General features: G+C 64.6%; 2 protein-coding genes and 1 long non-coding RNA gene across 4 annotated transcripts; 2 read left to right on the plus strand and 1 right to left on the minus strand.

Moving 5' to 3' along the window:
* The first annotated feature begins 327 nt into the window (after positions 1-327).
* On the plus strand, positions 328-3,041 carry LOC137148288 (uncharacterized). Its single transcript, XR_010918497.1, has 2 exons — positions 328-685; positions 2,273-3,041. It is a non-coding gene; the product is annotated as an uncharacterized lncRNA (long non-coding RNA).
* A 254-nt stretch (positions 3,042-3,295) lies between these two features.
* THRA (thyroid hormone receptor alpha) lies at positions 3,296-39,840 on the plus strand. Of its 2 annotated transcripts, XM_067541252.1 has the most exons (10): positions 3,299-3,855; positions 20,755-20,820; positions 26,979-27,244; positions 32,110-32,171; positions 33,059-33,159; positions 34,468-34,615; positions 35,021-35,226; positions 35,696-35,842; positions 36,027-36,285; positions 36,752-39,840. In XM_067541252.1, exons 3-10 carry the CDS (start codon positions 27,192-27,194, stop codon positions 37,000-37,002), a joined length of 1,227 nt encoding a protein of 408 aa, XP_067397353.1. In that variant the 5' UTR covers positions 3,299-3,855; positions 20,755-20,820; positions 26,979-27,191; the 3' UTR covers positions 37,003-39,840. The 2 variants fall into 2 exon arrangements, with proteins under 2 accessions (XP_067397352.1, XP_067397353.1); XM_067541251.1 differs by having other exon boundaries at positions 3,296-3,855; positions 34,468-35,226.
* Positions 39,841-44,674: 4,834 nt separating this feature from the next.
* Positions 44,675-55,066, minus strand: NR1D1 (nuclear receptor subfamily 1 group D member 1). Its single transcript, XM_067541249.1, is given in 9 exon segments — positions 44,675-45,080; positions 45,360-45,570; positions 46,041-46,226; positions 46,664-46,786; positions 46,789-47,225; positions 47,790-47,934; positions 48,884-48,972; positions 49,313-49,621; positions 54,947-55,066. Coding segments are annotated over 9 exon segments (1,731 nt in total). The 5' UTR covers positions 54,978-55,066; the 3' UTR covers positions 44,675-44,880.
* Positions 55,067-67,573: the final 12,507 nt, after the last annotated feature.

The following is a 67,573-nucleotide window of genomic DNA, read 5'->3' on the forward strand; positions in this document are numbered from 1 at the left end:
CCCATTACATAACGGGGGCCCTGGCACGCATGCCCATGTGCCAACCCATCAGATGGCAGCATGGCACTGGCCCTTTAAGGGCAGGCATTCTGGGACCTGTAGTGCCCAGAATCCCCATGAGTGGGAGGAGCCAAAGCAATGCCTCCTGGGAGAGGAGACAGGGTATAAAAGCAAAGCTGCCCCCCAGCTGCTGTGGGGCTGCTGGGTGACCAACCTGCCTGTGGGAGAGGTGACCTAATGGTGATGGGAAAATGGAGGTGTGCTGTGGGCCCTGGAATCACAGCTCTTAGTGCAGGGGGCTCTGGTCTCTCGTCTCTCTGAGTTACGTGTCTACAAATCCTGTGTCATTGTCCTCCCCAGTGGGCAGGTTCCCCATGATCTGGCCAGGCCTGGCACTTGGTGCAGGGGCTGCAGAGGCTGCAGAATAGGGGTGGCAGGGCAGCCCGCTCTCTCACCCTTAGCTCTCCTGGTGCAGTGCTGCTGGTGCCCCTTGAGTCTGACCTGCTGCCCCGGCTGTTTCAGCCCTGCCATCTCCATGCCCCTGGCTCTGCTTATCCCCTCAAGCCTGACCAGCCCCCAAAGCACTAATTATATTTTTCACTGGTGGGCCAAACCTTTCCGGGGGGGGGGGAACTTCCAGAGAGCTGTGAACTCCTGTGACCTGCTAGTCACCAACTCTCCAAAGGTGAGAGAACCTGCTGCCCCATGACCAGTGCCCCTCCCCTTGGCCTGCACGTGCCTCCCCCCAATGCCCCCCTCCTCCCTCCTGAGCATGATCTGAGTCTGGTGGCATCTGCAGAACGGCGATGCATCTCTGCAGCCTGTGCACAGGAGGCCTGGCTCTGAGGAGGTACCCGGGTCCCAGCGAGCGCCCTCTCTCTGCCCACCTGCAGACTGGCCTCCTCCTTTCCTTTGCAGCTGCAAGGAAGGGGCGGGAGCCAGAGCTGGGACTGCTGTGGGGTGCCGGGAAAGGGGATAGTGCTCTGTGTCTCAGGGCATCACTTTTTAATGCCCTTCCCTCCCCCCCCCCCCCCCCGGCTGACCCAGACACCCGCCACCTGGGAAACTTCTCTGCAGACTAGCTGTGGGGTTGCTGCACCCAATGCCAAAATGCAGCCACTTCTGGGGTAGGGCGCAATGCTGTGTGGCCGTTCAGTCCAGGAGGGGGCCATGTTCAGTTGATGCCGCAGTGGGGGTTTTGGGAAGGCAGAACTGAATTAGTCGAGTTGGTCTGGGGCCAGGATGCCAGGGTTTGCACCCTGGCTCCCATCACATTTACCATCTCGCTTGGCAGAGGCACCATGCCCGGGCCCAAGTGTTATGGGGGGCCGGGGGCCCAAGTGCCATGGCTCAGCAGAACCTTGGCCCAGTGATGGCTGAGCAGCACCCACCGCGTGGCTGATGGCTGCCTCTCTCCTAGATTCAACGGGGCATGTAGCAGCTGCAGGCGCAGCATGGACCCTCTAGCAGCTAGCCTCACTGCTTGTGGGGCTGGCAGGCAGGATGCACACTAATACCTCTGACTTGGTGCAACCTCCGCTCTCCTCAGCCCGTGTGTACCCCTGGAGTTGGGGGGCAGGAAAGCCGACATCTTCACCACAACAAAGGGATTGTGGTTGCTCCCCTCTGAGATCAGTGCTCTCCCCCAGGAAACCTCAAAGCGCTGGGCTGTAATCCTGGCCTCCTCCTGTCGTGTTTTCTCGCCGACTGATTTATGTGTGTCTGTGTGCGAGTGCGTGGGCGCCCCTGTGTGTGTGTGTGGCTGCACCTCTGCGTCTGGGTGTGTGTTTGAGGCACTGTGGCTGTGCATGCAGAGGCCTGTGTGTCCCTGGGTTTGCATGGTGTGTGTGTTTGCATACCACAGTGCACTTATCTCTGCATGTGTGAACACGTGTGTTTGCAAACCACACGTCGCCACATCTCTGCGTTTGTGTGTGCTTGCATGCACAGGGGTGTGCCTGCATTTATTTTGCATGCTGTGCACGTGTGTCTGCATGCTCCAGCATGCTTCTCCGCATCTGTGTGTTTGCACATCCCTGTGTGTGTCCGTATCTGTGCATGTGTGGGAAATCACTGCCTCTTGTCTGGTTCCAGCCTGCTGCCCCTGATTTTCTTAACTGTCCATGGACTTTCTCCATCCGATTTCATGAACCGTGGGCAGGTTCCGCTCTCGGTCACACTAGGGTAAGGGGTGGGCCCATGGAAGGCTCTGGATTTACCCTGGTGTAACTGAGATGAGCATCTGCCCTTTTCTGTCTCCGCATATGTCCAGGCACCTCTGCCCACCTAACCCCAGCTTCCTTGAGGCCTGCCCGCTGCTGATGGGGGAGCTCCTGCCCTCTGGACCATCCTCCCCTGGCCTTTCCACCTCACCAACAACCGTCCCAGCCCTGTGGCCCCTCGGGAAACACTGGGCCAGTGGAAAAGCAACATTTAGCCAGTGCCAAGGACTTAGGTGGTGTCTGACCAGAAGAGGAATTCGGCTAAGCTGCTGTGCTGAGAGCACCGCCGCTCACACTGACTGATCCCGTCCCAGCGTTTCCTGGGCCTTCCCCGGCGCTCTGTCTGAATTCAGCTTGCCCGCAGACTGTAAACTCCTTGGTGCGAGGGCCGTCTCGTGTTCAGTGTTTGGGCAGGGCCGAGCACAGCGGGGCCCGGGCCCAGGGCTCTGAGGCGCTATCGTAATCCTCCTCATCCTCCTCCAACTCTCAGCTCCGGCCTTCCTCTCGTTCAGTGACACACACAGCACGGTTGGGCGGCTTAGCTCCTTCTCCCCGCGAGGGAGATCAGCCCCCGTCTCCCCGTTATTAAGAGGTTCTGCTTTATCTGGTGTTTATTACCATGAAAAAAACAATTAGCCTGCATGCTTCCTGTCTTCAAGGGGCTGCAGAAATATTAGCTAGTCCTGACAACTGCCTGGGAGCTGCACAAAATCGAGGCCCAACCAGTGTCTAGACCAGCAGAGGACGTCTCCCAGGCCCAGTGCTCTGAGCCCTCCTGCTTCCGAACCCAGGCCCCCTCCTCCTGTGCTGCAGGAGACTCTCCAGTCAGCCATGAGCCGCGTGGGGGCTTTTATTATCCCGCTTGCAGAAACCGCTGTGCGCCCCACTTCTGGCCAGGGACCCCACTATGCTAGGCCCTGTACAAACACAGACCCTGCCCCAAAGAGCTTCCAATGCACAAGGTGCCAGACCACAGGCAGCGTGGGGAAGCACCCGGTAAGGGGACTAGGACACACAGTGGACCCGCTCTCATTGCAGCCAGCAGAGGGCGGCAGGGGGCACGCGCCAATTAGCACCATCGGGTGATAACTGGGGAAACTGAGGCGCCCAGAGGCCCGGGGGGGGGGGACTGGAAAGAGAACACAGGCGTCCTGACCCCACCCCGGGCTCCTCTACTCCAGCCCGCGGGTTCTCGGGGTACGGTGACAGGCTGTGCGTGCCCGGGGGCTGCGCAGGGGAACCGGGCGCAGGGAATGCGGAGGGGGTCCAAGGGCCGCCCCCAGCCCGGCCGGGCCGCGGCTCCGGTGCGCGGCGCTGCGGGGCGGGGCGGGGCGGGGCGGGCGCAGCGAGCCGGGCGGCCGGCAGGGAGCGGCCTTTCCCCGGCGAAGGGGGCCGGCGGGGGCCGCGGCAGGAGCCGGCGGGGCGGGGCGGAGCCTGGCCGCGCCGCGCTCCGCAGCCCGCTCCGGGGACACGCAGCCAGAGCCGCGCTCGCTCGCGCCCGCCCTCCCCCGCCAGCCGCCGATTGACGGAGCCGGCCCGGGGCCGCCCCGGCCCGCGCAGCCCAGCCCAGCCCAGCCGAGAGCGGCGCAGACCGGGCCGGGGGCAGGAGCAGGAGCGGAGCCGCCCCGCCGAGGTACGGGAGCGGGGGGGGCGCGCGGCCGGGCAGGGCAGGAGCGGGGGTTGGTGCACGGGGGCGGGTGGGGTGCACGGGGGGCGGTGTGGGGTGCACGGGGGGGCCGTGCACTGGAGGAATTAAACTGCAGAGTCACAGGCTGAGCCCCCCAGCTGGACAGCTGGGTTCCGCGCCCCTGCTCGGGGGGGGGGCTCGTCCCCTCCCCCTCCCGAAGCCAGCGTGCCGCCTCTGCCCTGCCCCCCCCGTGCTGTCCGGTTTGCTGGGTGCTCTGTGGCCCCCCTTCCCTGCTGCCCCGGGCCCTGTCACTGCCATGGCACGGGCTGGGGGGAAGGGGGGGCAATTATTCCTCCCCTCCCCCCCCACTTGCATTTTGCACCGTGTTGTGTTTCGTGCTTGTTGTTCCCGCCCCAAGACAGGATCCCTCGATGGCTCTGGCTCCTTCCTGCCCCGCAGATCTAATCCCCCCCGACTCCCCCCCGCTCCGTGCTGGCATTAACCTATATTCCCACTCCAGCAAATGCAGCGCGCTGGCCTAGCTGGAGGGTCACAGCCGGCCGGCCGGGCACTGCCAGCCCGCGTCAGCCCTTGCACACCCGGCTGTCGGGCGTGCGCGGAGCTCGCCCAGCGCGAGCCTTGGCACCGGGGCGGGCAGCGGAGCCGGGACCCCAGGCGCTGGGGCTCGGCCCCTGGGCGCAGCCAGCCAGCAACTCCGGCACAGCGCGGCTCGTCTGCCCTGGCATTATGGCACCGCTTGGCCGTGCCAGGCGGGGAAGGAGTTGTTTGCAACACAGGAGCTGTGTGTGTTATGTTGTGTGTGTTGTGTTGTGTTGTGTTGTGGGGGGGTTAATCCAGGTTTGGGAGCCCACTTTCTCTCTCTCCCGCTCTTGCTGCGTTTCTGTCTTTAAATATCCCCCCCCGCCGTGGCATTTCTGCTTTAAAGGGGGCTGGGATCTGGCTGCGGTGTGGGGAGGATGTTGGGGGGCTGATGAAGCAAGGCGCGGAGGGGGGAGGAAGATATGGGTAAATATTTTCTTAAAAACCAGGGCCATTTGGCATGTGGCTGGCTGATCACAAGTCGGGGGGGTCCTAGGGGGGCTGCGCGGGTTTCCGTTATGCTGGCAAGGCCCTTTTCCGGCAGAGCCAGACAGATTGAACTTGCAAGGTTCCTCTTCGGTGGCAGGGAGGGGTGGGAGCGAGCAGTGCCTTCCCGCCCCCCCTCCAGCCCCCCACTTGTGGCCGGGGATCAGTAGGGGGAGTGGGGCATACTGCTGGGCCGCCAGGACCCGTGCAGCCGGGTTCCCCCCCCGGCAGAGGGAGGCTCCAGACGGGCGGCGCGGGCGCAGCAGCGACTGTGGTGGTGTCAGCGGCCAAGTCTGCGTAAAGGAAGGTGACAGCCGTGGCCAGCGAGCTCCAGGGATGGGGGCCCAAACCGGCGAGGGGCTGAGCGCTGTGGGGAGGCAGGCCAAGGTCAGGCCCTGGGTGCGTCCATGACATGCCCCCAGCCGTCCCCTGGCACCGTCACCCCCGCGCCCCTCGGAGAATAGGGACCCAGGCAGACATCAGCTGCGTTCTGCCCCTGCAGGGCAGCTGTCCCGGCTTCTCACACGGTCCAGGCCCAGGCATCCTGCAGAGGGCGCTCTGGGGACCGGGGCACTTTGCTCCGCCCGTCCCCACCCCCTCGCCAAACTTGGCAGGCGGGATGAGGAATGCATTTAATTGTTGGCAGCGATTTTGTTATTGCGGGAGCCGGTTCGGGCCGGGGGCGGGGTGGAAGGTGACCTGTGACACCAGGACGTCCCTCCAGCGTGTGAACGGCCCCACTCGGGTCAGAGGAAGGTGAGTGGGCTGGGCGTGGCCCTGCCGCCCCCCAGGTCTGTGATGGTGGTCTCAGGATGTCCGGCGTTTTTTTAGCCAAGCGGAGTGCGCCTGGGGACCAGCGGGGCAGCGCATGAGGTCAGGCCAGGTGCATGGTGATGGGGCTGGAAGGCGTGTGCGCGGCCCAGGGCAGGGGCTTGGACTCTGGCTTTTGGAGATGCAGCAAAGCACAGCTGTCTCCGCCCTGCGGGCCGCCCGCCCCCAGTCCCTCCCCAGCTTTCTTTGCCTTCCCCTTGTCATTGTGTCCCATTGCCACATACACAATTAATGGTGGGGGTAGATCTCTGTCTGCTGGAGGCCGCTTCTGGTGGTGGGGGGCGGAGCGGGGGGGCTTGCAGAAGGAGGGGGGTTTCTGGCTCGTTCTGCATTTATGGGCAGGAGATGAAGGGCGGCCACTGCTGAAGAAGTAGTCGTAGTGCTTCATATCCTGCTAGTGCCGAAAGACCCCAGCCGAGATCGGGGCTCCGTGGTGCCGGGCGCTGCCCAGACACAGGGTGACCGAGATCGGGGCCCTGCGGTGCTGAGCGCTGCCCAGACAGACGGTAACTGAAGTTGGGACCGAGATCGGGCCCTGTCGTGCCAGGCGCACACAGACGCTGGCTGAGACAGTCCATGCCCTGAAGAACTCACAGGGTGGGAGAAAGAAAACAAGGGCTTTCCTCACTGCGCGGGTGGGAGACAGGCACTGAGAAATCCAGCTGCACTCCCGAGTTAGGTGCGCCGGTGTGTGTGTAAGCTGGGCTCTGCACGAGCAGGTTGTGTGTGCGCCTGGCACCTAGGAGGGGTGTGCGTGAATCTCTGCGTGCAGCTGAGCTCTCGCCTTCCTGGTGCCTGGCGGGCACCGACTCTGCCTTGCTCCTGGCTGCGTTGGGTAGAGCCTTCCTGCCCCCTGTGCTGCTCCCCGGGCCGAGTGGAGTCGCCAAGGGAGTCCTCCGCCTGTGGGGCAAGCCCAGCACCGGCTTGCTCGGCATGACGGTTGGCTGCACCAGTCCTTGGAGCTGCCCTCTCCGTGCCCTGTGCTTCCTCCTACCTCTCCTGCCCCGTGGCCTGGGATTCTAAGTACAGGGGCATGGCAGGTGGTAGGAAACGGGGAGATCTGAGCTCCCTAAAACAATCCCCAGGAGACCTGAAGACACTGCACGTCTGCCGCCAGGGGTGGGTCTTTGCCTGGGCGTGATGCACTGGGGGTGGATGGTTGTGTGTCCCTGCCTGAGCACAAGGCCCTGGGGCTGGGGCAGTGCCCCCCCCACTCCTCCCGTCTGGGGTGGGGGAGAGCCCTGCTGTGGGGGGAGCTGCAGGGATTTCGTTTCCGTCCCTGCTGTGGCGTTGAGTGCAGGCACACGCCCGCACCAGCACCTTGTGGAACCGGTTTGCAGCAGCGCCCCCCCACCCCTCCCAGTGCCTGGAAGTTTTTTTTAATTTTTCTCCTCTGCCCCAGGGTCTTTCTCAGGGTGGGAACTCAGCGAGAGCTGGAGGTCTGCATGAATGGATCCCCCCTTGACAAAAGTCCCCGCACTAGAGAAACCATGTGCACGTGGATGTGGATGACGGATTCCTGCACACCTGGCTCCATGCGTGTGCATGTATTCCACCATGGACTCGTGCATGGATGTACGTGTGCTCATGCAGCTTCAGGGTTGTGCATGGACTCCGTGCTCCTGCGTGCACAGGCAGGCGTGTGCACCGCCATGGGAACGTGTGCGTGGACACACACATGCGTGTGCATTCCCCCGTGTGCTGTATGAGTGCCCAGGTATTCCTGCATGCACCTTCCTGCACACGCGCATGGCTGAGCAGGCGTGTGCATGCGTGAGGTGCGAGCTGCGGTGGGGCCGGTGAAGAGCTAAGACAGGCCGGGCAGGGCGGCTGAGTTTGCGTCCCCTGCTCCACACAGCAGCATGTGACCTCCATGCAGCTGCGGCAGAGAGGGCCTCCCTGGGGGGCACACAGAGTTAAGGGGTACCCCTCCCACGCGGGCACCACCCTCCTGGCCTCAGCTAAGTGTTCGCTGTCTTGGGGGGCTGGGCACGTCAGCCCCTCTCACCTCTGTGCTTCGGGCCGAGGGAGCCCAGCTCCCCTGTGCCTGCACCACCCATCCTCCGAGGACACAGGTGGGGGCAGAGGAAGGGCCCTTCCACCCCGCTGCCTGCAGGAGACCCAGGCAGCTGATGGGAGCGCCTGGAATGTGGGTCGCCGCCCTCCTGGGAAGCGCTGCGTAAAGGCAAACTGCAGGCCCGGCGTCCGTCCGGGGAGGCCCTTGGCTAGATTTGGAAAGGCCCCGCCGGTGGGATCTTCCACGTGCTCTTTCCTGGCCTAGCTGCATCCTGGGTTTTCTCTGCACCGGCTGCAAGGATGCCCCAAATTCAGACCTGGGGAGCCAGTGGGGCCAGCCCCGCTCTCCCAGGGCGGCTGGGGTCCCCGGGAAGCTGTGCGAGCGTGGCTCGGCAGTTCGCCTGGCGGAGCAGTGGTTGCAGGGGAGGTAGCCTGGCCAGTGTCTGGAGCAGCAGAGGGTTCGTCTGGACCCTGGGGTTTGCGAGTGCTGTGACTGGAATTGAGGAGTCAGGACTCCTGGGTTCTGCTCCCTGCTCTGGGAGCGTTTCCTAGCCCAGCAGGGGCCAGGAGCCGGCCGATTGGGGTCCAGAGCCGGCCAAGTCGCCGTGTGGCCTCGGGCAAGACCCTGCCCTGCCCTGCGCCCTGGTGTCTCTGTGTGGGGGATGGGGGTGTCGGGAGCCTGGTTAGCAGCTGTTCCTGGCCCTCCGTGGCAGCGCCGCGACCTAGGGAGCAGCAAGTCCGAGAACCTGTTGACTCAGCCGCCCTTCCCCTTCACGGAGCAGCGTGTGTGCCGGAGTGCGCCTTGAGCTCCGGCCGGCCTGGCCCGGCCCAACCCTGGGCCCTCCCCGGAGTGGGGCAGAGTTCACGCTCGCTGGCCTGGGGCCGGTGCTGCAGAGCCGGCAATAGCCGTGGAGACGTCCCTGCTCAGGACAGTCTCCGGCTCCCGCCCACGCCCTGGTGTCAGTGCTGCTCTTGTCAGCCCTGGAGCGCCACCCTGGACGGGCTGCCCCAGGCGCCGAGACGTGCTGCCGTGGGTCTCTTGGCGGGGCAGACATACCCTTCGGGTGCCTCCACGCTGCGGCGGGGAGGGGCTGGAGGCAGCGGCACGACCCAAGGCCTGAGCGCTCGAGTCCAGCCCAGGCTGCAGCGTCTGTCTCCCCCCAGCTGCAGTGTAGACACACCCGTGGGGCATCCTGAAGGGCCGCCTGGACGCCACTTGGGTGGGCTCAGGAGCCAGACCATTGGGTACCTGCCAGTGACCCCCCAGCACTTGCCCTACGCAACAGCCTCCATCCAGGCAGCTCGTGTGCCCTGTGTGTGCAAGGCAGGTCACTGGCCCTGTTCCATAGGTGGGAAACCCAGGCCGGAGCGCTCAGGTGCCATGGTGTGGGGCGCTGTTCGAAGACATGAGATAGCGGCTGTGTGACTTGCCCAAGACCCCTCAGCAAGGTGGTGGCAGAGCTGGGAATGGAGCCCGGGAATCCTGACACACACCCCCAGCCCCCCTGCTTAACCACTGGCCCCACTCCTCTCCCAAAGCCAAAAACGGGACCCAGGAGCCCTGAGCTAATCGCTAAATTCCGCCTCTGCTCGCCTGAGCTGGGAGTAGGACCCAGGCGTCCTGCGTCCCCGTCTCTCACACTGGACCGGGCGTTTTACGCTGCTGGTAGCTGAGAGTGGTTTTAAAGTCTGCCCCGGGGCAGGCGGGGTGAGCGGACGTGCTGGTGCGTGGAGCCCCCGTGTCCTTCCGCAGCTGGGGAATGGAGGCAGAAATGAGTCGGGTGTGGGTGCCAGGGTCTCACCAGGTGTCATGCGTGGGAATCTGCAGCAGGCCAGAGGCACCAGCTGGGCAGTGTCTGGGCGGATCCCGGGGGGACCCTGTGCAGTGGGGCGGAGGCTGTTCGGTCTCCCTGGCTCATTCAACCCTCGCTGCCCCCAGCAAAGGGGACCCATTGCCGATTGGCTTGGCAAGATGCGGACCTGGCGGTCAGCCGGAGCCGGGGCACTGGGCCGAGTGGGCGGTGGCCCCTGTGTGCGGGGAGCCCCTGCCCTCTCGGCTGGCTGGGGGAGGGTTGCGTGTGGGGCGGGCAGCTCCTGTGCCGAGGTGGCCGTGGGCCAGCGGGAGCCGGGGGATTCCCCAGCGAGCCGCAGTCGGAAGCAGGTGGTTCCTCCCACGATGGTCCCCAGAAGAGGGGAGCAGCAAGCGAGGGCCGTGGGGCCGTGGGGGCCCAGGCTGAGCGCTGGTGGCTAGGCCTTGTGCTGTGTGGGGCTGGGGGACCGGAGGGGGGGGGATTTCCCGGGGAATCCTAGATGCTGATTGGTTCCCTTAGGGTTCCGACTCATGCCTCCCCAGCCAATCAGCCGAGGTGGTGTCTTGGAATCCAGTGAGATCTGGGCTGGGCGGTGGGTGCCTGGGCCGGCGTGGAATCGCCCCAGGGCTGGGGCTGGGCGCTGGGGGGTGGCTCCATGAGCGAAGCCAAGGCCCAGCTGCCAACGGGCCCCGCCGGGAGCTGCGTACTTGGAAGCTCCTTGGGTTTCTCTGGTCCGTGGAGCAGGAGCAATTCTGCCCGTGCCCTCCAGGCCCTGGGGTCGGTGCCTCCTGCCTGCCCAGCCTGACAAGTGTCAGAAACGTTGGCGACCTGCCCGGCTGTGCCTGCCACCCTTCCCCCTGGTGCCCAGTCCGAAGCCGGCGGCGTCGCCTGGGGTCGCTGACCCCTCTCTTCTCCCCATGTGCCGGATCACAGGGCGTGTCGCTCGGAGGTGCCAGTGGGACTCATTCCCCGGGCGCTGGCGTCGGCTGTGACGCATTCTCTGCCCCAGCTCTCCGTCCCGAGATGTGGGTTTCCGTCTCGTGGGGACGGCCTGGGGCACTGAGCCCTGCGTCCTGCCCCACCTGTCCCCGGGGGAGTTGGACATCCGGCGGGGGGAAGGGGGAAGGCCGTGTTTTGCAGGGATGACGCAAGATGGGGCTCTGCAGCTCTCTCTGGTTGTCGTTGTGAAACAAGGAGGGGTTTTCGCACTTCCCCCCACCCTTGGGTCAGACCATAAAAGCCGCGGCCCAATCACCGTCCACGTGGACGCTCAACGTCCGGTGGTGTTTCTCGTAAAGCTGGTGTTTGCCCCGGCCCCCTTGGTCAGAGCTTCCCCTCCTGTCAGTACCGGCCCTTACGCTTACCCTCTGAGGTTGGCGACATGTCTCAACAGTCCTGGGAGGTGGGGAAACTGAGGCACGGAGTGAGGCGGCTGATGCAGCAAACCAATGGCAGAGCTGGGACTAACACCCAGGAATCCAGTCTCCTAACCCCCCCCCCCCCCAACCGCTAGACCCCACTCCCCTCTCAAAGCTGAGAATAGAACCGAGGAGTCCTGTGCTCTTAGCCAGAGGCACCGTCCCAACGAGTTCTGCTGCCTCTCAGAGGTGGCTGCATCTTAGTGGTGCTCTGTGTATGTTCAGCTTGGGTATCTTTTTGAAAATGAAAGGCGACTTTATAAAGCACAAATTATTAAATCTTATCATCAGTGATTGGATTTCAAAAGCCCTCAATGCTTCTTAACCAATTCTGCTGGTGATTCTGCCAAGCCTCCTGCTCTCTGCTGATTAGCCGAGTCCCCTTGGACTCCACACGCCCAGCAGTGAGCTGTTTATAACTGTCTGAAAATCAAAGTCCCAGGACAGGGAAAAAAAAAGTTTTCTAGAAAAGTTAATTTTCCTGTTTTTCTGGGTGTGGGAGATTGACTTGTCAGGCAGAACCTTACAAGCTGTAAGGAAGCAGGAGATCTCCACGCAAGAGGGGGTGCTGGTGCGCGCGTGTGTGTTTAATACGGTGTCTTTGTGTCACCCACTACGTAAACAGACTCAAATGTTGCATTCACTGGCTACCCCTGGGGCTGGTTTTAACGTCCTCTTGGCTTTTCAGAGGGTTCCTCTGAGCACAAAGGCTTTTAAACCTGACACTGAATCTCAAGAGGTCGATAGCCCCAGCATGGCTCCCCCTCCTGCGTGTCACCAACCCCTGCCCTCCGAATATAGGGCAGCCGATCCGCCCTCCTGCAGCACCATTTGCCGTGAGGTTTTTGGGAAGGCAGCAATACCGGGCGCAGCCGTTGAGCGTTCTGCCCTAGCAGGGCGGCGGGTGGGGCAGCCTGGCGATCTGTCGGGTCTCTGCACTGGGACGTGCTGCCAGCGTGTTGATTTCACAATAGTTTGTTCTCTTGCCAGGTAGGTCCCGGCCTGTGGTTGTGCGGGGAGCAGGGGTTATAACGTAGTGAGAACGTGACCTCCCTCCCGTGCGCTCTGGCTTAAACTCTTCACCCCCGGTGCAATCAGAGCTGGAGGAGCCGCTGCACCGTTGTCACCCCGGCTCCATGGGGGTGGCTGGGTGGGCGCCTTCTCCCTGCCGCTGGGGTAGGCCGGGTCCCATGTCTCTTATGTCATCCGCATGGCATCCTCTTTCCGAAGCAGAGCCACTCGCAGGCAGCCCAGCTGCTGTCGCCAAATGCTCGGCATTCCAGCTGTATTTAGTCACACCGGCCGTCCCCAGCCACCCATTGGTGTGCGCGCCTCCGGGGGCACGTACACCCCGGCAGAGACGGTGCCTGCACACTTATGGGACGTGCACACCCAGGCGGCGATAGTGTGCACAGACTTACACACACGCTGGTGTGCGTGTCTGTGGGATGTGCGCACCCAGGTGGAGAGACAGCACACACGCTTACGGGTGGGTGGCCAACACTTGGACACAGACTTGCTCACAGACACACCCACACATGTAGCCACACACTCGCACACGCATGTGCAAGCGTCCGCGCAGTCTGATGCACCCGCAGCCACAGCCGTGCCTTTTCCAAACGCAGATGTACACGAATGCACGTGCACGTACGCTTGTGCACAGACCTACCTGCGCACACGCTCAGTGGCACACCCAGGCCAGCCCTCCCCACTCCCAGCGCTCGCCCGGCCCCTCCCCACCAGATGTTGATGTTGTTGGTTAATCATCTTGCGAGGTGCTCGGCTTTGAGCACCCGCCAGGCCTTGGCGCCGCCATCCCCAGATGAAATCAGCCCTTAGCAGGGCTGAACTCGCATGCAGCCCCTGGCACCGCTCTCTGCCCCTTTGGGGGTCTGCCCCACGGGCAGGGCTTTGTGCCAGGCCTCCGAACGATGGCCTGGCTGCACCCGCACAGTGCCATCCACTGCACAGCATCCCTGGACAGCCCGCTCCCACCTCAGTGCCCCAGGCTCCCAGCATCTCGGCAGCCCCCTCTGACCTAGTCGGTGTCTCTAAGCCGGGCACCTCGGGATGCTGGCGGGGGAGTCCCCTCGCCCCCCGCCCATGGGCAGCCTGGTGGGGGCAGCAGCCTGGTGGCTCTTCCATAGGGGCTGCTCCCCGAGGGGCTGCAGGTCCCTCCTGCCTGTGCTGGGGTTCTGCCCCGAGCTCTGCCTGGGAGCTGCCCAGCCGTGGGAATGCCCTCGCCTTGCCCTAGGAGGGCGCACAGATCAAATCTCTTCCCCCCCCCCCCCCCGAGCCTGTTGGTCCCACCTGATCCCAGTGTCCTGCCCCTCTGCCCACCCATAGTGCCCCATTTCCTGTTACCCACAATCCCCGCCCCATAGCGCCCGTTACCCCAAGGTTGCTGGGAAGCGTCCGTTTGCCCTGCTGCCCCAGGCCCTGCATCCTGCCTCCCGGAGGGGCTGGCCCAGCCCACATGCAGCCTGCGCCGGGAGCTGTCTGCACAGCTGGCACCGTGCCACGGCCGTGATGGGAGAGCTCCTTTCCAGCCCAGTCCCTGCCTCGGGCTCCCAGACGTGTGCACGCGGCTCTGCTGGTGCTCCCCAGGCCGGGCCCCGGACCCCCAGCTCTTAGCATCTGCAGAGTTCATGAGGAGCAGAAGCACACGCCCACTAGGTGTTCAGAGCAACGTGCCCCCCGGTCGCCAGCCCCCTCCCCCCCCCCCGCCACACCTGCAGGTTTTGGGGTTTCTGTTGCTGCCAAGCCCTGCAAGTCTCTGTGCCCATGCGACATCCCCGCCCCCCACACACCTGCAGCCACAGACCTGGCTGGGGTCCTGCCTGGCCATGGACTTTGCCCACCGGCTGTTTTTCAGCCCCATAAAACCCGCCTCGCTCTGCCCAGCTCAGCAGTAAAATCCCTGCCGGGCCGAGGGGGGAACGGGAGGCGGCTCTGGACGTCTGGGCTGTGGCGTGCAATGAGTTTGTCGGGTGTCAACCTCTTCCTCGCGAGGCAGGTGTGGGCAACGGAAACCCTGCCCCGCCGTGGGCACCAGCTGGCAGAGCCGCCCCGCGCTGACTGGGCTGCAGCTCTGGAGCCCCCGTTAGTGGGGGCAGCGTGTGTTGTGGGGCGAGGGAAATCGGTTGCTGCCGGCCTCCCCCCCTGCCCCTGCCGAGCCCGTTCCCAGCTGCTGGTGGGAATCTGCATGGGGCCAAACTGGCTGCTGGGTGTAAACGGGCCGTTGCACAGCTGTGGTATGGGTGCAGCTTCCTGCCCAGGCACAGAAGAGCGGGGTCCCCGGGGGCGAGCGCGGTGCGGAAGCTGTTACAGCTGGTTCCCTGGCCTGCCAGCTGTGCGGGCCCTGCTTCAGCTCCCTCGGGCCGCGAGCGCGGGTGCAGAGCTTTGCGGGGAGCCGGTTGGGCCCGGGACAGGCGCTGCGTGTCGGCTGCTGCTCCAGAGCGCTCCCTTCCCCTGCGGCGGGTCTTCGGGCGGCGGGGGGGGGGGCGTTTGGGATGGCGTGAGGAGGTGGGTGTGCGAAGGGCGGCGTTGTGGGGGTGGCCTGGTGCGCCCGGCAGGGGGGGGGGGGGGGTCTGCGTGTGCAGGCTGGGGTGTGCGGGGGCCAGTGTTGTGGAGACTCCCCCGGGGGCGGTACCGAGCGGGGGGATTCGGGGGCTCCAAGCCAGCGCGGCTGGGCGTGGGGCAGAGCGGGCCGGGGGTCGTGGGAGCTGCGGATGGGGCTCGTGTTTGGGGAAGCTCGTTGTCTCTCGCCCCGGGCCCTCCCTGCCCCGTGCCAGGCGTGGATGCTGGCTCGCCGCCGGATGAGCTGCGGGCGTCACCGGGCCCGTGGTCCAGCTGGTTTTTCTGGCTGCGGCAGCTTCTCTGAGGCCGGGGGAGTGGGGAGGGGGCTGGCGAGGTGGGGACAGGCAGCGCCCGGGCAGGGCGCCAGCTGTGTGGGGGGGTGATCCCTGGTAGGCAGATCGCTGCGTGGGAAGGGAATTTACCTGACGGGGCAGCAGCAGCTTGGGTGGGTTACGGGGGTGGGGCTGAATCTGAGCTGAGCGAATGGGGCAGCCCCCCAGGAACCCTGTGCTCTGCCCTCCCCCGGCTATGGGCCTGTTGGCACTGCTGCAGCGGGGTCTCGCTAGGCCGCTAATTGGCCGTCGTGGTTAGCACAGGCTTAGCCCGGCTCAGCGCTGGCCTCTGCCGTAAGCCTCCTCGTTCGTTATCCGTCGCGGGCAAGGTGGCGCTGAGAGCGTGGCGGAGCCTTGCCCGCCTCTGGCACCGCCCGGGTCATGGCGCCTGGCTGCATCGCTCTGGCCCTTCGCCTGTGCCACTCCCAAGTGGGGAAACCGAGGCAGAGGATGAGCGCATGACTTGCCCAGGGTCATACGGAGAGTCAAGCCGGGTCTGAGAGCTGGTAGCCGGTCCCCCCGGCCCTGCGCAGCCGCTTGGTCTTTGGGCTGGACTTTCCATGCCCCCTATTGCCATCACTGGATCCCACCAGACCCACAGGGTGCGACCCCCTTCCCCCAGCGCCAGGGGGACTGGGGAGAAAAGAGTGTGAGGAGAGGTGCGGGGTGGCGGGGGACGACAAGCGGGGGCGTCTGGGAAAGGCTGCTGACTTTTCTCCGTGTCATACATGCTGCTCAGGGCTGAGGGCTGCCCACTGGTCTGGCAGGGGCTGGGGTCTCCTGGCTTTGAAATGTCGGCAGTGGCTCCTGATTTCGGTGCCCCAGAGATGTGTGGGGCTCCCAGCGAGTGTCGGGGGGGCAGGACCCAGATGCAGAGCCGCAGCTGCCTGTGTCTGATGCCGTCCCTGGGAATGGCTGCGAATCTCGGGCCTGTGCAGCCAGGGCCAGGCCATCTTCCGTGGGAGCATGTCAGGGGCACGGCTAGAACACGCCTTGGACTGAACACGGCTAGAACACACCCCGTGCTGGAGGGATCACGTCAGCACATGCTGAGCTCTCCAGCCCTCCAGGAACTGTCCTGCTCTGTGCCTCAGTTTCCCCATCTGTAAGTTGGGGGCGAGGGCAGCTGTAAAGCCCTGATCCCAGCCAAGGGATGTTGGCCCCGTATGGGTTTGGAAGTGGGGGTTTCTCTGCATACCCCTTGAGATCCCAGAGCCTGTGTTCTTCCTACCAGTGCCTGGGTCATTCCGGTGCCTTGGGGCGGCCCATGCCTGAGCTGTGGGAGGGGCAGTGTCTTCGAAATGCAGCCACCTCTGGGGAGCAGCAGCAGTGGTAGTCTGCAAAATTTGGGGCAGGGTATGCCACCCAGATGTGACCCCTTCCCCCCCAGATATTGAAATGCATGCGGGGAGTGGGGGCTGGTGCCAGCAGTGTGAGCATAGGCCTAGGAGCCAGGACTCCTGGGTTCCGATGGCAGCGCTGTGGCTGACTCGTGGTGGGTGGGGCGATTGGCTGGTAATTGGCGTTGTGCAACTCGGGGAGCAAGTGGACAAGTTGGAGAGAGTCCAGCGGAGGGCAACAAAAATGATTAGGGGGCTGGAGCACAGGACTTATGAGGAGAGGCTGAGGGAACTGGGCTTGTTTAGTCTGCAAAAGAGAAGAGTGAGGGGGGATTTGATAGCGGCCTTTAACTACCTGAAAGGGGGTTCTAGGGAGGATGGGGCTAGGCTGTTCTCGGTGGTGGCAGATGACAGAACAAGGAGCAACGGTCTCAAGTTGCAGGGCGGGAGGTCTAGGTTGGACATTAGGAAAAAGTTTTTCACTAGGAGGGTGGTGAAGCACTGGATTGGGTTACCTAGGGAGGTGGTGGAATCTCCATCCTTAGAGGTTTTTAAGCTGCGGCTTGACAAAGCCCTGGTTGGGATGATATAGCTGAGGTTAGTCCTGCTTTGAGCAGGGGGTTGGACTAGACACCTCCTGAGGTCCCTTCCAACTCTAATATTCTATGATTCTATGATCCCCTCCTGTGGGGCAGCGCTGGGCACAGGTGCCCCTGTGCCGTGCGTGCCAGCCTGCGGGGCGGTCCCTGTGCGGCTGGGGGGTCCCAGCGAGTGGGTGGCAGGAGAATCCCAGCGTCGGGGCTGGAGCCGGCCCGTGAAGGCTGCGGATCCTGTGTCCTTGGCTCCCCGCCAGTGCCTATACTTGGAAGTGTTAGTGCGGCTCTTCCCCTATGGAACAAACTCCGGGGCAGCCCCCCGCCCGGGGCCGTATTTACACTGCAGCCTCTCGGCGCTGCCTGGGGCGGGGCGGGGCGGGGCGGGACGGGGCGCAGCCAGGAGCAGCCTGGGCTGGCTGCTCCGAGTGGCTTGGTCCTGCCTGCGGGGGGCGCTGTCCAGGGCCCCGTGTGCCACCCTGGGGGGGGCTGCGTCCCAGATACCAGGCACCCAGAGCACATCTTGCCCAGGGCCTCAAACCCGTTGCCCTGGCTGGCACAGAGGGGCAGCGCTTGACCCTAAGGTTTCTTGGAGGGACTGGAGCAGAGCCGGGGATAGAACCCAGGAGTCCTGGCCGCCAGCCCCTGCTCTAACCTCCCGCGCTGCTGCAAAGCCCCGAGCAGGGGTCATGGTGACGCTGTCCCGGGGCGGGCACCGGAGAGCCACTTGGCCCCGTCTGCGTGGCACGTGCTCTCGGCCGGCTGCAGGCAGGGCGTGTGGGCACGCAGGCTGCCCACGCCCTCTGAGCCTCGCCCGCGCTGACCCTGTCACGCTCGGCTGTCTCCTCCTCACGCCCGTGGCAGAGCTGAGACGCCCACGGGCAGAGCGCCTCGTGCCAGGAGCCCGGGTGCCCGTGGGCTCGGCAAGACGGCTGGTTCCCAGGAGAGCGCGGCGCCAGGGAACAGAGTCGCTCAGGGGCAGCCGGCCCCACGCGCTGGGCGAGTCCGTGTGGGTGCTGGGGGGCAGGGAAAGGAGCAAGGAGTGGGGGGCTGATCGGCACAGGAAGGGTTAACAGGAGCCCCCTGGCAGGAGCTGATGTGCTAGCAACTGACTCAGCTGATTGAGTGAGGCCCGGAGCTGCAGACTGCGGGGGGGCGCTGGCCCCGGGGGCTCCTCGCGTGGGATGCGGGACCTGCGAACCCCCAAATAATCCCCCAGGTTGAGGTGTTGCATTGGGGGCCCTGCACCCCGAATGCCATGCAAGTGGGGGCCCTGCCGATGGAGACAGGCCGGGGGGCACAGCTGGGGGGGGGCGGTAAGGAGGCCTGCGGGGTTCCCCAGGATTGGGCAGGATTTGGGGGATTGCAAGGCAGGTGATGATGTAAGAGAGAGTGTAGCACAGTGGTCACAGCAGGGAAATGGGTGGGGAGGGCAAGGGGCCAGGACGCCTGGGTTCCATCCGTGGCTCTGGGAGGGGAGTTGGGGTCCAGTGGGTCAGAGCAGGGCGGGCTGGGGGCCAGGACGCCTGGGTTCCATCCGTGGCTCTGGGAGGGGAGTGGAGGCTAATGGATTTAGGGGGAAGCTGGGGGTCAGGGTTCCTGAGTTCTTCTACTGACTCTGCCACTGACTCACGGTGTGACCCCGGGCAAGCCCTGTCCCCGGTCTGTGCCTCAGTTTCCCCATCTACCGCAGGCCTGATCTCCCCGGCCCTGCAGAGCAGCGGGGGCCGGGCTGCATGTGGCTGCCTGTGCGGCTGTGTGGGAGCCCTGTCCCGCCGGGTCAGAGCCCAGGCCTCAGGGGGCGAGGCCGTGCTGGGCTCCTTGCGGCCTGCCCTGAGCTCAGATAATCCCCCCTCTGCTGTTGCACGCTCACCCCCCTGCGTTGGCTGCAGTACGGGCCAAGAGAGGGGTGCAAAGCAGGGGGGCCTGGACTCCCCTTGCCCTGGAGACTGGGTGTGATGTGGGGAAGGCTCCAGCCACCCCCTCACCCCCGGCAAGCAGCGACAATCTTTGCCCTTGTAGAACCCAGGAGTCCTGGTCCCCAGCCCTGAGCTCTCGGCGCCCGGACAGCCCTGCTGGGGCACGGTGCTGCTGGCCTGCCCCGGTCCTGCCCCGCTGGGAGCTGCTGTTGGTGGTTCCCCCAGCAGTCCCCACCTGTTTCCTCTGGGCTGGAGTGTGGCCGGCTCCGGCGACGCGGGCACAGAGTGATGGCACCAGGGGCTGGCGGCTCGGTTTGGGAGCCATGTACGGAAGGAGGGGGGCTGTGTGGCAGCCCGTGGGGCATTGGATGTGGGGGGCATTTCTAGCTGGGCGTGGAGTCCGGCAGCCGTGCTGTGGCGCAGGGTTCTGGTGGGGCCCGGCCTGGCAGCTCGGGGGCACGGAGAGCACAGTGGGGCTCCCCCTCTGCAGCCAGCTCAACGCCGTGCAGCCCCCTTGCCTCCCCTGTGCCCGCTTTGCTCTGCCCTGCCCTGCCCGGGCTGTGTTGGAGTTGGGCTTAGAGTGCATCAGGACGCCTGGGTTCCCTGCTCACCCTCCGGGTGACCCTCTCCCCCTCCGTCTGCCTCACTGGCCCTGGGATGCTGACTGTGAGCCGTGCCGCTGGCAGAGGCCCTAGGGAAGGTCCCTGGAGGGACCTCTCCTGCCACGGGGGTTTGGTCCTGGCCCTATAGATCTCCTCCTCCTCCTCTCTGGGGCCTGAGACACGTTGCAGCCCTGTCCCCTAAGGGAGTTGGGCACCGCCCACCCGCGGCTCGGGCTCGCCCTGAACCGGGGGCAGGTGTGACGGAGGGTACCTGGGAGGTGGGTGCGATGGAGGGAATGAAGCCAGGGCGAGGCGGGCGGCAGGATCTCTCTCTCTCTCTGACGCATCCTTCGCCCCGGGCTCCGGGCCAACCAGCCGCAACCACTTCAGAGAGGTCGGCGCTCCCCCCCCCCCCCCCCCGCCTTGCAGCCTCCTCTGGGGCGGGGCGCCTGCAGCCGCGCCAGCGGGGTAGCACGGGAGCCGGGACCGCAGGGTGGGGTCGAGGGAGGCAGCTGGGAATCTCCGGAGCTGGAGTTTGGCCCAGACGCCAGGGTTCGCGCCCTGCTTCTCAGGGAAGGGCCCACGTGATCTGTCAGCGGGGACCTCCGTGGTAACCGCGGCCGAGAGCCGGCCCTGGGCAGCGTGGGGCAGTGGGGTGAGAGCGCCCCTTAGTGAGCCGGTGTGCTGCCGCACCGGGGCTATCTGCGACGCGGGGAGCCGGCAGCGTTTGGGGAGCCCTCCGCCTCTGCCTCCAGCTCCGTGCCCTGCTGAGACGCCACCTCGGGCTGCTCCTGTCAGAGGAGGGGGGCAGTGGGGAAGGGAGAGCTCAGAAATGGGGGCCCCCGCGTCCCCTGGGCTGGCTTTCCCCGCTGCCCGGCCGAGCCGGGCGGTGGTTGCTTGTGTAAAGCTGCACACGGACTCTGCCTTGGCCAAGACAAACTTGACCTACTTTCCCGGCTGTCCCTGCACCGAGCGGCAGCTTTCAGCGGAGGCTGTCCAAAGCCGGGGGGGGGGGAGTGAGTGAGTGAGTGTGTGTGGGGGGGGGGGGGTGTGGTTACTCTGACGGACGCAGGACTTGCCTGGCAGGGCCGGGCACCCGGTCCATGGCGCCCATCTTCTGGGTCTTGGCGCAGTTGCTTGGTCGAGGCCAAGCCGGAAGCACAGCCCCCTCCCCCCCCCCCCGAGTGCACTCGCCGGCCGTGCTGTGTCACGCGGCAGGTCCTCCTGGCACCCCACAGTCTGGTGCCCTGAAGGAGCCATCATGGGGGCCGGAGGGCTCATGGAGGGCTGGGTCTGTGTGTCGTTCTGCCCCCCTCCCCCCGGCACTCCTGGCGGCCGCGCTCCATCTCCTGACCGTGCTGTTTCATCTGCCTTGCAGGAGGGTCCTACGCGGAAGACGAGGAGGGGCCCCACCCTGCCCCCTACCCTGGTGTCGCCTACAACTGTGAGTTGCTTTCTCCAAATTGCCCTGTGCTCCTGGCGTCAGCCCCTCGGGGGGCCGGGCTGCTGGGGCGGGTCAGGTCTCCCTCTCGTGGCTGGGCTGCATCTCAGATAAAAACCCGCTTCTGCTGCCCGCCTGCCCATGGAGTCGCTCCGTCCGCGCAAGCCCTGTGCTTCGGAGATGGGGCTCTGCCCTGGGGTCGCTGCACAGAGAACCCGGCGGCTGGCTGCTCTGGCACTGCTGGTTGAGTTTAAAGGGCATCGGGGCGGCTCGTGGAAATGGACTTTGGGCTCTTCTGCCCTCCCCCCTCCCAGCAATGGTGACCTGGCTTCCACCCAGGGACCCATGTGTGTGATGAGTTCCCCTCAGCGAATCCCCCTCCGTGCCCCGTCTGGGCAGGGGGGCCAAGAACCCAAAGGGACGTGCATTATGAGCCCCCTTCCTCCCCTTTGCTATGGGGCGGGATGTGGGGAGCTCTGGGGCACGCCCACACCAGGGCCAGACACTGCCACGCCTCCAGGCGCCAGACGGCTCGCGGGCGGGGGTGGGGCGGGGACCCCGCCGTGGCAGCGGGCGGGGCGCCCCGAGGCGGGCGCTGTTGTGGTGGGTGCCATGGAAACGCCGCCGGCCCGGCTCTCCCGAGGGAGCGCAATGTTCCCCGGCGCGCCCCCGCCCGGCCCCCCCGCAGAGCTGAGCCGCTCCCAGGAGGGGGGCAGTGGAGCCGGTGCGGGGGTGGGTGGCTGAGCCTGGGTTTGGGGGGGCACGGATGGGGCAGTGGGGGAGGTCTCTGGAGCAGGCAGTGCTGGGCTCCTCGTGGTAGAGCGCAGGGTCCACGGGCCCCGTGGCCGGCCCGGCTCCCCAGCGGGTGTCGGAGCCGCGGGGCCGTGGGCCTGTCCCCGGCAGAGCTCGGCGTATGCTGCCCCGGATCGGGGCCAGGGCTGGCTGCTCTGTCGTGCCTGGCTGTGGGGTGGCCTGATGGGGGAATCTCTGCCTCACCCCATGCCAGGCACTGGGCCCTCGCCGGCCCTGCCCGAGGCCCCTGCTCTCCTGCACCCGGGATAGCGCCCGGCGTTACACAACCACAGGGCTGGGTTGCGTCATCTCCCTGCAGCAGCAGCCCTGGCCCCTTCCCCCTCCACCCCCGGCGCCGGGCCGGGCCTGTGCTGGGGTGGGAGGAGAGCAGGGCTCCCCCATCGCACCCCGCTAGCCCCCTCCCTGGGGGGACCTGCCCTGCTCCAGGGCTGCTCCCGCCTGCCCCCGCAGCTCCGTCTGGACTGGAGCAGCCGTGACGTGGAGACCAGCCCGGGGGCATCTGAGCTGAGGCCTATCAAACTTGTCACGCCCAGGCCCCCAAGCCGGCCTTGAACCCGTGACCCCGAGGGTGGGGCATGCCTTGTGCGCGAGGTCACTGCCTCTCCCTGCTGAGGAGCGGGCGGGGGAGCAGACGTGGGGCCCGTGGGCTGAGCCAGCACAGGGACTGGGGGGTGGATACCGGGCTGGCAGGGCCGGGGTGTGTGTGGCAGGGCTGGGGGTGTGAGGTGGCGCAGCTGGGAAGGGGGTTACCGGGCTGGGGGGTGAGGTGGAGGGTTCCCTGTCTTTCCTTGCTCTGCCCCCCATTTCCCCTCGCTCCGCGGGGTTTTCCTCCTCCAATGATCTGGGTTCCCCCCTGCGTTTCCCGGCTCCGTCTGATTCCCGCGGTGCGCTGCGGAACTGGGCTCCGTGCCCGGGCCTGGCTGGGCACGTGTCTGGGGACGGGACGCTGGGCTCCAAAACCTCCGGCCCAGCCACCGGTGCAGGGGATTAGTCGCCCTGGGAGATGCAGCAACAAAGCTGGGCTCTGCCATATCAGCTGCTCCGCCAGCTGCCGCGCCGGAGGGGCAGATTATGGGGCTGGGGTCTCCCCCAGGTGCCCCCCTGCACCCTGCAAACCCGCCTCCCTCCCCCCGGGCCTTAGCAATGGCCTTGAAGCCAGCCCTGAACCTTCTTGTCCCATTCTGGCTCCACCCCCTTGCCATGGCCCCATGGGTCTGGCAGGAGGTGGATCCCCTGCGCCCTCCATCTCCCCCCACGCCCCTCCTGACGGAGCAGCCGTTTGTCTGGCCAGGCTGGTCCCGTTCACAGCCCCCGCTCCTCTTAGTGAGGGAGGCGGGGGGTTGGGGGGGTTGCAGCCTCTGAGGCTCCTCTGCCCCCCAGGCCCAGCAAAGCGGCTTCCATCCCCTCTCCTGTTTACCTGCTGGCACCGTCTTTCCATCCTGGAGCCCGTGCCCTCGCTCCCTGTCCCGAGCTGCTCTGCAGTGTGGCTCATAGACGGCTGCCATGCCCCACCCCAGAGGTGGCTGCATGTCCGGTACATTTTGTTACGGCCAGCTCTGCCCCTCCATGCCCAGTGCTGCCCCATCACCTGCCCCATGCTGCAGGAGTGGGGCGGAGGGCACCGAGCCAGCCGCCTCTGGGGCTGGGACTGGGGCTGGCTTGCGGGCTTTTCCCCTTAGACACCAGGTAGCGCTGGCTGAATGGCTTTCCTCCAGGGCTCCCACGCCCAGCCTCCAGCCCAGCCCCGCTAATCCGCGGGAGTAGTAGATGCTGATTCCGGGGGGGGGCTGGGAGCCAGGACTCCTGGGTTCTATTCCCAGCTCTGCATGTGCGGCCTCAGACACGTCTCTGCCCGTGTGACCGGGGAGGTCCCCACCCCACCTAGCGTGACTGCATGGGGGATCAGTCACGTGCAAAGCGCTGCCAGGCGCCCGCACGGGGGGTGCGGGAAACAGGCTCCGTCCGACCCAGCGGCGGGAGCTGGGCGCTCACAGGCTCCCCGGGCCAGGGTCACGCCCCATCAGCCCCAAGGCGGCCAGTGCTTTGTGAGTGGTTCACTTGTGCCCGGTCCCTCGGGTGCCTGGTGTGAGGATCTGCCCCCTTGCCTGGCCAGGTAGCGAGCTGACCCTGCCGCGGGGCGCTGGCAGCCTGGACTCGGGGACGAGGGGGCGAGTTTCCGTGGAAGCCCCACCTTCTGAATGGAGGCCCCGACCACGCGTGGCCGGCAGCGAGCCCCTGGCGCTTCCCGGGGGAATTGGTGAGCTGAGCCCAGGCCAGGCATTGCCGCCACGTGCAGTCCCCTGCCACCCTCGCTGGGCCGGATTCGTCTTCACCTCCTGTCCTGACCTACTGTTGTGCAGCGTCGCTGTGCGACGGATAACTGGCTGCACCCCAGAGGTGGCTGCATTTCAGCCCTGGCTGCGTGGCTGTTACCCGGCTGCTGTCCTGCACCCCAGAGGTGGTCGCGTTTGAGCTGGGCGGGGAGCAGTGTCTACACAACGGGGCAGTTCTTGAATTTCTTCGGCATGAGAGTGCTCCTGTAGATGGGTGGAGATCTTAACAAGGACGAGCAATTAGTGCTGGGGGGAGGGGCTCTGCCCTGGGGCCCACCCCTTCTCCACCCGGGTCAGGGCCCAGCCCACCTGGTGTGGGGACACTTTGTTTCTGCTGCGTCATTTTGTGCCGCCTGGGAGCGCCGAGGTCTGTGCGTGCAGGTCAGAGTCCCGTGGGTGGGGGCCGGGGGAGGGTGCTCGGTCTGGACCCGGGTGGGGGGCCCTGCTGATAACCCAGCGCAGTGCTGATATCTTCCGGGGCTGCAGCCCCCTGGGTCCCTCTGAGCTTCTGGGGCTGTTGGACAGCGTCTCCCTCCACAAGGAGACAGGAGAAGTGAGGCAGGCCCTGATGCCCCATTCCAAGCCCTGCTGCATCTGGGGGTGCGGGTGGGGAGGAGTCTGACCCGGACGCCTGGGTCCGAGCGAAAGCTGATTCCCCCTGTGCCGGCGGAGCCAGCCCCTGCCGTCTCCCTGGGGCACTCGAGACGCGCAGGACACGTCGCTGAACTTGGCAAAGCGACTGGCTCTGGGGTGGAGAAACGGCGCTGGGCCCGCACGAGGGAGGCCGGGCCAGGTGCCCAGCTCTCCGCAGAGCGCTTGTTCCTGCGACACGCCAGCCCCAGGCCCTGGCGTGTGAGTCCCGCTCGCTTGGGCATGGCACGGGCGGAGCTGAGACAGGAGGCCTCTCAGGCGGGCCCCCCTGGCTCTGTACAGAGCGTGCACAGGCAGCGCGGTCTGATGGTTAGAGCTGGCGGTTGGGCCCTCTGGGTCCTCTCCCAGCGCTGGGGGGGTCTGGGGTGTGCAAGCAGGTGGGGCTGCCCGGGAGCCAGGGCTCCTGGGTTCTATTTCTAGCTCCCCTGCTTCACTGATGCCATGGGAGGCACTGCAGCCGGGGGGCAGGGAGGGTCCCCGGAGGGTCAGGCCATGAAATCCGCAGCGGGTGTGGGTAGTGCCTGGTGCTGGCGGCTGGGGGCGTGCGGTGCCAGGGCAGGGTGTTGCCAGGCCCCTCTTCACCGACCGGCCTGGGGGAGCGCGGCCCCACAGCACGGTCAGTTTTGACCTCTCTGCTACGGCTGTCAGCAGGTGGCCGGCCGGCGCCAGCCCGATGGCAGAGGCAGGCACCGGGCGATCGGTGAGGGCGGGATGGGGCACAGGCAGATGGGTGGGAGGCAGGAGAGCTCTGCGCTGGGAAGGGCTCTGGGGCCCTCGACCCAGATCGAAGCCTGCGGCTGGGAGTCTCTGGGTCCCAGCCCCTGAGCTGTCCCGTCCCCCATCTCCCCCCGCTGCCCGGCAATTGCCTGGGGGGGAGCCCCAAGGCCAGGCAGCTTCAGCAGCTCTCGGAAGCTGCCCGGTGCCCCCACCTCTCCAGAACCGCCACGCCCAGGCTCCTGCCCCAGCACCTCCCAGAGATGCCCCCCAGAGGAGGGGCCCAGCCAGAGCCATTCTGGGGGCCCCCGCGGTGCCTTGGGGGATGGGGGCAGGTCCGGGCTGCGTCACATGGGCCAGGAGGCGAAGGTGCTGTGCCCCCCCCCCCCCCGGGACACTTGTGCCTCCTGCACAGCCTGGCGCTCCCAGGCACACTCGTCTGGACACTCCACACGTGGGTGTGCAAACCGTTACACGCGCACGTGCTCGCCCTTCCGGTGTGCAAACATTGGCATCCGCTGGACGTGCCAAGCCAAAGCCGTGGGTTAATGCTCCCAGCGCGCCTCCTGCCCCCCGATTCTGCCGCAGCCCTGAGGCCTGGCAGGCCCCCCCACCTGCCAGCTCAGGCCCCCGGCCCCCATCCTGCTGCAGCAGGGCCGAGCGCCCCGGGCCAGCCGTGTCTCCGCCGGGTCGGTCGGGAAGCCGGGCGCGCCAGTCTCCTGTCCTCAGCTGACCCCTGGAGCGCGATTGTTCCCACACGTGTGCCCAGCCCTCACGCACCGGGCCGAGACCCCGGCCGGGGGTCAGCCAAGGACACGGCTCGCCTCCCCCCGCCTCCTGGCACTTCCTGCCCCCGGAGGGCCCTGCGGGGACCCCGCTTCTCTGCCGCCTTTGATCGTCTGCTTAGCTTGGCCCCGGGCCAGGCTGTCTGCAGAACTCCTTCAGTTCGGGGCGGGGCGAGTGGGGGGGCTGTGGGGAGAGTTGGGGGGCAATATAGGTAGTGGGGAGGGCTATGTGAGTTGGGGGGGGTTGCCCGAGGTGAGGGAGGGGCTGTGCCCTGTGCCAGGCTGTGGGGAGGGACCCCAGCTGCTTGCTAACCTCTGGGTAACCTCGGATGCCCTCAGCCACGGGAGGGGCTCCCGGCTCAGACCCGCTCCGGGATTTGGGTGGCTCTGACCCTGCGGGATTCCAGCAACCCCTCCCCCGTCCGTCTGACCTATACCCCACCCCCCCGTTTGTCTGTCGTCAGCCAAAAGGGGGGTGCTAGCGGTGGGGGGGGGGACAGGGATTTGTGGGGGGGGCCAAGGGGACCCCAGTCACCGCCCCATGAGATCTGGGCCCCTTCCTGTCCCCCCCACCCTGTGCGGACACGGGCACCGAGGGGCCGTGGCCCCTCAGGCCCCCATGGGCGCAGGCACCCCTGGTCCCTCGCTGGCTCCGGGCTGGGGGGGCGTCGGAGCCTGTGCTCGCTGGGAGAGCCCCGCTATGGGCCGGGGGCAGGAGCACGGGAGCAGGAGCTGGAGCACAGCTTGGTGGCAGGGATTCTTCCGCCACTGCTGGGAGGGGAAGTAGTTCCTCTCCCTCGGCGGAGGGATCTCCATCGCCATTGGCCCCCTGGCTGCTGTTTCAAGGCTGTGTTTGTTTTTGTAGGGTCTGTCCCGTGGCCCAGGCAGGATCAGAGCCCCTCCCTCCCGCCTCTGGGAGATGCTCTCCGCCGGCAGGCGCTGAGCCGGGCGCCATGGGGAGCGCGTCGTAGACCCCCCCTGCCCGACCCACGTCTGCCGTGGCGGCCGCGGGGCAGAGCATCTGGGGGCGGAGCCCACCTCGGTCTCTCCTGCGCGCTCCTGGATGGAATTGCGGTGAATGGAACAGAAGCCCGGCACCCTGGACTGCCTGTCGGAGCCAGAGGAAACCCGGTAAGAGCTGGGGGGAGCCCCCCATTGCACCCCCTCCCTGACCCCCTGTCTTCACCCCCTGCCCCTCCCCTCCATCACCTGCAGCTGTCACCACCCTGGCCTAGGGCAGTCTCCCCTAGTGGTCGGGCTTCTAAAGGGATAACAACCTACTGCTGTAGTTCGCTGATGGGCAGAGGCTCTGTGCCGGTCCCGCCTTCCAACGCGCCTGACGGCCCCAGGCGGGCGGCTGAGCTGGTTTCCCCCGGCTTCCACCCCTGAATTTTCACCCCTGTGGATCGGCGGCTGGGGGGCGGGTTGAGGATTTTGGTTCTTGTGGGGAGGGGCTGGCGTGGCTCAGCATGGGGGGGAGGGGCATGTGGGGGGGTGAGTGAATGGGTCCGTTCTCTGACGCTGGCACCGGTTCAGGGCCCCAGCAGGTGTCTCTTTGCCAGCGGCTGCCACTGCCCTGCGTCTGCACAGCCTCTCACTCCAGCGTCACTCTGGCACCTCTGCCCTGACCGTCCCCCGTGGCCTGGGATGCGGGTGGCCGTGCCCAGCACTGGTCCTATGGCTGATTCGCCTCTGCCTCCTTGCACGTCCCTCCTCCGTCACTCCCCTGCCCTGCCCTGCCGCGTCGCTGTCTGTCCCTTTGCCACTTGCCGTCCTCCACCCCAGAGCCTGCTGCATTTCGGGGAGGAGACGGGCGATCCCTGTTGATAAAAACCTTTGCAGAGGAGACTAGCTGGAAACCCACCTGCCTGAAGGTCACAAATCGGAATCCTCCCCAGGCCCGCGGGGCGGCAGGCGGGCGGTGCCCCCGGCGGGTGGCGCAGGGTATGGAAGGGGGTGGGTTTACGGGCTGCACACTCTGGAGAGCCCTGGTGCAGCCCCAGGGCAGGAGTGGCGGCTGTGTTTGTGCCAGGGTGTGCGAGCTCGCCATGTGCCCTGCTTTGTTGGGTCTTTGCTTTCCACGCTTGCTCCCCGCCGGATGCGCCTTGAAAACTTGGCTCTGAAGAGCTGCCAGGAAGGAGTGAACCCGTGTGAGCGGACGGAGCGAGCGCGCGCTTGGCCTCGGGGCTGGCGCATGACTCCCTGAGCAGAGCCCCGACTCCAGCGCTTTCCTAAAGCCGGAGTCGTTCCCCGCCCCCCCCCCCCCCCTCGGCCCCGGAGAACAGCCATGCACACGGATGCACGCTGACACACGTGTGCGTGCAAACGTAGACGAGTGCAGAGGTGCGCACGGCTAGAGGTGCGTGCACACAAGCATGTGTGCAGACATCCGTGTGCGCGTCCACACGCCTTTGCACGCTCTCAAGGTCCTTCACCTCCCGGCCTTAGGATCTCCGGCCCCTTAACCCTTGTGCTGCCGCAGCTGGGCCCCTGCCATGTGGGGGGCTCTCTGCTCCCCGCGGTGCACTGGGAGGGGGTCGCTCAGACCGTGACTACCACCCCCCAGCACTCCCCAGAGGCAGGTGCCCTCCTAGAGAGGGGGAAACCGAGGCGCAGAGGAGCCAGATGACACATCCAAGGTCTCTGCACGTCCCCACCTTTGGGGTGCGCACCTGTGATTGGCGAACCTGGCCACCAGGTGGCAGTGCCGCTCTACAGAAACCCAGCCCCGGGGCATTTACCGTGGGGCAGAGCAGGGGCGGAGCGTGCGGCTGGCTGGCTGAGTGCTGGGCCGACCCCGGCTGGCGGGGCCTGACTCAAGGGAGCTGGGAGGTGGTGGGCGGCGCTGGGAGCGTGTCAGCCTGGGGTGCAGCGAGCTCATCGAGTCTCTGCTTGGACACTGGCCATTCCCAGTGGATCCCGGCCAGCCCAGTGCTGCAGGGCGGGGGAAGGGGTTGGGGGCCATGTCTGCCTCCCCCCTCCCCATGCTGCCCGGCTGGGGGGCTGGGTCTCCATGGCCCGGTGAGGCTCTGACCAGGGGCCGTTTGTCAGCCAAGCCGCGGGGGCTCTGGGAGGGGCCAGGGCTCCCTGCTCAGTGGCTGCGCTGGGTCAGAACCTGCCCCCACCCTCCCCGGCAGCATTTCTGCCCCACGGCTGCAGGGCTGAGGGCGGATGGAGACGTGGTGCCGCCTGTGCCTGGCAGAGCTGCCCTCGCGCCCCGGGGCTCACGCTCGTGCTGCCTGTGCTGAGCCGGGGCCGGCTGTCAGCAGCGGGGCCGTGCCCTCCTCCTCCCCCCCCACGTTCTCTCGCCCGCTCGCACTCGGCTCTGAGCCTGGCACCCCGGGCCCGCCCGTCTCAGGCGTGGGGGGAAGCGCGTTAGTGACACCAGCGCCGACAGGTGCTGCCCAGCCCTGCTGAGCCTGAGGCCTCTGTGGGGCCGGGCCGGGCCGGGGCCTTCCACCCCTGCCTGCTCTGGAGAGGAGGTCACGAGTGAGCGGCTCAGGTTGCCTGTGATTTACTGTTCCTGTCAGGAGGGATAAAGGGTCCCCGACCAAGGGAGGCAGGGCACTCGGGGACAGCACTGACTAATGGTTAGTGCTGGCTCCCCTCAGCTCTCCTGGCTTCTCTCGCTGGCTCTGGGAGGTGAGTGAGGTCTAGTGGTTAGAGCGGGGAATGAGGACTCCTGGGTTCTATCTGCGGCTTTGGGCGGGGAGTGTGGGCTAGTGGTTAAAGCTGGGAGCCAGGACTCCTGGGTTCTCTCCCCGGCTCCAGCACTGCCTCACTGGCGGAGCTGCCTGGCCCTGTTTGCCCGGGGAGCAGTCTCTGCATCAGGCTGGGCAGGCGGAAGGCACCGTGTTTAGAAGCCCATTACCTCGAAGGCCCCCGTCCCCCGATGACCTTCCGGCCTCCCCAAGGGCCCCGCGCCCTGGCCCTGCCCGGCTGGTAAACAAGCTGTGAGCACAGGCAGCGCCCAGCCTGGGACAGAGGGCGGGTTCCCCCGGGGAGCTCATGATCATCCCCCCTCCCCCAGCCGTGGAGCTGGGCCAAGGCGGCTCGGCTCTCGCCCGCACACACCCGCCCTGGGCGGTTCGAGGCCTCTCGGAGCCGGGGAATCTCCCTTTGTGGGCGGTCCTGGGCCGGGGGGGGGAGCGAGGGGGGGAAGCTCCCTCTGTGCGGCACGTGCTCTGCGCTGCGTCCCGGGCACAGCCCGTCCTCCCTGCCTCATGGCAGCGGTTGCTAAATAGCCGGGATTCAGGCGGAGTCGGCCCCTGGCGGGCGGCCAGGCAGCGCGGAAGCCTCGGCCCCCCCCCAGCCGTGCTCTCTGGGCCGGTGGGAGCCCAGATGCGGGGCTGCTTTATTGTTGTAGGGTGTGCGGGAAGGGCTGCGCCTCGCCCCCTCCTCTGTTATTGTAGGGTCTGCCATTTGTTATTGGAGGGGCGGCACCGCCCACGCTGGGTTGTTACTCCCTGACCACGCTGCTGCCCGGAGCCGTGGGCCCCTGGGCCTGGGTGCGGGGCTGAGCCGGGGACAGCGACGGTGCAGGGGCTGGTCCCCTCTCGCTGCCCCGGGACGCGCTGGCTGGAGCCGGCCCCGTAGTGCCAGGCTGGGCTGGGAGAGTCGTGGGAGGACGGGCCCTCGGCCCACTGGAGCTCTGCGCTGTTCATGGCCGGACAGCGCCAGCAGCCTGCTGGGCCGGGCCGGGCCCAACGCCCAGCCCCAGGGCCTGACACACGGGCACCGGCGCGCGCGGGACAGCGCCTGGGAGAGGCAGCGTCTTGGCTCTGCGGCTTTGCCGGGGGCCCTGGCACAGCCCCCCGTTGTCCCTGCCCGTCCCTCCCACACGGCTCGGCCGCGGCCCCGCTCTGCTGGCCCTGCCGGGCCGGGTCCACACGCAGGGACCCCCAGTGTGCCACCACCCTGACCCCGACCCCGGCCGGGCTGGTCGGCCCTTTGCACCAATGGAATCGTGACGTGCAAATGACTTGGAGGCTTCTGGCTGCTGATTGGCTGAGCCGTTTCTGACATCATTCGCCAGCTTGGGCCAAAAGGACATTTTGTCTTTGAATGTAACTGAGGGTGAAAAACCTGCCCCAGGCGCTGGGGGGGAGCAACCCCTAACCTGTCCCCCTCCTGCCCCCCTGCCCTGCCCCATGCTCTCCTGCCCCCCGTCCCGCCCCCCTGCTCCGCCCCCTCTGCCCTGCCCCGCCCCATGCTCCCCTGTCACAACCCCCCCACCCTGCCCTACCCCTGTGCCCCCCACCCTACCCCATGCCGGGGCGTCTGTGCAGGCCAGGCCCTAAGGTGGGGTGCCTTTGTGTTGTGCCAGTCCGGGGCCCCTCTTGGCCCCGGCGGGCAGGTCAGACCGGGCAGCGGTTGATGGGGTCCCCGGCTGCCCATTGCGCACGTGGCGGTAAATCCCCCCAGGGGCCATTTTCCTCGTGCCATCTCACGACACCCCCTCGTGGTTTGCTCGGCTGGGTCCCCGGCACCCCTGCCTGGGGGGTTCCGGGGGGTCCCTGCAGCAAACCCCTCCACGCTCGGTCGTCCGGGGGCCGGGAGGGCATGCGAGGTCCCCCTGCAGCCGGCGCATCCCTTCCCCCCGCCCCTGAGCTGGGGCAGGCTGGGGTGTCACTGCTGGGGGTTCTCAGCACTGGCGGGTGCCTGAATCCAGCCCTCGGATCCTGCTCCTCTGTGTTGTGAGACTCCAAGGGCTGTGCTGGGGGCGGGGGGGCCCGTGGAGGTCAGTCAGTGGGTGGGAGGGGGAGGCCCAGGCGCGGGGCGGGGGGGGGCTCAGAGCCTGCCCCCGGCCCTCCCCACCTCCCTTATCTCCCCTGCTGTCCCGGAGCACGGGGCTCCGTGTCCACAGCCCTGAGCTGGGACTGGCCTGTGGGTCGCTCGCCCGTCCGTGCAATGGGGACCGGGGGGCTCCTGCGGGGGTGGGGCGTGGGGGGCGTCGCTGCGGCCGGTAACCGGGGCTCGGTCTCGCTCTGCTGCAGGTGGCTGGATGGGAAACGCAAAAGAAAGAGCAGCCAATGTTCGGTGAAGAGCAGCATGTCAGGTACTGCCTGCCTCGGGCACTGTCTCCTGCCCCCCCCCGGGCCTGGCCCATCCCCCGTCCCGTTCCCAGGTCCCCCCACCCAGGCCTGGCCCATCCCCCTGCCTGCAGGGCAGGCTATGGGCACCCCAGGGCCTTGTCTCCTGCCTGTCGGACGGGTCAGGCTCGTGCTTGGCAGTGCCGCGGGGCGCCACAGCCTTGGGGGGTTTGCGCCCCGTTCCCAGGGCACTCGGGAGTCCAGGCCAGGGGGGCGCAGGGCCAGCCCAGGATCTGTCCCTACAGTGCCCTAGGGAGCATCTCGGGGTCAGACCAGGGCCCAGTGGGGGGTGGGCCCAGCTCTAGTCCCCCGGGGCTCCAGGGAGGCTGGGCCGGGGCAGCTCAGGGTATCGGCTCTGGCAGGCCGGACAGCGGGACCCTGCGGGTAGGAGATAAACCCACGGGCCCAGCAAACAACACGCACTGTGACCTGGGCGGGGGCGTCGCGCTCCCAGGGACGCCCTGCAGAGCTTCTGGGGCTGTGATGGGGGCTGGGGGCTCTTGGGGCATAGAGGGGGTAGCACAATGGGGTGCGGAGCCTGGGGGGAACACAGGGATGGGGGGGTTGGTGGGGGGGGCACAGGCAGCTCAAGGTGGGTCTGGGCAGGGCCAGATCACTGCCCCATAGCTGTGCCCAGCTGTAAAAAGCGTGCGTGCATGTGCGTGCGTGCGTGCGTGTGTGTGTGTGTGTGTGTGCGCACCTCTGCATCTGTGTGACCTGCATGTGTGTGGACATGAACGTGTGTGCACTAGCGTGTTTGGGTGGGTGTGTGCACACGCGTGTGCAGGGGTGTGCTCTCCCCCTCAGCCCGGCGTGCTCTGCGGGCTGCAACCTCGGCTCTTCTCCTGCCCAGGGTACATCCCTAGTTACCTGGACAAAGATGAACAATGTGTCGTGTGCGGTGACAAGGCGACCGGCTACCACTACCGCTGCATCACCTGCGAGGGCTGCAAGGTGAGAGGCGGCAGGGCCGCCCCGGCCTGGCCACCCCCAGACCTGCGGGGAGGAAGCGCCTGGGTGTGCCGACCCCGCCGGGCCGCGAGCTCAGCAGGCTTAGGCCAGGTCTGCGCGTGGAGGGGAAACCTCCAGGGGGGCTCCGTAGGGGGCGCTCTCTTGACCTTGACCTCAGTTTCCCTGGCAGGTGCTAGGGGGCCCGGCTGTGGGGCAGGGGAGCTGTGGCGACATCGGATGAGGCGGACACGGGATCCTCTCCCTGCACCTGCCATTCCAGGTGGCTAGATGGGTCAGATAGGCAGATAGAGGAGGTGGACGGACGGATGGCTAGACGGATAGAGGAGGTTCCCGTCCAGCTGTGGCAGAGACGCTCGTCCCTGCCCACCTGCCCCGGCACCTCTGTGCTGTCTGCAGGGGCAGCGTGTGGGAAGCTGCGGGACGGGGTGGGAACGTTATTATTCCCGTTATTGAGTCATCGCTTCGCAGCTTTATCTGTGCTGTGCTTGTGCCTGCGAGTCCCCGTCATGGCCCAGGACCCTCTTGCGCTAGGTGCTGCACAAACGGGCTGTCCCTGCCCCAGGCTGCAGAGAAACAGTGCCCTGGCTGCAGAGAAACAGTAATAACCCCCCTGCCCCCAGTGGGGAGTTCTCCTAGTGACGTGGTGACCCAGCTGTGACTCCATTGGCTTCCTGGGCTCTGACCCAGAGAGGCGGCGCCAGGCCACAGCTCTTTGGTGGCCTGAGTTTGCCGGGTCTCAGCGAGCCGTTGGGCATAACTGCTGTGACTGCTCTGCCGCGGAACCCTGACTGCTCCTGCCTATCCTCCCCCCCCGGGGGGCTGGGACCACAGGGGTGGGCGGGGTCGCTTCCCACCCACGCAGCCATTCGCTGGGGGTGGTAGAGAAGGGCCAGCAGGGGGACCTCTGACCTCACAGGCATTTTGGTAGGACCTACCATTTTGCAACGGTGGTAGATCGAGCAGATGGGAGGGGCTGGCTGGATAGAACAACACCCTCGTGCACGGACAGACAGACACAAACGAGCCCTAGCGTGGATCTCGTGACCATTCCCCGGGGGGATCTCTCTCCTGGGTCTTTATCCCATGGGGGGGCTGCTGGAAACAGACCCCCCGTGCTGCCCCTCCCTGACCAGAGGGGGGCGCTGAGCCTGTGGGGTGAAGGGGTGTGTGTCAGATGCTACGTGAGTGATTCCCCCCCTCTGCAGAGCAGGGGAGGAGGGCGGGGGCATGGCCCGGTTCAGGGCTGGGCTGGCCCGCGGGTCTCACCAAGGCCGGCTTTGCTCCCCGCAGGGCTTTTTCCGACGGACCATCCAGAAGAACCTGCACCCGACCTACTCCTGCAAGTACGATGGCGGCTGCGTCATCGACAAGATCACCCGCAACCAGTGCCAGCTCTGCCGCTTCAAGAAGTGCATCGCCGTGGGCATGGCCATGGACTGTAAGGGGGGAGGGGCAGTGCAGTGGGGCCGGGGGGCCAGGCTCACGTCCCTGAGAGCATGCGCTATTCCCACCCTGGGGCCGCCTGTTTCCCAAGGTCAGGCAGGAGGACCCGAAAGCCTCTCCATCGCTCACCCCCCTCTTCCAGCCACGAGCCAGGGGGCTATGGGGCGGGGGGGGGCCGCAGGGCGAGGCGCATGGGGGGAGGGACGGAGGGCGGCGATCACCCACAGAGCACATGCAGGCACCCCGCGCGGCAGGGCCCGGAGTCAGGTTCCCTGCCCTAGGACGGCTGGCCTGGCGCTCCGGGGGTCCAGCCGGGTGCACCTGGCGGCCAATCGCCACAGCCGCTGCCAGGCCCCGCCCCCTGCGCTCACGCCCCGCCCTCTCTCGGTCCTGCCCCCAGTGGTGCTGGACGACTCCAAGCGGGTAGCCAAGCGGAAGCTGATCGAGGAGAACCGGGAGCGGCGGCGCAAGGAGGAGATGATCAAGACCCTGCAGCACCGCCCGGAGCCCAGCGCCGAGGAGTGGGAGCTGATCCACGTGGTGACGGAGGCGCATCGCAGCACCAACGCCCAGGGCAGCCACTGGAAACAGAAGCGGAAATTCCTGGTGAGCGCCCTGGCCTGGTCGCGGCACCCGCCCCCGCCGCCCCGCCCATAGGCGAGACACTGCCCTCTCCAAGTGGGTGACGGCTCATAAAGCCCGTCCTCTCCCCCTCCCCCTGTGAGGCACCCTCCATCATGGGAACAGGACCCCATGGTGATAGGGGACCCTCTGGCGCCGTGCCCCACTCAGCCTTTGCTGACCCCAGGGAGTTTGTTCAGGCCGGTCGGGATAGATGGGGTGGGGGTCTCATGACACAGCCCTTGGCAACTGGGCTGAGACTCAGCAAACTCATTTCACACGTGGGTCACCAAGGCGCTTCCAGACAGGGATGCCTGCCTCAGGAAATCCCCCCTCCCTCCCAGGGTGGGGGCTTGTGGGGCTGGTCTCCCCCGTCCCCGGGGGCAGGGAGGAGGCTGGGCAGAGTGCTGGGCGGGCAGGCTCCCTGACAGGCCGCCTGGATCTTTGCCCACAGCCCGAGGACATCGGCCAGTCGCCCATGGCCTCCATGCCCGACGGGGACAAGGTCGACCTGGAGGCGTTCAGCGAGTTTACAAAAATCATCACCCCGGCCATCACCCGCGTGGTGGACTTTGCCAAAAAACTGCCCATGTTTTCAGAGGTAGGAGAGGGTGGGGCGGGGAGAAGGGGTGGGTGGGAGGGCGGAGACTTGCAGGGGGGGTGTTTTAAAAGCAGGAGGGGCGTGGCCTGGGGGAGGGGCCCGGGTGAAGTGGGCGGAGCATGGGGCAGCAGAGGGTCTCTCTCTGCGCCCCCCCCACGCCTGACTCCCGGCCTCCTGGCGCCAGCTGCCTTGCGAGGACCAGATCATCCTGCTGAAGGGCTGCTGCATGGAGATCATGTCGCTGCGGGCGGCCGTGCGCTACGACCCCGAGAGCGAGACGCTGACGCTGAGCGGCGAGATGGCCGTCAAGCGGGAGCAGCTGAAGAACGGCGGGCTGGGCGTGGTGTCTGACGCCATCTTCGACCTGGGCAAGTCGCTCTCCGCCTTCAACTTGGACGACACCGAGGTGGCGCTGCTCCAGGCTGTGCTGCTCATGTCCTCAGGTAATGGCCCGCGGGGGGCGCCGCTGCTGGGGGGATATTCCCATCATGCACTTGGCCACGTGGGGATGGGGAGGGAGGGTGCAGCTGAGATCACCGCCTGGCCCCTACACCCACAGGATCAGCTGCCCTTGCTGGGGGTGTTTCGGGAGGGTGACGCGCTCGCTGCTGGTGCCAGCTGAGAGCGGCGGGGGGACAGGAGACCCAGCCCCCGTGCAGCACGTGTGGGGCTTAGCTAGATCCCTGAGCCGGAGCCGCCTCCCTGGCACCATCAGGGAGGGATGGAGGTGGAGGGTGGTGCTGGGTGGGTGCATCGCTAGATGCGGGGCCCAGGAAGGGCGATAGAGGCCCGTGGCCCGGCGGGCGGGTCGGATGGGGGAGGGCAGGCCAGCCGCGGGGCTGGGCGAAGGGGCCAGGGCCGCGCTGCCCGAGGTCCCGCCCGACGCCCGCCCGTCCGTCCCGCCCGCAGACCGCACCGGGCTGCTGCGCGTGGAGACGATCGAGAAGTGCCAGGAGACCTACCTGCTGGCGTTCGAGCACTACATCAACTATCGCAAACACAACATTCCCCACTTCTGGCCCAAGCTGCTGATGAAGGTGACTGACCTGCGCATGATCGGCGCCTGCCACGCCAGCCGCTTCCTCCACATGAAGGTGGAGTGCCCCACCGAGCTCTTCCCACCCCTCTTCCTCGAGGTCTTCGAGGACCAGGAAGTCTAGGGCAGGGGTGGGCAGGTGGGGAGGGGGCTGCGGGGGCAGGGCCAGGACTCGGGCGAGAGCCCCGCCCCCAGCCCCTCCCGGACAAATTTTCATTGGTTCTTTTTCGTTTTGGTTTGTTTTTCTAAATACCGCGCGTGGGTCTCGCCCGGTGGCGCCGGCCCCCGTGGAGGGGGCGGGGCTGCTGTCTTGGGGGGTGGAACTTTTCAGAAACCACACACCACGGGCTTTCGGCTGGGGGGCTGGATCTGAAGTGGGGGGGGATAATTGGAACCTGGATCTCGTTTCCTCTGACCCCCTCAGTTATGGAGGTGCTGGGGGGTGGATACGTAGCCCTGATTTCAACCCACTTACAGAAAGACTAACCCCCCCTAGAATTCTCCGTCCCATCACCGCCCTGGCGCTGGGCTCAGCTGGCACCTCGCAGCTCCCCCCGAATAAACCTCTCGTTCCACGGACGCTCTGAATTTTGTTCGTTTGCACAGCACAGCCCCAGACGTCAGAGCGTTTGTTTCCTCTTATTTTCTTAGATGATTTTTTGTTTTTTTAGCATTTATTCCCTCCCTGAGAGGCTAAAATATTAACTAACTGCACTTTGGAAAGAGAAAAGCTATTAAATTATTAGCGGGGAGACCCCAGGCACAGGGAGAGGGGATGGGGGGGTCAGGCCGCGGAGCCGAGCGTGAACCACAAATGCACTTTTTTATTAAAAGACGAAACGCCAGCAGGAAGTGGCTGGTTAGATTCCCAGGGGTGCCGCGATGGCTGATTTTTCCATCGAACTACGGGGCGCAAAGCCGGCTGCCAGCTGACCCCCAGTGCCAGGACCGCAGGCTTGGACCGCGGAGAATGCCCGCTCCCGGCCATGCTGGAGAATCGGGGCTCTGAGGTGGGGCTGTCAGGTCCCTGCCCCCTGCCTCGCCTCTCCCCCCAGAACCCGCCACTTCAGCCCATCTACCTCTTCGGCTGGCCGGGGCAGGCCGGTGTGTCCTGACACGTCCCCGTCCCCCCCCCCCCCCCCCCACTCTAAACCGGCTCGAGCGGGAGAATTCACTTCTCGGCGGAGCAGGTTTTTCGCGCAGCGTCTGCTCCCTGCCCCGAGGTTCGATGCTGCGTTGGCAGAACACGCACCCGACAACTGAAATCGTTGACCTCCAAATGGTGCTGCGGTGTCTCGTGGGAGGTGGGGTTGGGGGCGTCATGCCCACTCATTCTCCTCCAGAGATGGACGCTCAGATCGCTCGGGTCAGACGCCATCTCCCATGGTGCAGCCCCTCCCCAAGAGAGGTCACTGGGGCGTCGTGGGGGATGGAGTCCGGCCAGAGAAACAAAGCCCTCGAGGAGAACGGGGAGCACGAGGCCCACAAACCACAACTCCCAGCGGGCCCCGCGGGGCCATTTTGAATGGAAATATTGCAGTTTTCAATATCTTGCCAAAAAGCCGAAATTTTCTGTGGGGAAGCCCCCTAATTTCTGACCGGCTCTGCCTGGGCACGTCCCCCTGCCCAGGGCCCTGCCCCATGCCCTGTCTGGCTCTGATACCCCCGGGCCAGGGGACATCTGCCCTAGTCACACCCAGTAACATGCCCCAAGGACACACCTCGCTTAGCAAAGGGGTGAGGGGGCACCAGGCCGAGCCCCACCCGTGCCACTCCCCATGGGGACCATGCTTTAACGGGCTGCTGCTGCCCGCCCTCAGCACGCGCTTTCCACCGGGTGCCCCCATCCCCTGCCACCATCTGGTCTGCCCCCTCGGCCGCCCCCTGCCAGCGGTGCCATGCCAGTGCCTAGCTCAGTGCCACCCTCCCCGCCACCTCAAAGCCTTGATTCTCCACCAGGCAGGGGCCCATGGGGGGGGAGCCCTGGCTAATGGCACTTATCGGGCACCGGGGCCGGAGGGGGGTCCGAGCAGAGGGGTTTGTGGAGCTGGGGCAGCTCCGTCATACCGGGCCAGGGGCTGCGGGTTTGGTTGTCTGCCCACCCGCTTGGCCTCTCCTCCCGATTCCTGCAGGGCCCTGTGGTGCCCGGTGTGGCCTGTGCACGCTCCCAGGACTTCTCTGCACTGGGAAAGCAGGTGGGCAGAGGACACCCAGGCAGCGGGTGGGGGCGGGCGTGTTTAGACCCGGCTCAGCCCGATCACAGCGTGGCTGGGCCCGCGTCGGCCACTGCGGTTTCCCCAGCGCGGGTGAGTTCAGGGCACTGCCAGTCAGGGACTGGACGCCGGGCAATGGGCTAACCCTTCTGGCCCCCGCACGCTCGCCCCTGCAGCACGATGCAGCCACGTGGGGGCCGTGGGCACGACCCGCCCTTAAAGCCGAATCCGCAGAACTGAGCCTCAGCCGAAAGCAGAGTGGGCGCGGGAAGCGGCGCTCGTAGCAAGGAGCTGCCTGCCCGTCTGCACTTAGCCAGCCCCGCAGCCACGCCCGGCTGCCTCCTCACCGTGTGCTCGCTGCTTTTTCCTTTCCTTTCCCGCCGAAGGGAGGGTTGAAAACAGCCAGGGGCAGATCTCGGTGGCCCGAAGGGCGTCGGGCTTTCTGGACTTCTCAGTTTCACTCCTTGTGTGGAGAAGCAGCACTCACCCCTGCCTGGAGGGGGCACTTATTGGTAGTCAGCACCGCACCCCCCCTTGTCCCGTCTGTCTGTCCGTCTGTCTGTCTGTCAGCAAACCCCCGGCCGATGAGTTGCGCCTTGTATTTATATATATCCATATATATAAATAGCCAGTGGAGGGAGTTAGTTTTTAAGCTTTTTCTTACCCGGTTTAGGGCGTGAATTTTCTTTTTCTTACCTCAGTCAAGAGGCCAATGGGGGGGCAGCTCCATGGCGCAGGGGACGGGCTTATTCTGAATGTACCGTGTGAGGTGCAGCGTCGGGCGAGGCGAGCCAGCCGCAGGGGGAGATGCCGCTCCGATGTAAGCTAATATATTATATATAAATATATAAATTTTTTTAATTAAAAAAAAAACAAAAACTTTTTACGGGTTATTTAAAAAAAAAAAAAAAGAAACAAAACCGTTTTGTGTTTGTTGTTGGTTGATTTGGGGCCGTGGCGCTTGGCAAACTTTAACCCCTTGTGTGCTGGGCGGCTGTGGTGAAACCAACCCTTGCGGGCGTTGCTGCGGCTGAGGATCTGTCCCGTCGGCGTCATGACCGGGGCTGGGGGCGCCAGCCGTGGGGGGAGTTGATTCTTTGGGGGGAAGGAGGTTTTTGAGCCCCCTCTGGTATCCGCCTCGCCTGGTGCGGTATCGCCAGAGCCCGGCGGCGATGTTATGGCCACCTGTGCTTGGGAGAGAGGGATTTGCGAGGTCGGCATGGGGCCAAGGCTTCAGACGCTCTCGGCACCCAACGCACGCCAGGGTAGGGGGCTCTGTGGCAAACCTGGGCCGGTTATGAGGCCCGTGTGCTTGGAAATGTGGCCTCTTCTGTACAATGTTGGACACTGGCTTTCTGTAATTGATCCCCTGGGGCGCACGCCCCGCTCGGAGCTGCAGCCTGGCGGATGTGACTGAGCAGTGCCAGCTCCCAGAGCCATGTGGTTAGGGGAAAATGTCAGCTTTCATCGTAAAAGTGTTTCGTGTGGTTGCGGAGAAAAGCTAGAACCAGGCCGTGAGGACGGCTTGAAGGGCAACGAAAAAGGGACCCCAGTTGGTTAGTTAAGAAATGGCTTGTTTCTGAATGCGTGGGGCTGGCGATCTGCCCTAGAGGCCAGGAGTCTTGTCCCCGGCCGGCAGCGTGCCGTGTCTGCAGTGCTGGCTTAGGGCGCGCAGACTGGAGGGATGCTGGTGACCGGTGCAGGACGGGGGCTAAAAATGGGCCACAGCAGGGCTGATTCTGATTTCTGCAATGCCCAGGTGAAAGGCTGGTTCTGGTCCAAAACCCCAGTGTGTAGGGAGCTGGTTCTGGTGCTGACCCATCCCTATCAATGAGTGGAGAACCTGAGACTCCTGCAAGCTGTCCTGTCCCTCCCAGGCTCCCCCCCCCCCCCCAGTTAAAGCGGGAGTCACGGCGCCCTGATTTGAAACAACCCGGCGGACGCTCTTCCCCAGCGCTGGCTGCAGGAAGGCTGTGCTGTGTCTGAGTGGGCCTGACAGGGCAGCTCAGAGAGGGATTGTGTCGTCGTGTTCTCCCCCCCCCCCCCGTGGTCTGATCACCTTTACACATGGTCTCCCCCTCCCCGGGGGTGGGCGCTGCCTTGCAGTCCCTGCCCCCTATGCCCCTTCGCCTGCCGTGCTCTGCTGCCGCTCACTCCATGCGGGAGGCGGCGCCAGAGAGGAATCAGGCGTCTTTCATTTCAGTGGCAAGGGGGCTGCTGATTTGGGGGGGGGCAGGGAGGGGACCTTCGTCTCCTTGCACTATTGGTGCAAAATGTCTTAAGCTCTTAGGAAAACTGTGAAAGCCCCAGCCCGCTCCGCCACTAGGAAACACGGCCCTCCCCACCCGGCTCTGCTGAGCGCCGGTATAGGATATTTTTGGCAGGGAAAGGGGGTGGGGGGACGACGCATCAGGAATCTGCGCCGCCCACCCCCCCTCCTCCCCAGTCCTGCCAGTTGTTGGTCTGTGAGGGCGTGGAGCTGTGTGGGTCTGTGCAATATGAATAGGTCCCTAGCCATGCGCTAATGAGGGGCTGCCCAGGCCCGGCTGTCAAGGAAGGTTGTAAATTCGGCCCTCCCCGCCCTGCCTCTCAGCGGGAGGAGACCCCGGCCGGCCCCTCGCCCCATCCCCTGGCCTGGCGAAGCCAGTTGCACAGTTCGGGCCCGGTTCTCTGGCCGGCCCCGGGGGGAGATGGTGCCAGTGACCTGTGGGGCAGGGGAGAGGGGGAGCTGTAGTCCCCACAGCTCAGAGAAACAACGCCCAGGCTCCGAGCGGGGCAGCGGGCAGGGCCCCAACAGGGGCAGGCTCACGGTGATGGGGGGCAGGCCCCATGCACACCCCGTGTGTGTCTGTGTGTGCGCCTGTGCACTAGTTCGAGTGTGTCTGTTTGCACGTTTGCGCATGCATTGGGCTGGGAGTGCCTGTGTGTGCCCGTGGCGTTGTGCGCACACGTTTGTGTCCGTTAGCCTGCGCGACTGTGCGTGTGCGTGCCCGTGTCTGGACACGTGTGTCTGCTCGCACACGCAGCGGCCCGATCACCTGGCGCGCTCGCGGCCCAGCCCCTTTTCTCCGTGCCGCTTTCCTGGGCACCGCGCCCGCTGCCCCCGCCTCTCCAAACCCAGCCGCGGCACAGGCTGCCTGCTGTCCCCTGGCCGGCCAGAGGGGCCCTGCCGGGCTGAGCTTGGCACTGGCACGGGCTGTACAGCCGGCGCCCGCTGCGTCTGCTCTGCACCCTGCCCCACGGCCCGGAGGGGGTGTGAGCGGGGCACAGGGTACGCGGGGGGGGGCGTGTGCTGTAGTGTGTGTGTGTGTGTGAGAGAAATACCCCCGCCCGCCCCGGGGAGTGGCCGTGTCCTTTGTGCAGGCAGGCTCAGCCGGGCGCGCCAGCGGCTTTGCCAAGCCAAGTGTTCAAAGGGAGCAGTGGGGGGAATTCCCTGGGCGGGGGGGGCTGGGTGCCCTGCCTTGGGGGGAGCAGGGCTACTTTGCACCAGCAGTGGGGGGTGCAGGAGTGGAAGATCAGAGACCAGCGCCCTGGCCCGCCAGCCTCCTGGGGGGCTGACAGCGGTGTCAGCGGGGTGCAGGCAGCTCTCAGCCCCCCAGCCAGCCCGTGGGCTCCCCCACAACTACCGGCCTCTTCCCACCATTACAAAGGGGCTGGGAGTTTGCAGGAGCCTTCACCCAAATCCATTTGCCCCGGGGAGGGGGGCTCCAGGCCAAGACCCCCCCCATTTCTAGGGAGGTGGCGCTGGTGGGGGGGAGCGTTCAGGGCTCAGACGGGCTGGGGGTTGCATTGAGGGGGGCAGGGAGGCGATGGTGTCGCTGCAGGAGGCAGGCTGGGCGGGCACCTGCCCCATGGGAGCCTGGTGGGGGGGGCGCGTGGGGGAGCTTGTCGCTGTGCTGTGTGTGGGGGGGAGGGTCAGTGTTAGCTGCCTGCACACGTACACACACACACACGCTGCACACACACACACCCGTTGCACACACACTGGGCACACACACACCAATGGGGCTGGGCCGGGCTGTCCCCCCACCCCCCACCCCCCGCGTTCCACCTCAGGATTGTGGCCCGGGGCTGCGCCCCCCCCCCCCCCCCCCCCCGGCTATCTGTGGCCGTGCCCGGCTGCCCGCCCCGTGTTGTATCTGTTGGTCTCCTTTGCACATCCGCCGTTGCTAGCCCCTGCACCCCCCCTTCTCTGCTCTCCAGGCCCCCCCCCACTCTCCCATGGGGCCCAATGCGCCCCTGCTCTCCCTGCCCCACAGCCACCTGGCTCTCAGCTGGGGGGGGGGGGGGCAGAGCCCCCAGGGGGTGCCCTAGTTATGCCAGAGGCAACCTTTGCCCCCCCAGTGCAGCGCTGCGGGGGGAGCAGTGTCAGCCCATCTCTAGACCATGAGCTTGCTTGGTGTGTGTGGGGGGGCCCCCGCTGTGTCCAGTGGTCGGGGGTTCTCCCACCCCACGTATTAGGCGTTGTCGCTCCCGCCATGGCGGGCAGGGGAGGGGGTTGAATGTACGTGGAGGTTTGGGTCTCGGTGCATGAGGGGGACGGGGCCGGCAGGGCGGCGAGGCCCCCCCCCCCACGTGCCTCCTGCGGGAAGGGGCCGGCCGCAGGGAGCTGCTGCTGTAGATGACAATCACCGTGTCTGTGGCGTGCGCGTTTACCCCGTCGTGTTTTTGGTCAGGATTTTAAAGACAGATATTTTTATGGTAATTGTCGCTGGTCTATTTTACTATCTATTTATGTAATAAAGATATGATGAAAACCAACCCCCCTCCACAGCCCCGCTGGCCTCCGGCGTCTGCTTTCGGGGAGGGTGGGGCGGGCACCCCCTTCGCCCTAGCAGGCTGCAGCCCTCGGGGGGACAGCGGGGAGTTGCCCCCCCACCTTTAGGGGGAGACCTGCGCCAAACTGGGGCATGGGGTTTGGGGGGCGGTTCTAGCCTGGCTGTTAGGGGTAGTAGGTTGGTAAGGGGGCAGCGGGAGACCCTGGGCGGGGCGGCCTTGTCATCTCTCCCGCGTCCCCCTGGGGGCAGCCGTGACCTGGCAGAACTGGCCTGGGCTGTTGGGGGGTCGGCCACAGAAACAAGATGGAGGTGGGGGGGCACTGTCAGGGAGAACACATTACCCCCCCATCTCCCCCACACAACGCCCCTCCATGCCCCTCAGCGACTGTGGCTCTGCTGGCCGTGGGGATGGACGGACAGATGCCTGAGGGCACAGCCAGACCCCTCCCTCTGCACCCCCAGGGATCAGACACTGTCCAACCAGGAAACTAGGGTCCAGCCGACTCCTGGGGCTGCAGGCATGGGCAAGCTTCTCCATGCCCCGGTAACCGCTCCCCCCCATCTGCAGCTCTCCTGTAACGTCTGCCCCATGCACGGGGCAGCAGGAAGGGGGCTCCGGCAAGTCTGGGGGCACAGCTGGGCAGGGACCCCCTCCCCCGAGTCCTGGCTCCTGGTCCACCAGCGCTGCCCTACAACCCAAGGCCTGGTGCCCCCCCCCCCCACCTCCCCCAGTCATGCCCCCCAGCTCCCTTTGCCCAGGCGCAGGGGCCTGGCTCGCTCAGGAAGGGACGGTCCAGGCCACGGGGTCAGTTTCAATATATTATTTCCCGTGCGGCTCCAGCCCTCTCCGGGGGGGCGGCCGCGCTAGAGAACACAGCTCCACTGTACACAGGTGGCTATTTACAGGGGTCACCCCCCCACCGCCCGGCCCAGGGGGCTCGGGCCTGGCTGAGACGTCAGCGGCTCTCCAGACAGTCCGGCGGGGGGCTCTGCAGAGGGGGCGGGGGGGCCCTACTGGGCATCGATGCGGAAGGACAGCAGCTTCTCGGAATGCATGTTGTTGAGGGTGCGCAGGTCCGGCAGCTTCAGCAGCAGCTTGGTGAAGCGCGAGGTCTCGGTGGGGCGGTTCTTGAGGATCAGGGCGCGCAGGGCGCGGATCAAGGTCTCCTGCAGCTGCTCCACCGAGCCCGTGTTCTCCATGCCGGAGCGATCTGGCCGGCGGGGGGAGAAACGTGCCGTGAGAATGGGCGGGGGGGGGGGAGAGACGGAGACGGACGGACGACACGCCAGCTGCCCCCAGCCCAGCCTCCCCGGCTGCACCAGATCTGCCGCCTGGATTTATTCAGATCTCTGCTTCCAGATCCCAACCCCCCCGGCCTGCTCCTGCCCCTGGCTTCCCGGCCCCCCGTGCTCGCCCAGCCCCAAGCGGCAGGCAGCCGGGGCCAGGGCCGCCCAGCCCCCCTCAGCCCAGGCGGGGGCGCGGGACCCACCTGCAGAGACCAGCACCACGGCGGTGAAGAGGCCCAGCTCCTCCTCACTGAGCTCCAGGGAGCCGAGCTTCTCGCTGAAGTCGAACATGGAGCTGAGCAGGTCGCCCATGCCCATGGCCCACAGCTCCTCCAGGCTGTAGGTCGTGCGGCTCATGAACATCACCGTCTGCTCCTTCACGTTGAAGAGGGAGGCGAAGCGCACCATCAGCACCTGGCGCGGGGGGAGGAGAGCAGTGAGGGCCGGGCCGCAGGCTCCCTCGAGGCCGGCAGGGTGAGTCCCCGGAAAGGTGCCATGGGGGCGGGAACCAAGGGCCAGGTAGCCGTGGGCAGTGGAGGGGGCAGCAGATGCCCCATGGAGCCGAGAGGGCATCGCTGGCATAGCCAGGGGGAACAGACACCGGACCCCAGGGGCGGGGCCCATTACAGGGACTAGGGGGGCAGCCGGTGCTCTCGGCTGCTTTGGCCCCCGGCTTGGCCAGTCACTGGAACACCTGCTTTGGGGGGAGGCTCCAGGGCTGAGGTTTCACGGGCCGGTTTGCAGCAGCACTCGCCCCACTGAGCTCCTGCAGCCCAGCCTCTGCTAAGGACCCACAGCGATACCGCCGAGGGGCCGGCAGCTCGGAGGGGCCCCTGTGAACCGAGCGCTGCAGCCGGCAGGAGACGCCAAGGCCCCGGACCTACCTCGAAGGTGCCGGCTTTGAGCAGGGCCACTTGGTCGTGCTGCGACAGGTCCTTGAAGCCGGGGATGTGCTTGGCGAACTCCACCACCTCCCGGACGGCAGGCGTGAAGCTCAGCGAGAAATCCTCCCAGATTTCCTGGACCGTGCGGCCGCTCCTGCTGTGGGGGTGCGCGTTCATGGGGCATGCCTGCAGGACGGACGGGAGAGCTACCTGAGACACGGGGCCGGCGGTGGCCCAGCCCCAGCATCAGGGCCATGGCCGAGCCCTGCAACACGTCTCTCCCAGCGGGCACAGGCATCAGCCAGCACCTCGCAGGGGGCCCAGCAGGAGACGTGTTGTTCCCGCCCTAGGCTCACTCGGACCAGGCCAGTCAGAATTGTTCTGGACGCTGGGGGGCATTGTAGGGAGTCTTTACATTGCTGCCCCCCTGCAATTGTGGGGCTGAAAGGCCAGCGGATACCCCTTCTCTGCCCCCCAGCTCCGCACTGCCAGGGACCGAACCGGCCCGGCTCTTCCGGCCTCAGAGACAAGACGATTACTGGTGATTAGAAGCTAAAAATACCCCGAGGGGTCAGAGGGGCGCGTCCCGGCTGGAAACACCCGCCCGGGGCTCTGCCACTCACCAGCAGAATGTCCTTGGCGCCCTCTTGCCAGGGGCAGCCCTGGCCAGCCGGGCTCTCGGCCGCCTGGGCCGAGGAGGGGCAGAGCCGGTGGCTGTTCATGTTGTTCTGGTGGCAGGCGTGGGGGGAGCCGGGGTGCCAGGCGGGGAGGCGGGAGGCGTCCGGGGGGGCGGGTTGTTGTTGTCCTGGCGGTAGAGGCCGTTGCCGTTGGGGCAGCGCTGGTTCTGCCAGTTGTCGCAGGGCCGCGGCAGGGCCGTGCCCAGCTTGTCGTGGGCGTAGATGAAGATCTCCTTGTGCGCCTTGGTCACCTGCGAAATGACGTCTTCCATGGCCTCCGCGGGGCTGGGGGAGCGGGGCGGCGTCAGCTGCTGGGGGAACTGGGAGAAGCAGGGCTGCTGCTGCGGGCAGGGGGGGAGCTGCTGCTGGGGCTGGTGGCACGGCAGCGGGTTGGCGGGCTGGTGGCACTGCCCGCTGAGCTGGTTGTTGGCCATGTTGTTCATGGCGCTCTGCATCTCCGCCAGCATCCGCTGCTTCTCACGCTTGGGGATGCGTCCGAAGCGCACGGCTGCAGAAGGGGGGGGGGGAGGGTTAGCATCGGGCGCCGGGCAGCTGCACCCCGCCAGCCAGGAGCCTCCAGGACACTGAGCACCCCATAGCAGCAGGCGGGGGCAGGGCAGGCTGATCTTCCCTCCCCCAATCCACCTGCCCCCGCCCCCCACTGAGACGCCCCGGCCTAGCGGCAGCATCACAAGACAGGGAGCCAGGAGCTCCCTTCCCAGCTGAGGAACCAGTTCGCCCGGCGTCCATGGGGCAAGTCACACGCTCAGTGAAACAAAGGGAAGGAGAATGAGCTCCCGGCTTCGAGCACAGGCCCCTGGGAGCAGGGATTTTGTACATGTGCAGCACCTGGCACAATGGGGCCCCGAGTCCCGACCACAGCCTCTCGGCACCACCATCCTACCACTAATGAAGCGGGGAGGGGGGGGATTTGTCATAGGAACAGGAGCCAGACGCCGTTCTGGGCATCCTATTACAAGAGGGGGAGGGGAGGACACCCCAGTGCTGGGGGGAAGCCTGCCCTGCCCTGCCCCCGCCCCCATCACCCCCAAGTCGCCCGGTGGGAACGCACCGTCCCGGGACATGCCGACCGACAGACACTTCTTGAAGCGGCACTGCTGGCACCGGTTCCGGTTGATCCGGACGATGGAGCAGTTCTCGTTTTTCAGGCACTTTTTGTACTGGATGTTTTGCTGGATGCTGCGGCGGAAGAAACCCTGAGACAGAAAGGGCGAGAGGCGGGGTGAGCCGGGCTGGCGGACGGCCTCCGACGGCCAGGCAGGCGGAAGGTAGAAAACGCTGCGGGGCACACGGCCCCCGCTCTGCCCCGGGCTCGGATCTGCGGAACGGCCTGCGGCCAGGACAGAGCTCTAACCAAAGAAACCCAGACACTCGCTTCCTGGGACCGAAACCACCTTCAGCCCCAGGCTCCTTCTAAACCAGCCAAGCGGGGCCCGGGCGCAAGAGCCCGCCTCGAACTCCCGGGGAGCAGCCGGTTCCGTCCCACACCCCGACAGTAATCCCGCGGGGCTGGGCGGTGAATGATTCTGGCCGGGGGCGGCTGTTTGCGAGTGACGCAGGAGCTGCCGGCAGGATCTTCTCCCCCTTGGAGAACACAAGCCCCCGATGCTAACCCATGCGTGTTTTATGGGCCCTGCCGAGGAGGGGGCAGGAGGAGGAGACGGGGAGGAAGCAGCAGCAGCCCCGTCTGAAGAGAGGCAGGGCAGTATTTCTGACTTGACGGGCTTCGGGGATCGAGATAAAGCTGAGAATCAGGGACGATAAATCCTGTCCCGAGCTAGTGCCGGGGCGGCTCCGAAAAGGGCGAGATGTCGGGAGCCCGCCTGGAGACCGGTAAGAGCGCAGGTGTGCGGCACACGGGACACTCTTTGGGGGTGGGGCTGGCAGCGCCTGGCGCAGCAGGTCTCCGGGCACTGCCATGGCACAGCTACTCAATACCAATGCGGGTCAGGACATCCCAGCCGCTCACGGGCCCCCAAGTCATTAGCCACTTCGGGCTAGTCAGGACTGGTCCGGGGCGGGGTGACGGTGCCGACCATGCCCCGAGCCTCTCGCGAGGGGTAAGATGTTAACGAGGGGCTGGGACACTGCTCCCACTCCTTCCCCGCTCGGTGCCCCCTGCCCTGCCCTGTCCTGCCCCCTTACCTTGCAGCCCTCGCAGGCATGGACCCCATAGTGGAAACCTGAGGCGACATCTCCACACACTTTGCAAAGCAGAACCATCCCGTTCAGCTCTGGGAGGGGAAAGACACACCCGGGTGAGAGGCTGCAGCACCCAGCCCTGCCCAGGAGCCAGCCCCTGGGGGCAGCCAGGACGGCTCCCTTCCCGCAGGGCGGGCAGCTGGCCGGGGGCAGGCCTGGCTGCTGCACCCAGACGGGGGCACTCCTGGGGGCACAGGCATGTGGCCTGCCATGCTGGGAGAACCAGGGGTACAGGGAGCCCCCACCGCCAGTCGGGCAAGGACAGAGACGGGGCTGATGGAGGGCCACAGCTGTGAATTCTAGCCATGGACGGAGGGCCCCACCACTCCCCGGCCTCCCCGGGCCCACCCCACCTCTGGCCCGGGCACTCACTGGTGATGTTGCTGGTCATCTTGCTGGGAGAAACTCGCCTCCCGTTGTCCACGGCGATCTGCAGGCCCCCGGGGGAGCTGGAGGAGGAGGAGGTGGAGGAAGGGGAGCCATCCTCCCGCGAGCCCTGCAGCCCGCCGCCGTAGGGCCGCGAGTCCTGGGTCAGCGAGCCGGTGGGCGAGGGCGGGAAGTAGGCGGCGAAGGCCTGGGAGCCGGACTGGAAGCTGCCGTTGGAGCTGTCGCTGCACAGGGAGACGGGGCTCGTGCGGCTGGGGGAGGAGCCGCTGGAGCCCACGTAGCTGATCACGCCGCCTGGGGAGACAGCGGAGAGGGGCTGAGACCAGGGTCAGGGCACCCCACACAGGTCTATGGCGCCCCAGACGAGATGGCTCAGGGGGGCGGGGAATGGGGCACTGGGCTTTCCCCATCTAGGGCAGGAGGCTGGCTGGGGGGGAGGGAAGGGGGAATGGGACACCGGGCCCCACGGGGACCAAAATATTGCTCCCACCCGCCAGTGGTTCGGTGGCCCGTGTGTGAAATGAGTGTGTCAGGTCTCTGTGACGCAATCACATACACGCCCGCTGGATCCCCTGGATGTCCCCCATGAGAAGCCATGGTCAGAGAGGACTGGACTCAGCCACACAGGGCTCAGGCAGGCTGGCATGGGGAGGGGGGGAGATTTCTACGCCCCTGTCCATGCCATCCCTGCTGTGGGACTTCCTGTCCCCGGGGATAACAGCCCTCCGGTCTCCAGCCCTTCAAACAGGATCTCACAGCACGCTGCAGGCAGGGAGGGATCACACTCGCCCTCCCGGCACCCACCAGGCTGGGGACTTGGCAGCCAAGCTGCCCCCAAACTCCCAGCCCGGCAGCGCACAGGTGAGGGAAACCTGGCACCCGTTAGCACCACAAACGACAGAGCTGCGGGACCACTGCTGGGGGCACCCGTTCTGCAACTCTGCTGCCCCATCCATCCATCCCCCCGCCCGGATCCCGCCTGGGGGGAGGCGCTCTCCCAACCCCACCCATCTCGGTGCCGGGGAAGCCCCCCCCCAAGGTTCAGCCTGCAGTGTCGGTCGGCTGCGTCACCCCTCCTCACGCCCCCTCTCTGCACTGCGGAGGATGCAGCTACCGCTGAGCCGGCACGGAGAAAACAACAGGCAGGCCAGCGGTGCAGGCACACCAAGGGCAGGCCAGCCGCAGCGCGGGCTGGGGGGAGCAGACGGGAGAGAGGGAGCCCTGGAAACACAGACCCCCCCGCCGTGGGCGCTGCTCTTCATAAGCCTGGGTGAATAGCAAGCCTAGAGCAAGGGGACTCAGCGCACGGGCTGGGCGTGTGGGCGCAGGGGGCTGTACGTAGGAGGGGCTGCACATGCATGGCGTGTGTGTGTAGGGGGTCCATCTGCCCGTTCACGCCCCCCCTTCCCCTCCTATCCATCCCCCCACCCCTGAAGATCTGTCAACCCTTCCTGAGCCCTGCCAGGCAGCTGGCTGTGCAGGCACCAGCCGGGGAGGCCGTTTGTGGTGGTGCCTCACTCGCCTTCCCCCACGGAGCTCTGACAATCCCAGGGTTTAAATGCAGGCAGGGGAGGGGGCTCAGCCGGGCCCCAACCGCGCAAGGGAAAGGTTTGAAGCACTGGGGCGGGCAGGCAGCCAAGGGACCGGACCTTTGGCACCTGGAGCTCGGGAGACTGGGTGCTCCAGGGGGTGGGAGCAGGAGGGACCTGGGGAAAACCCAACCCACTTCGGAGGGAAAACAACCCTGCTGAGGCAACGGGGGGGCCAAGGGCGGCGCCGGCCCAGCAGTAAATACTGTGGAGACCCGGAAGCCTCCTGCAAAAACACAATCACAAGCGTTGCGAAACAGCCGACAAACAAGCGAGGAGGATCACGTGTGAGAGCTGCTTCTGCACCCGGCCTAGTCACGCTGCCCCAGCCGTGCGGATGGCTGCTCCTGACCTCAGGAACACGGCCAGGGCCCACGGCTGGGTCAGTAAACTCGCCGCTCCCCCGCCCAGGAAGGCGTGCGAGCCACCCACACACGTGGCGGCTGCACGAGAGATGCTAATGCCAGCGGTGAAGTCACTCGTTGCTAACGGGAGGGTTGCAGCAGCTTGCGGGAATCGTTTACTTAGCGGCTGTGAAAAGGCTGGGAGGCACCATGAGTCAATCGGGTTTTAAAGCCAGGAGGCCAGGTCTGCCCCTCAGCCAGGGTCAGTCAACGCCAGCCAAGGATCTGGCCTAGCACCAGGGAGAAAAACCAACTCCTGCCATGGGCCGACACCACAAGAGGGGAAGAAACCCTGCCCACCAGCTGAGTCCTATTCCCTGCAGCTGCAGGACACACAGCTGTGCACCTGGCTGCTTCTCCGGGTTCAGGGCACGTAGGAAGAGAAGGAGAAATGGGATCAAGGGGAAATCAAGTCTCTAATCCTGATCATTCCAACCCGAACAGAGCTACCACGAGCTAGACATAGAGAATACGGGAGGAAGAACAGAGCCACTTAGTAACCGCATTGAAACTGCTCAGCTGGGGCTGGGGTGGAAGGAGGGACGGGGGTGGAAAAATTTCAAATAATTTAGCTTTTCCAAAATGAGGCGTAATGGGGAAGGATTCGAATGCAATAAGGGAGCAGGGCAGACGGGGAGGGAGGCGTGGGGAATCCCAGCAGAGCTGGAGGGTGCAGTAAATTGTAGGGAAAAGCAGCGGCTGCTACGCCAGCCGTCAATCCCTCCCCTCGCTCGTCACTCTCAATCTGCTGCGTCAGCTTTGGTGCATTTGTTTCCTTGTCTTTAAATAGAAGAGATTGGGAAACAGAGCTCTGGAAATAGGTCACAAAACCCAAACCGCTTCCCTCGCCACACCCGAAAGCCAGCTCTCCCCTCCGGCCTGGGGAACGGCTCCGCGGCGGTACCTTTCCAAAGGAGCATGTGGGAGGCACGTGGGGGTGAACGGCGATCGCCGAGATCTCCCAGCCCACCCAGCAGACGGGGTGCAGGACTGCGGAGGACAGGCGCACCTTGACACGTGGCCAGAGCTATTTCACACACGCTCTCCCCCCAGGGCACGTCTGACCCACAGCCCCCCACGGCAGGAGCCAGCCTGCCAGGTAATGCCGGGCTCAGTCAGCCCCCTACTCAGATGGTCACGTGATATCATCTGGGGTGACAGTCACCATGGCAACCGCTTTGCACTGCACCTTTTATTCAGCCCTTTATTGGGGGGCGAAGCTCCCTCCCTGTGAGCCATGGGGGGCAGCGTGTGGAGCCAGGCCAGCAGACAGGACAGAGCGCAAGGAGGAGTCAGGGCTCAGGAGCCGAAAGACGCAGGTTCAATTCCCTGCTCTACCAGACTCGTGTGTGACCTTGGGCAAGTCCCTTAGCCTCTGTGTGCCAGATTCCATTGCCATGCTAGGGACACTAGCCCTAGGGTAAATACATCCAGAAGTGCAAGGCGCCCAAGGCTACCGTGATGGGGGCCAGATGACATCACAGATAGAGGGATGCAGGAGGTGGGATGGACAGTCAGGCCACAGACCCCATGGGGAGCCCGCACCCCTTGAGATGGACAGTCACAGCCTTGAGGTAGCAACTGGGGACCCAGGGCAGGTCATGGGGGGGGCAACCCTACAGTGGGGGGAGGCCTTATGCTGGTGCCCTGTGGATTGGCTGGGCTGGGGAGACAAGAACAGCCAGACGGGGGTCAGGCCAATGGTCCCGCTAGCCCAGTGTCCTGCCGGCTGACAGTGGCCCGGGCCAGGGCAGCAAAGGGAAGGAACAGAGCAGGCAGTCAAGTGAACCCGCCCACTCCTGGCTTCTCAAACTCTTTCCCTGGGACCCCCCTTTGAAAATATTTCAGGCTGTGACAACCCCCCCCCCCATGCCACCCTGACTTCTGCACTGCTGCTAAGCACAGTGCTGCCTTCAGAGCACCTGGCCAGCACCTGTCAGCCAGGCAGGGGCTAGCAGACACAGCCAGGGCACGTGCGGGGACGGACACCTCACAGCCCCGACCCCCACTCTGAGAACCCCTGAAGCCTCAAGAGCAAGGGGTCGCCTCCCTGCCCGTCCTGGCTAGTAGCCATCGGCTCCTGGCCTCCGAAAGCTGATCCAGGTATTTTTGGAACCCTGTTATCATTTGGGCCTTCACAACATCCCAAGGACTGGGCTGGGGGGGTCCCGTCGGAGGGGGGGGGGGGAGGAGGCGGCTCATGCTGGAGGGCAGGGGCTGGGCTAGGCCCGGGGGGGTTCGGCCGGGGGGGGTGGGGGAGACAGGGGCTGGGGGGGTCCCCGCCACGGGGACTCGTGCTGGGGGCAGAGATGGGCTTGGGGGTTTGGCCTGGGGGGGGGGTCCCGCCAGGGGGAGCTCATGCTGGGGTCAGAGGTGGGCGAGGGGGGTTTGGGCTGGGGGGTCAGGTCTGGGGGGAGCTCATGCTGGGGGTCAGGGGTGGGCGGGGGGGTTCGGGCTGGGGGGTCAGGTCTGGGGGCCCGCTGGGAGGCTCGGAGTTGGGGGGAAGGATGGACTCGGGGGCTCCCGGGCTCGGACTCCGCCCCCCCTCGGCTCCGGCGGCCTCACGTCCCCCCGCGGCCCCGCTCCACGTGTTTCGGCCGCACGGGGATACTCCGTCCTCGGGCCCCGCCCATCACGCTTTGCCCCGCCCCCGCCGCGCCATTGGCCGCTGCTCGTTGCCCCGGCGATGGCGTCAACGCCCCGCGCGCCTGGTTCCTTTTTTACCTTTAAAAGCGCAGGGGGGGGAGGGGAGACAAGGCTCCCGGCTTCCGGGTGTGACGTCACGATAACCCAAGGGGCGGGGCCTGAGGGGGAGGTGACGGTGCAATAGGGCGGTGGCGACCAATGGGAGGGGGCGGGGCGGGGAAGGGAAGGGAGGAAAACAAAGTCTGCACGTGGCAGAGCCTGGGCGGGGGACACGTGAGGTAGGGGGAGCCCCGAGGGGAGGGGCCGGAGCCCTGGGGGGTGACGGGGGGGTCACTCAAGGAGAAGTGGGGAGCAAGGCGCCCCCCTTCCACTGGGGACAAGGGAGGTGGGGGGGAGGCTGGAGCCAGCACCGGCCACGTGACTCCTCCTGGGGAGGGGGCGATGGGTGACCCCACTGACCCCCCCGGGCCGGAGCTGGGCCGGAGCTGGGCCGGGGCCTCCCCGGCAGCAGAGGGGCGGGGAAGCCGGAGCTGGCCCCTTTCTCGGGCTAATCCTGGCCCCTGAGCGGGGGTCGCTGCGCCCCCCCCCCCCATTCACACCCGCTCACACAGCCTCAGTCTCGTGGGCACCCGCATCCTACACACCGGGGCTGCCCCCTCCCCGCCGCTAGACCCCCCCAAGGCGGGGCCAGAGCGAGCCCCTCCCACGCCCCCAAAACAGCCACAAAGCGGGGGCAGCTCCAGGGGGCGAGCGTGGGAAGGGAACCCGCGCAGCGGCGTGCAGAGGGGCTCCCCCAGCTCCGGGGGACCCCCAGCGTCACGGGCGCCTCGGGGCTGGGACGGCGCACAGAAGTGGGGGGCCGGGTGGGGGATCCCGGTCACACGCTGCGGGTGGGGGATCCCGGTCACATGCACTCCGGAGGGGCCAGGCGGGGGGGGGGGGTGCAAGGATCGAGCCCCCCCAAGGAAGGCAGCAATTACCTGTGTTGTTGTTGTTGTCCAGAGCTGCCATCCCTCCGCGGGGCGCGGGCCTCCAAGCCTGGCCGGGAGATGAACGCCTTTCCGCCGCGGGAGCCCCGTGCAGCGCCCGGCGGGGCTGCGCTGCGCGGCCGGGCCAGGAGCTGGGGAAGCCCCGAGTTGCTCGGATGGACCCTGCGCTGCGCGGGATCTTTGCTTTGCGCAGCCGGCGTGGGCGTGGGGGAGAGGGGGGGGGCGCGGCTCAGCACAGGCAGGACAGGAACCTCCGCGCCGCTGCCTCTCCTTCCTCTGCAAAGTCTGACTCTGCCCGGGCTCCCCAGCCTCGCTCGCTCTTTGCCTGCGCCCCGCTGCAGCTGCGCAGTCTCCAGCACGCGGCTCCGGAGCATCCACCATGTGATTCCCGGGGAGAGCCTCGTGCCCCAGTGACACACTTTCCGCGAGCACCAGGCGCCTGGAGCCCGGCTTGCGCCAGAGGGCGCCTGCGCAGCCCCGCTGCCTGCCGGGACTTGTAGTTCCCGGGGCCTGGGCCGTGCCCCTGGTGCGCGTGCGTGTGTGTGCGCGTGGCCGCGGCATGTGAGCCGGGCCCTGGCGAGCGGCTCCGCCTTTGCTGCTTCCCCTGCGGGAGGAAAGGCGGCCGGCGGCTGCAGCGGCCTGGGGAACGTGCGGGCTGGACGGGAGCTCGGCGCTGCGCGTGCAATGCGGAGCGGGGCTGGCAGGGGAAAGCCCCGGGCAATGACACGCAGCCCCTCCCCGCCGCCAGCCCCTCTCGCCTGGTCCGAGAGCCCCGGGCAATGCCGAGGACTCTGGTGACTTAGCGGCCCCCCAGTGCCTGGGGCCGGGACAGGAAGGTCACAAACAGTCTCAGGCTGGAGCTGGCCAGCCTGGGGACGTGCAAACCGAAAGGGCGGGGCAGAGTCTTCCCCTGCTGCAGTGGGGGGCTTTTGAATTAACGTGCAGCCGCTGTCTGCCCGTTGTGAGGTTTTCAATCGAGGGATCCCCCCTCCCCCCCGTTTTGCATCCTCCCCACGCGGCGGGCGCTGTGCTTGTCCTGGACCCGCTGCCCTGCAGAACCCGCTGCAGTGCACATCTAGGCCAGGCGGCGTTCAGTTATCCCGTGGCTCACCCGGCTCCTTTCAACAGGGCAGCGGTTGGGAAAGAAGAGGGAGCACCTGCAGAACAGGTCGCTTATGGTGCAGCTCATTACATGGATCCGTTGTGGATAATGCAGGGTGGGTAAGGCAGCAGTTCTCTCTGGTTTGCTCCTGTAGATTCCTCTGTGTCACAATCGCAGTCCCTGAGCGCCCCCCCGCCGGCCCTCAGACCTTTACCTGGCCACCGTTCTCCCACTAGCCCAGCTGGGCACGGCTCCTCCGCGTCTTCTCTTAGGGCGTCTGTCACCGGTGGCGACTGGTGGCCACACAGCGGCCTTAATGCCCAGCACGGTTTGTTTTGCAGGAGGAACAAAGCATTTTGAGAAAAGGGATTTTAAAGCCTCAGACAATCTAGTGGCTCGTCGAACAGCTCAGCATCCCCCAACAGTGACCTAGTCAGATCTAGTGGCTGCCTGTGTCTCAGCGTGGTTCCGCTAAACCAGTGGTTCCCAACCTGTGGTCCACGGACCCCTGGTGCTCCGTGAGGCTACTACAGGGGGGGCCGCAGAAAAGAAAAATAGGAACATCCGCACCCAGGAAATGTACAATTTCAAATACAAATCATTTCACAGCAGGTGAGAACATTACAATTCTTACTGAGTGCGCACCATTTCCTTGGTATTACATTCGATTTCCATAGGGGTCTGCACACTCGAAAAGGTTGGGAACCGCTGCTCTAAACAATTCTCCCCCTCCCTTGAGAGGCGGATCCTTTTAACCCTCTTGGAGCCCTTCTGTAAGCTGAGACCCCTCTGGCCCAAACCAGTTCTGCAGGCCCAGCCGGCCAGAGAGCCAGAACCATCAAAGTACAGAGGTCCAGCACTGTCCCTTAACAATCTTAAATGCATGCTGAGCGGGGGCTTCTTTCAAACCCTTGTTTTTCCTTCCTGCCTGTTTTCCCAGGTAGCTCTGTTGATTTAATCCAGTTTAGACACACAGGAAACGCCCCAATAACTAGACCACCATGCAGGGTTTATTGCGGCACAGTTCCCAGTCAGGAGAGAGAGAGAGAGAGCTCTTTTTCATGGCCTTCCCTTCTCAACTCCCCAATTCACCCACTGCGTAGCTAACAAAATATTTCATTCTTCAGGCTAGAGGGAGGCTGCTGGATTGTGGCTCGTGCAGCTTGCCACCATTGCACTAGAAAAATCCCCTGCAGTCCAACCATTTTGCCTTGGGAATTCTGCATTGAAGAGCAGGACTTGGGAGGATATTGTGTTGCCTGGAACACACGTTTCTGCTGGTTCCTGATCAGGTCGCACCCCTGTCATTGCCAACCCTTGACTTCTAGATGCTAACCAGCCACATCATGCACAATCAGCTGACACGTGTCAGCGGCCAAAACAAAGACAAATTACCCTGTGAAAAGCGACTCACCAGCAAAGATAGTTCTGTAAAACGAGTCATTACGGGAAGGGCAGGGACTTCAAGGAACTCGTCCTAAACTCTGGCTCACCTGTGCTCGCCCACTGGGAAATCTGCCAAGGATGTTGACAGGAGACACGTTTCGCAGACCAGTGCGAGAGAGAGATGCGTTTCTTGGGCGTAGCAAACCTGTCCCTCATTGTGCTTAGCCTGGCACTTCCTCCCAGAGTTAGTTTATCCCGCAGCCCAGGTCGCTTTAGGCTGTAGGGTGGGTCACACCGAGGAAGGAGTTAGAATGATTTATGGGCTGAAAGTTAAAGCCCACCTGCTCCGACATCCCTTAGGGGCGGGCAGGCCCACCACACTTTCCATTTCTGCCCCCCCTCCCCTCAGCATGGCCCCGGTTCTGAAATCCACCTCACTCAGCCAGAGATCCCAAGGCAAAACAACTCCTGGAAAACGGGTTGGCAAATGCTGCTATTTTCCATTAACAAAATTGAAAAGAAAATATACATTTGAAGGGAGAGATTTTTTGACTTTTTCGGGCAAAATTTTTTCTGCTTTTTTTGATGAAAAACCTGGAAACATTTTGAAAGAAGCAAAACTTTAAAGGAAAAAAATTCTTTTTTTTTTTAAGGCCAGTTTTGATCAGAAACGTTTTTTTGAATGAGAATTTTTAACCAGTTCTTAAAACATTGCCTGATCCACATCAACACTTTCCATTCAGTCCCCTTGTCCTGCCCCTGCTCTGTCCTACACCGAGAAGTTTTGATGTCATGCTGATGCCCGGGGAGGGAGGGTCTGAGGAACCCCGAAGCACCGGCCCAGAATCCCCCAAGAGTTTATAGACAAGGTCAGGGCGCACTGGCAGCTTGCCCTGCTCCACAGTCCGGCCTTTGCGGAGCCGTTCAGAACAGCGAGCCGGGCTGATACGGAAATTCTCCATCGTTCCTTGTCATGGGATTGCCTGGGTCTGGCACCAGCGTTTGCAACAAGTTCCTCCCCATCGCAGATGGAAATCCTAAACCCTGACCCACTTCTCGTGTTATTGTTTGTTTCATTCTGACTCACCAGCATATGGCCACGCTGCAGTTTGAGCAATGTGAGGTTGCTTTGCTGACGGGAGGAAGGGATCCTAAATATCTAATGCCATTTCTGCCTCCCCACTTGTCCACTGGCTGGTTTCTTTACCCGTCAAGGCTCAGACCGTGCAGGAAAACCGCCCTGGCCGTCTACCCACTGACTGGGCATGTTGCCATCGCTTTGATGGCAGCAGGGGCAGGCTGTGATGGGCGCAGCCGAAGGGGTGAAGAGGTCGGGTGGCACCGCCTAATCCTGTGTAAACCATTCGGTCCCTGAGTCACCTGGAACCAGTCAGTCGACCTCTCCGTGCCTCAGATTTAAAAAGCCTCTGAGCTGGGCTGGCCTGGGTAACTCAGCTCCTGCCTGCCTGCAGCCAGGGTGACTGAGGAATGACGGGGGGCTTTGGTGAATCAGCCCGGCCTGGTGCGCCCGTCGCTTGCCTGGATTCCAAGCCCAGCAGGAGTTCCCGCACGGTGCACCCCAGCGGTGGCTGCAGCCCTGCTTCAGGCTCGCACAGTTCTGCTGCACGCTCCCTCAGATCCAGGAGGCAGGAGCGTGGGACTCTCCCTGCCTGCCAAGGGAGCTCCCTTTCTCAGCACACGCGTTCTTGAGCCACTAGAATTAGTCGTGACCTAAGCGAGTCATTTTCAATTTAAAAACACAGCCACTCACACCCGCTGCAACAGCTCTGTCTAGCTGGGAAGGGTGACTCGAATGCGACCTCAGGAGCCGGGAGCGTGGGACCAGCCCTGCAGCCCTCACGCCTCCATGTTGCCCTTTGACCTCAGTGGATGATCTGGCATGAGTTGGCACCCCTGGGAACAATCTCTGGGTTCAGCAAAAACTGCAAACCCGGTGGCTTCAAATTAGACTCCTAAATAGAAATGATCTGATCATCGGGGGCGCTGAGCGGCTGCAGCTCCCGCTGGCGAGTGAGCGCTCATCCCCAGGCCTGCATCTGGTCTGAAATAGCCTGGCCAGCGACAGGAGGAACCTTGGATTCTGACATCCCGCTGTGAGGTTCTCACGCCTTCCTCTGAAACAGCTGGTGCCGGCCCCTGCTGGAGACGGGCCACTGTCCAGAGCCTTGGGCTCCAATCCAGTCTGGTAGCTCCTCTTCCACATCCTCAGCTAGTGTCAATTGCCCCAGCACCGCTGAAGTCAAGAGAGAGCCGCCTGCCAGGATCTGGCCACAGCATTCTAAAACTGAGGGCAAGGGAGGGGTTATCGGCTTTTCCTGCCTGTGCTGAGCCTGCTCCTCTTCCCCCTCCCATGCTGTCAAAAGCCAGAGTTTATGTAGGACCTTCACAAAAACAGGGCTGTGCCCTTGAGCACCACCTGCTGGAAATGCAGGGAGCGAATTGGACGGACCCGGAGGCGAGTGCTTGCAGGCAGGGGTGGAACTACCTGCTTCTCAGAGGCAAAGAGATCCCTTTATCAGACCGATCCCGCCGCATCCCTCGTAAGATTCCTTTTTATTCTCTGGCAATAAGAACAGCAATGGGCAGGTGCTTTCCGCTCCCTCGACTGGTCAGACTCGTTGGCATTTCTACGGCAACTTTCACCCCGGGAGCAGAAAGCGCTTTGCAGCAGCAGGTCTTAGACTGTCGGCTCCGTGGGGCAGGGCCTGTCTGTGCTCTGTGTTGGTCCAGCACATGGCACCGCGCCTGGGTCTCCGTGGTGCTACCACAATACAAGTGAATAATACCTGAGGCTGACACATAAGGCCATTATCGTTCTTACGCTGCAGCCTGGGACGGAGCAGAGGAGCAGATGTACCGTGTCTTTGCTCCAGTCGTGGCGGTTTCACCTTATACAAAAACCAGCTGCTTCTCTGCCCTGGTTTGAGACCCAGGATCTCCAGCCAGGGTCCCTTACGCTGCCCAAGGCCAAACTGTAGCCCTGCCCATCTTCCTCGTATTAGAGAAATATTGGCCCGAAGTCAACGGGAGTGTGTCGACTGGCCCCAGACAGCCTTGGATGCAGCCCTGCATGGGATGCGCTTTCTCAGAGCCATTTGAAAGCAGCCATAGCAGCATGGATCCCGAGCCAGCCCCTGTGCTGGAGTCAACACCCGGGGGTGTCAGGCACTCCCCCATCGTGGGTGCAGACCGTCCCCTAGAGATCTGTCTACAGATTCCTGCATCCATGTAAGAAACCCTTCTGAGCAGACACAGTCCCGTGTGCATATAGCAGCTAGCTCACTGGGCCTGCCCGTCACTGGGGCCTCTGGGCCCTGCTGCAGAGCAAATAAGAAACAATATTGAAATATTCCCAATAACGCAGGGTCCGTCCCCCCGGACGTGGATACAGGAGGGCGGCAGCCCGTCTCCTGTGGGTCTGAACAGTGCAGGATTGCTCATCCTTTCCTGTCCAGCACGCGCACAACCCCCCAAACGACGCAACCAGGAAATCCACTTTCACCCTTGAATCGTCCCGGGCAAGCAAAGCAGGCTCAGCTCAGCCCCACAGCTCCCCTCCAGCCCTCTGTCATTCCCCAGGGGAGTCGGCCCCAGCTGGGCCGCGCTGCTGTGAATCGCCAGGATGCAACTGTTACGGGCAGACCCCGAAGTCCTTTTGTATTTGAGGCTGACGGGGTGACGTGGGGCAGTAACTCTGCCGGGGGATGGAGGACTCAGGCCTCTGTGCCCTGGGTGTCCGAGCTCATCTGGTTGTGTCTGGCTGCGGGCACTCCGCACACCGCCCGCTAGCACCTGTGTGCGTACGGCTCTGTTTTGACTTCAAGGCGAGCCAGATTCTTTATCGTATTGAACCTTTTCCAGGAAAGAGCTTTTCACACGCGGCCCTGCTGCTCCCAAACCCAGCAGAGTCTACGCAGAGCGGGGGCGTTTGGGCAGGCTACCGTGCCCGGCAGACAGACCGCTCTTTGCTCCGTTCCCTGGTGGGGTCTCACTCCTGGACAATCCTGCCGCAGGAGTAACCCCAGGCTACGGCAGCAGCTCCCCACACGGGCATCCTGTCACTGCAGCCCAGCGCTGCCGACCAGAGGAACTCGAATCAGCTGGTGCGAGCGGTCCCATTGGCTTCCAGGGGTTTGCTCCCGAGAGAAAGGCTGGCTCACATGAGTAAGAGCACATAGCGCACAAGACGGGGGCTCGGGTTCTATTGCCAGGCCTTGCCGCTGGCCTGTGGGTGACTTGGGGTAAGTCATTGCTTCTTTCTGCCTCAGTTTCCCCAGAGGGGATCGTGATCCTGACCTCCTTTGTAAAGTGCTTTGAGACCGATGGATAAAGAGCCTCCACCTTCCCAGTCAGGGGCTATTTAACAAACCAGTTCTGCCCCAAAGGGAATAACCCATCGTGACAAGCAATAACGCTCAACACGTTTCATCAGCAGGCCAGGCGCAATCATTATCCCATGGGGATACTGAGGCCCAGGGAAGGGACAGGCCCAGGACCATCCAGACAGCCATGGGCGTAGCGGGGAATAGAATCCAGGAGTCCTGGCTCCCAGCTCGGTGCTACATCTGGTAGACTGCAGCCAGCCCAGAGGAGCGATGTCAGAGACGTGGGATGCGCGAGGTGACAAATGATCTGAGGGAGACAAATCTCAGCTCTTGGAGTTGAGGAGACGGAACAGGACATTCGACCGTCACATTTTGTTCTCTAATGATTCTCCTTTCTGGGCCCCTTGCAACAAAGCCACGCGTAGCAGGACCAAGCTCCTTGGCTGGTAGAAATCAAAATAGCCCTGCTGACGCCAGCTGCTGATCCGACCCCAGGCCCTGACACACGTCCTGTTAGGCTGGCATTTGACGGGCCCTTTGGGCTCCCGGGAGCCCTGGTGGTGGTGTCTGGCCCAGCGAGGTTAATGAGGGGAAAAGGAGGAGGTGCATTCAGAGCTGCCAAAAACATTCGTTCAATTCTACCTTAAATGGTCCTTTCTGACTATTCCTCCTTAAAATCTGCTGCTGTGAGCTTCTGTGAAAGGGCAGGGCTGGAAAAGGCAGAAATCGGGGGAGTTTTTCTTTAACAAACATACTAGTCTTTCACTGCAAACTGCACTGCATTCACACAGCTTTATTCAGCTGTTCTCCAGGGCTCAGATGCTTCCACCCTGCCTGATGTCCCGGAAAGCTGCAGAGGTTTCTCGCTGCAATCTCACAGCAAACAAGTACCAGGCAGTAACATTTGCTCAAGACTGTTGCTGTTGCACACGCTGTAACTGTCTCATCCACTGGGAGTTCCCTGAAAGGTGCTTTTCATGTTACCAACATAACAGCAGGGGAAATCAGCAATGCTCCCTGCTCCTTACACACACCAGGTCAATTTCTCCCACTGGGTAATTTCACCCTCCCTTAGGCTCCAGCCCCAGAGGTGAATTCTCCGAAGAAGAGGAAATCCAGCCTCCTCCAAGGGCAATGCAAGGCTGTTGTCAGGCCAAGAATTGATTTGCTCCTGGATGTTCTGCCAAGCGCCATCCAGCACCAAGTCATCTCTGCAAGCCTGGGGCCGGCTCCGACGCCATCTCAGCGCCGCGACCCGCCCGCCCCTCCCCAAAAGAAAGAAGTAAATAAAACCCAGGCCACCAGGGAATCGTTCCCCGAGACACGCAGGCACCATGCAAAGCAGGGGGTGGAAAACAGAACTCTTTTAATTGAAACCAACCCTGCTGGGAAAAAAAAGGGGGGGCGAGGTTCTGAACGAGGGGGTGCAATGAGGAGAGCCATTATCCAGCCCTCTGGTGCAGCACCCCAGCCTACAGCAGGCTCCCCTCAATCCCCCTTTGAAACGATCCCATCCAGGGCCTGTGTTGGATTTGCACAGCAATTAAGAGGGGTCTCGCCCCCTTCCCCCCAGCATACGTGCAGTTCTTTGCGTGAAGCCCCGACCTAGCTGCCATGATGTAGGGCGTAGAGGCACCTGCAGCAGCAGACGGGTTTTTCCGTCCTTGTAGGATCTCAAGGATTTACTGCCCTGCTTCCCAAAGACAAGGTGCAGTGTGTTCAAATTCACGCCCAGCCTCCCGATGCAAAGGCCTGTGGAGGTGCTGGTGAGAGCTGCCTCCCCCTCCTTGCTCTGCATTGCAGGCTCTCCCAGACTGAGGGAATGTAGGCTGGGCTCATTTTACTCGCTGTTCCTCTTAACCCACTGCCTGCCTGCCTTGGGAGTGAGCCCAGTGCCTGCCTCGGAGAAGCATCACCAGAAAGTTTGGCAAACTAGAGCTCCTCTCTCCCAAAGCCTCAATTCCCAGGGTTCCCGGTGGCGCTTCAGGGAAGGAGGCTAGTTCCTGGCTCAGAATCAAGCATATGGGTCAGTCTTAGCAGGATCGGGGCATTGCTTGTTTCCATCACATCCACACTCCTCCAAAGGCATTTCTCAATCCGTCCGTTTCAAAAGCAGATCAAGGAGGAAACAGCTTCTGCATTCAGGTCTCCTGCTAAATTGCAAAAGGCTCGGGCTGGTGGTTTGGGGAAGGAAGCTGGGCATCCTGTCTCATGTTTGGCCGACTAGTTTGGGCCCCTGCTTTGGTTTTGCAACGGCCCTGTCTCACGGCGCTTTGGGACGGGCTGGACTGGGCAGGGAAGGCTGAAGGAGGGGACCTGCTCTGATACAGCTGCATGGTGTAAGCCTCGATGTAGATGTCCGGCCCAGGTGTAAAAACCGCTGGCCTAGGACGAAAGCCCAGGAGTGCAAAGCATTTTTGATTAGATGTTTGCACAGCGGCTTGCAATGGGGCAGCTGCTCTGGGCCCCTCACTCTGGTGCAGAAAATCCAGGGCCTGTTTCGCCGCCATCTCGCACAGTCGTTGGACAGGAGAGCAAAGGGCTGTAAAAAGCTTCTCTTCCTTAGCAGTGTACAAAAATGGAAAAAAGCCTTTCTCAGAGTTTGCACAATCGGTGCCTTGAATGATATTTGTAAAGCTCCGGGACCCTGAACTCCCACCGGGCGTAGTGCAGCAGGGAGCCTTAGCTGCTCCTGGCTTCAGGGCCATAGCTTATAAAATCGTACTCTCGGTTTTTGCTTCAGCTTGGGGGTAGTCTCCGTAATTGTGCTGTTTCCATAAATGGCTCGGATCCATGCTCAGGATCCTGGAGTCCCGGGCATGTGGGAGAACCTGAGTGTCCATGCCTACGTTTCATGGCCTTGTGGTTGCAGATGAGAGCTTGAGGACACAGCCCCAGAAGGCGAGTGTGCAGAAACAGCTCCGAATTTTCAAGCCAGGCTCCTGATTTTGGGGGTTTGCCTCAGGCTTTTCGAACCCTTGGAGTCAGCGGTGCTGACCCTGGGCTACATTCATCCCTGCTGGGACTCTGTTCCCCGCTTTCCCCCTCCAACGTGGCAACGCTCTGCCCCAACCAGCTGCTAAGCTGCTGCCCTGGCTTGCTTCAGACCCCTCTTGCCTTGAGATCCGCCTGGACCCTGATGCCAGCGGATCATGGCTGGGCCGGGGACGGACACTGGCTGTGAGCCTCTTTACCTGGCCGGAGTGTTCTCTGCACGTTCCCTCCCCCACCCGTTCTGACTGTTTGTTCTACCTGCTTTCATTGATTGCAAAGCAAGGCCTGTGGGGCAGGCGCCCTCTCTTGCTGTCTGTCAGCACAGTGGGACTTGGCTGGGGCTGCTCCCATAACAGATCACGCACTGCCAGACTCCGCTGGGCCCCGGGAGCCCCGACTCTAAGGAGACGGGCAGGGCAGGGCAGGGCTCAGATTTCAGGTGCCAGGCACCCGACCTGCTGAGCGCTTTGGGAAACCTCCTGCAGCGCCACGGGGTCACCCCGGGGATGGATTTGGCCAAAACTGTCTCCTCTGCTGTCCAACTAAAACGGTCCTAGTGGCCGGATGGGGACCACTGGACGCCTCGGAACCTGCGTGTGCCCCTCCGAATCGGGCCCCGGTGGCCGAAAGAGACGAACAGGCACGCGCCCGCGGGCTCCGGGAGGCGACTGGGCTTCCTGCATGTTCCCAGCAGGACGGTGCTTTTTGTTGTTGTTCCTTTTCCCTCCTACGGCCGAGGGATCAGTGCAGCCCCAGAGCAGCGTCCGGGCTGACAAGGACGCCCGGCGTGTGCTCGTGGGAGTCAGCTCTGCTGTCCTGACCCGGCCTAGGGCTTGTGTTTTCCTCGCCAGCCCACGTGAGCCTGGGCGCTGCCTCCCCTTCTCCTCCTGCTGGTTTCAGCCCTCTCCATCTGAGAGCTGCTTGTAGCGCCTCCCTCACGTGGCCCAGGCATGTGCGAGCTGCTCCATTTTTAGCCACAACAACTTCCCAGCTAAACATCCCTGCTGCAGAGACACGGGGCTGGGAGTGCAGCAAGGCACGTGGGCCTGCAGGAGCTGGGCGCGCTTTCTGGCCACAGGAAATTCCTCTTGCAGAGCAAAACATGTTGGGCTGTTGTGTGCGCCGGCGCTGGGCAGGGGCAGCCCTTTAAATAAGGCTTGGCTCAGGGAACCGCAGTGGAGAAAGTTTCGGGTTCTGCCGCTTGCTGGAATGGAGATTTGTTCTCCTGGCTGGCTGGCTGGAAGGGAAGGCGGGGGGCGGAGGGGAGGTTTGGGCTGGGGAAGCTCTGATGCAGAGGGATTGCAGTGCAGCCAAGCTGGGAGATTTCCTGCCGCAGCGCAGCGAAAACAGGGCTGCCGAGACGGCCGGCAGAGGCCGGGGACTGCCCCCTTTTGGGGGAATAGCACGCCGGGCGGGTTAGCTGCTGTGATTGTTGGTGGCTGCCCGGGCCCCCCCCAGATCAAAGCAGGGGTGTGAGCCAACCGCACGTCCTTAGGCTGGTGCTTTGCAATAGGAATTCGACTGCATGTTATTTATTTGTGCTGGGGAATTCACAGAGGTACTTCTGCCGGCGTGAGTCGGCTCCTGCCCCAGAAAGCTAAGAGCTGAGTCAGCCAGAAACAGCCATGACTGCTGGCTAATTGTCACTGTGTTAAGAACTGGGCATGCCTAGCCAGCCGTCTCCCCACCACACCGGTTCGGAGAGCCCAGGGCCCCATAGAAAGGACACTGCGCGGCCGTTCAGCCTGACCTCCATGTGGTACAGGCCAGAGCTGCCCCAAACAATTCCCAGGGCAGGTTTTAGGAAAAACCTCCCGTCTTGATTTAAAAATTGCCAGTGATGGAGAATCCAGCTGGAGCCAGGGGAAATTGTTCACAGGCTCCGCACCCCCCCGCTGGGCCACGTCTCCCGAAATGCTCAGGGCGGTGGGTGCGTGCGGCGCGCTGGGCATGTTGGAAAAGCAGGTCCCTACTGCCGCCCATCACCTTGGCCTCCAGGCTCCAGGCACCAAATTCAGCCTTGCCTTGGAATTGCCGATGGGGAGTTTCCTCTCCTCTGGTTTTCTGCTCTTGCTCCGATTCTTCGGCCCTTGGCATGGAGGGAAAGTTATGCTGGCCAAGTGTCTGGCGGGGTCTGCCCGGAGCATCTGTGTGCCCAGGGCAGGTACGGCGCAGCTGTGGCAGGGCGGGCGGCTCCTGGAGCCTGTTCCCTGCCATCCCCTAGTGGCAGTGTGCTCAAGCCGGGGGCAGTTGAGTCTGTTTGTCCCAGAGGTCGCTGGCAAGGGGCCAATCCTGCCGGTTAGGAGTGGGGGGACTGCAGCTACTGCTCCATTGGGCACGGGAACACAAACTCACTTCCCACCAGCTCTCAAACTGCCCCTGGGCCGGCTTTGAACCAGTGACCTAGCGGTGACAGACAGCTCAGTCCTGTGACAGCTCAGCCCGCCGCAGGACACGACGCACAGGGGATGGTGCAGTCCTTTCCTCTTCCCACGAGACCTGGCTCCGCTCCTGGACATGGACTAGAACCCAGGAGTCCTGGGTCCCGGGCCCAGCTCTAACCACTACCCCACACTGTATTTCCACTGCAGCAGCCCCTCACAATGAAACCGGGCAGCCTGGCACGGGAGAGACCTGCCCTGGGAGACGGCAACCCACTGGATTGCACGTGAGTTTCATTGGGAGATCCCAGAGGGCGAGGGGGATTCATTATTTATCCCAGGCATTTCCCCCCCTCTGCCCAAGTGCTCATCAGAACGGGCCAGGTCCCTTATCACGGCTGGAAATTGA

The sequence above is a fragment of the Emydura macquarii genome, unplaced genomic scaffold, assembly GCF_026122565.2.
Source record: "Emydura macquarii macquarii isolate MOO-44397 ecotype Brisbane River unplaced genomic scaffold, CSIRO-AGI_Emac_v2 contig_629, whole genome shotgun sequence".
Lineage (NCBI taxonomy): Eukaryota > Metazoa > Chordata > Testudines > Chelidae > Emydura > Emydura macquarii.

Bases quoted from the DNA above. Each gene is read 5' to 3' on its own strand.
- THRA (XM_067541251.1), top strand. From the start codon at position 27,192: ATGGAACAGAAGCCCGGCACCCTGGACTGCCTGTCGGAGCCAGAGGAA. The intron at 27,245-32,109 runs GTAAGAGCTGGG...GCTCTGCTGCAG, and splicing joins TCGGAGCCAGAGGAAACCCG to GTGGCTGGATGGGAAACGCA. The intron at 33,160-34,467 runs GTGAGAGGCGGC...TGCTCCCCGCAG, and splicing joins TCACCTGCGAGGGCTGCAAG to GGCTTTTTCCGACGGACCAT.